The sequence below is a fragment of the Malaclemys terrapin genome, chromosome 18 (genome assembly GCF_027887155.1).
Source record: "Malaclemys terrapin pileata isolate rMalTer1 chromosome 18, rMalTer1.hap1, whole genome shotgun sequence".
Taxonomy (NCBI): domain Eukaryota; kingdom Metazoa; phylum Chordata; order Testudines; family Emydidae; genus Malaclemys; species Malaclemys terrapin.
In genome coordinates this window covers 21640568-21709430 of record NC_071522.1, presented here as the reverse complement: position 1 = coordinate 21709430, position 68863 = coordinate 21640568, and the positions used below count along the sequence as shown (strand labels likewise).

The window sequence follows — 68863 nt, the reverse complement described above, 5'->3', positions numbered from 1 at the left end:
TTAACATGGCACAAGGTTAACAGCAGGTGCCATTAGAATCCATGCTAGGACCCCTGTGGTTTGATACATTTATCAGTGATCTGGAAAAGAGAGTGAATGGTGAAGGGCAAAGATCTGCCAATGACACAAAATGATTTAGGTTAATCAAGGCTGGCGAAGACTAGGGTGACCAGATAATAAGTGTGAAAAATCAGGACAGGTGGTGGGGGGTAATAGGTGCCTATATAAGAAAAAGCCCCCAAAATCGGGACTGTCCCTATAAAATTGGGACATCTGGTCACCCTAGCGAAGACTGAAGAAGTTCAGAGAGATCTGAGCTAGGTGAACGGGCAGCACTATAGTCGATGAAATCCAGTGCTGGCAAGTACACACTGGAAGGAAATATTTGAACTACTCAGCTGTATAGTAAATGAACTATCACTGCTCAGGAAAAAAGCTGGAGTACTATTTTCAAAAGAGCATAAGGCTCAGGTCCCATGGGTGTTAGGCACCTTGGTAGAGCTGGGCCTAAGTGACTTGGGTGCCTAAGTCCCATTGACGTTCAATGACATTTAGGTTCCTATGTGTCTATGTGTCACTTTAGAGAATGGGGCATACGATGCTAAAGCACTCAGGCATTTTTGAAAAATTTCCCTGGTCACCCTAGAAAACAGATCTGTGATGGAGAGTAAAAACCCTGCACTGGAAAGGAAGGGGTTAAATAGTGACTTTGGGCTCAGGCAGCCCGACCCCGCTGCACCTGCAAAGCATGTGGGGGCTGGAGAAGGAGGTGGAAAGGGGACCAGAACTCCTCAGAAGGCAGCCAGTGCAGAGGAGTAGACCTACGCCCTTAGTTCCTTGGAGGGAGCACCACGGAAGGTCCAGCTGCCTGGGACCTGTGGCTCCGGGGACTGTACCAGACCTGCTGTGGAGAAAGGGCTCAGGACACTCAGAAGGTCTGTGATTTACCTTTGATTTATTTTAATGCCTTCCCTGGCTGTGCTGGAGAAGGGGACTGGGAGGAAGCGGTGGTAAAGCACTTTGTCTGCCACAGGGCATGGGGTTGGAACCCAGTGGAGAGGGTGGGCCCGGACTCCCCTACCAAGCCCTAAGATGAGTAGGGACCTTGAAACATGGACTCACGGGAAGCCAGGAGACCCCCTTGGCTGATCCTAGGTCTATTGACTGCTGGCTCTTTGCTTCTCCCGAGACGGGTAAGGCACTATCTGACCCTCTGGAACTAGCTTCCCTCATGCAAGGATTGAACCCACCAGCAGGCAAATGACTCGCTGCATCGCTGCACCCACACGCAAGGCGGCGCCATGGCAACGAGTGGCCTGCCCCAGGGGCTTAGCGTCCCGAGTCACTGAGGCATGTTACCCCTGAGCATCACCGTGGGCAGCTCAGCGAAAACCTTCCCTCAGTGTGCGGCAGTGGTCGGAAGAGGAAACAGATTACGAGGTGGCATAAAGAATGGGAGAGAAAATAATACTGACAATATCATAATGCCATTCCGTCAATCAGCGTGACGTTCTCTGACCATGGTGCCTAGCTCCGGTCCCCCCGTCTCAGGAAAGGCTGGCGCAGCGAGAGAGAGACGGGGTCAGGGACAGGCAGCGAAAGTGATTAGTGATTTCCATGAGAGGAAAGACTGAAAAGACAGGCGCTGCTTAGTTTACAGAGCAGACGAGTGGGGAAATGGTAGCGGTAATTCAAACAATGAAGAGCATCGTAAAGGTAAATGAGGCCCTCCATTTTTTCCTTCCATGCAATAATAGAGCAAAGGAGCAGTCAATGAAACTTAAAGCCAACACATTTAAAACAGATAGAAAGACATACGTTTTGTACATGGGGCATAAGTAACTTGCAGAACTTCTTGCCACAAGAGATCAACTGAAGGCAAGAACTTAACACATAGACATTTACATGGATAATAATACTAGCCCCACTTACATAAAGTAGGTGAATGCTTATTTTATTTTTTAAACGGGATAAACCCTCCTGCTTCCGGGCAGAAACCAGCCACTAACCCGTTTGGAACGGGTCCCATATGAGGAGAGATTAAAAAGGCTAGGACTTTTCAGCTTGGAAAAGAGGAGACTAAGGGGGGATATGATAGAGGTCTATAAAATCATGAGTGGCGTGGAGAAAGTGAATAAGGAAAAGATATTTACTTGTCCCCATAATATAAGAACTAGGGGCCACCAAATGAAATTAATGGGCAGCAGATTTAAAACAAATAAAAGGAAGTTCTTCTTCACCCAGTGCACAGTTAACCTGTGAAACTCCTTGCCCGAGGAGGTGGTGAAGGCTAGGACTATAACAGGGTTTAAAAGAGAACTAGATAAATTCATGGAGGTTAAGTCCGTTAATGGCTATTAGACAGGATGGGTAAGGAATGGTGTCCCTAGCCTCTGTTTGTCAGAGGGTGGAGATGGACGGCAGGAGAGAGATCACTTGATCATTACCTGTTAGGTTCACTCCCTCTGGGGCACCTGGCACTGGCCACTGTTGGCAGACAGGATACTGGGCTGGATAGACCTTTGGTCTGACCTGGTATGGCCGTTCTTATGTTCTTACGTTCTAACTGCCAGGGTCGGGAAAGAATTTCCCCTGGGGCAGGTTCTTACACAATTGCCAATGAGGGTGGGCTGGGCTTACATCTGTCTCTGAAGGCTCTGGTGCTGCCCCCTGTGGGAGATTGGATACCGAGCTAGTGGGACCCCGGATTGGATCCCATCTAGGGGATTGGGCCAAAAGAAATCCCCTGACCTGTTGATGAGGTTCAACAAGGACAAGTGCAGAGTCCTGCACTTAGGATGGAAGAATCCCATGCACTGCTACAGACTATGGACCGAGTGGCTAGGTAGCAGTTTTGCAGAAAAGGACCTAGGGGTTACAGTGGATGAGAAGCTGGATATGATTCGCAAGTGTGCCCTTGTTGCCAAGAAGGTGAACGGTATTTTGGGCTGTATAAGAAGGAGCATTGCTGGCAGATTGAGGGACCTGATCATTCCCCTCTATTCGACACTGGTGATGCCTCATCTGGAGTACTGTGTCCAGTTTTGGGCCCCACACTACAAGAAGGATGTGGAAAAATTGGAAAGAGTCCAGCGGAGGGCAACAAAAATGATTAGGGGGCTGGAGCACATGACTTATGAGGAGAGGCTGAGGGAACTGGGATTGTTTAGTCTCCAGAAGAGAAGAATGAGGGGGGATTTGATAGCTGCTTTCAACTACCTGAAGGGGGGTTCCAAAGAAGATGGATCTAGACTGTTCTCAGTGGTACCAGATGACAGAACAAGGAGCAATGGTCTCAAGTTGCAGTGGGGGAGGTTTAGGTTGGATATTAGGAAACACTATTTCACTAGGAGGGTGGTGAAGCACTGGAATGGGTTACCTAGGGAGGTGGTGGAATCTCCTTCTTCAGAGGTTTTTAAGGTCAGGCTTGACAAAGCCCTGGCTGGGATGATTTAGTTGGGGATTGTTCCTGCTTTGAGCAGGGGGTTGGACTAGATACCTCCTGAGGTCCCTTCCAACCCTGATAGTCTATGAGTCTATGATGATCTAGCCGTGCCTGTGTAGTTGGCATTGGCATGGTGGTTGCGGTTGCAGGGAGAAAGGCTCAGTGGGAGCTGGCAGGGATAAGAGTACAACGTGTGGGGCTTGCGTGGCAGGCGCTTGGTGGGACGTGGCAGATGGCATTGTCAGAAAGCAGCAGGGATGGGGGTGATGGGCACTGGCACAGAGTAAGTAGGAGGCACGCACAGTCAGCAGGGCAGGGCAGGCATGGCATGGACAACAGAGACACTCTTCAATTCATTCATAAATTGATGACGAGTCCAAAGCACTTTCAGTTCCCAGGGAATACTAGGCTTTTCCCTAACGAGCTTTTCTTGTTTCTCCTCACTGAAACCTGCTATTTATAATCGCAATGGCTCATATCTGCCCTGACTCAGCACAGCCCAGGGTTCCCCTTGGCTTACTTATGTGGTTAAAGAAAAGTATCTGTTCAGCATGAAAAGCAGAAGGGATGTGGGATCAGGCGGCAAAGATCACTGCACAAAATGCAACAATCCCAAAGACACATGTCTCTAGGGACTGATCCTGCTCTGACTGCATGAGGAGCTCTCTCTCCATGGTACTAACAGTACCATCGGTGGTGCACAGGGATCACTCAGTGCTTAAAGTGCGGGCAAAATCTCTCCTTTATTCTGTGTTCAACATGAGCTAACAACAGCGGCTTCACCGTGCCCTGCTCAGACTCTCCGTCTGGGACGCTCAGCCCTTAAAGGCGCAGTCCTCACTACCAGACCACTGGTGTTAGCCATAGGCAGGCACTGCCTCCCTTAGCAGTGATCGGCCCCAGCACGGGGATACAAGGTGTGGGTGAAGGAGCCTCCTCTTCTGCACCCGCATGAAACAAACGCACAAGCTTCCGTTTTATGCTGCAATTTTTACCAGCTCCGGAATATCACCTCCCCCACATAGTGATCAGTGGGGATAGAAAACTGAAATCAAGATGACTCAGGTTCCCCTTTCATCACCACAGTATTTGTCAGCTGGGCATTGTTGGGGGAATGTATGAAATCTTTGGCTATGCCACAATGTCATCAAATGACACCAACTAGCTCTGGGCTTGTGTACCCAGTAGGCCCCAAAAATAATTTCCTGCTGAAATAGTGGCAACATTCCATCCTGTGAAAGATCTTTGGATGTGATCTCTCAACATGCTGGCATAACTTCTGCCATTGATCAGACAGGCTGTGCATCTCTGCCCTGGTTTATTTTTAATTCATCTGGTCACCACATGTGCCATCAAATATTGATAGGTGTCTCGGACTAAATCTATAGCTGGCAACAGAGGAGGAAATGCTTTAGAGAGGGCTCAAGTTGAGTAAGTCTTTCACAGCGGGGTACATCTAGTTGGTAACTGCCATGACCTCGTTTTCTGTGAGCTGTACCTTTAAATTCTAAAGAGCTGCCAATTTGTGAGACAGATGAGACACACACACTGTGCTCTCTCTCCTGGAGCATTTATTTTTTGTGCTGGTTTCATTGTTTCTTTCACTCAGACTGTACAGGTACAGGGCTCTTCTTGATATAGGGTCAAGTTAATGAGCCTATCCTGAAATGTGTGTCTCTCTTGTCCAGTGGGTATCCCCTCCTGGGGCAGGGATCCCTCCTTCATTGTGCACACACATTTAGATGTCTAAATTAAAAGGCAGCAAGAGGTCTGGTGGAGGGTTCTCCTGTTCCAGACAGCCACCTTGATTGTTAATGAGAAATCACTCGGCGTTCACCAAAGCGCAAAAGTTTTAATGACATTCTGCGGGATGAGCCTGTGGTGACTTTGCTTGGCTGGTCTTTGCTCTCTGGGGAAAGGCAGTCATGAGGCCCTCGCTTCCTTTTTATGAATGATCAGTGTCAGTTACCAGCTGCTCAACTTGTGCAAGGCCCGGTGCGGTGACTAACTCAGCAGTTTCACTTCTCTGCTTTCACTCTGCGGAGAGTCTGTACTGAGCCAGATCATTGAGTGTCTTCGGGTTTCATGTCAATACATTTTAAGGCTGGCAGGGACAATTATGATCATCGAGTGTGGGGTTCTTAAACTGGGAGTCATGACTTTTCAGGGGGTCATGAGGTTATTATGTGGGGGTCTGCCCAGCTCTGAAGGAAGCACTGCTACCAGCAGCAGCAGCGCAGAAGTAAGGGTTGCAATGGAGTGCAAAGTCTGCTGGGAAAAGTGCGATTGGCAAAGTTTCTTCGCATCCCCTGTATTAAACAGTAACTATTTAAAAAAAAAAACCTTTTCTGCTTATAACAATAATTCAATTAAAATTTTAGTCTTAATTTAAAAGAGGCGAAAAAAGGGAAATTCATTTTAAACAATAGAGTTATACATTTAGCATTTAAAATAGTGTTAAATATAAAAATATGTTTTTAATTTATAAGGGGGGAGGTCGCCCTCAGAGGCTCGCTTTAGGAAAGGGGTCGCCAGTAGAAAAGTTGGAGAACTGCTGAGTCTGACCTCCTGCGTAGCCCAAGCCCAAGAATTTGAATTGTACCTAGTGATTCCCGCACTGAATCCAGTACCTGTTTGTTGCACCAGCGCACTGGTTTTAGAAAGGCATCCATTCTTGGTTTAAAGACGCCAAGTGCGGGAGAATCTACCACGTTCCCTGGGAAGCTGTTCCAGTGATTAATTCCCTTCCTTGTTAACACATTGAGTTTTATTCCCTATTTGACTTTTTCTAATTTCAGCTTCCAGACACTGGACCTTGTTCTGCCTTTGTCTGCTAGATTAAAGAGCCCTCGGCTGTCAGAAATCATCACCATGTGGAGGCACTTATAGACCATGAACAAGTCACCTCTGCAACTTCTCTTTGGAAGGCCAAATACTCTGAGCTACTTTAAACTTCCAACTCCTTTAAACCTCTTGCGTGCAAATGTGGCGTGCAGAGACCACAGCCTATCATGCTGACCGATAATGTCTCCTTGTTGGCTTGTTCTCCCCTGTCTGTCTGTATCCATCTGGTGTCTATATACTTAGATGGTGAGTTCCTCGGGGCAGGGAATGTCTTTTTGTTCTGTGTTTGTCCTGCACCTAGCACAGTGGGTTCCTGGCCCACGTGTGGGTCTCCAAGTGAATACAGCATGACAGATAATAAATAATTATCCATGGCCGCTGATTTGAAAATGTTTCACTTTCATAGAAGCTGTCCAACATCCTCCTTAGTTACCATTTGGATGGAAAATATTTCATCATCGTTATATGAGACTCATACAGTACCCAGCTTAATTCCAAATACAGAACAGAAATCTTCAGTGAAAACTTCTGCCTCGGCTCCATCACTAGAGACAATTTTACCATCTCCGTCTGGCCAGGGACCTTTACAGTTGTTAGGATTCCTTTTGTTCCTGACAGATTTTAAAAACTTCCTCCCCATTGTCCTTAGCCCGCTTGGCCACTGATATCTCATTGATACTTACAAGCCCTTACTGCCTGCCTGCTCTTCCTAACTTCTAATGTATATTCATTGCCACTAACCTCCCTGTTTTTCCATGTGTGTACTGATTTCCTATCTTTGATCACTGCCCCACACCCACCTCTGAACCAGAGTCACTCGTGACTCAAGCCCCAGATTCACTTGAAAGAGTTCGTAGCCGCCTGGCGTGAATTCTGAGTTTGTAATTAAACATCAGGTGAGACTGGGACTGTCTCTTTGTGCTGCACCTAGCACCGTGGGGTTCTGGTCCTTGACTAGCCTCTAATTAATAAATAATGAGGGTGGTTTTCCTTTCCTAGTTCTGTCTCCTGCCTCTCTCATGGCCCCTTGCACAGTTACTCGCCTGGAAAGCTGGGTCCTCTTGCAGACCTGGGGGAGACCAGCGGTCTGATTCAGACCTGGTGTTACACCCCGGATGGCCCTAGCTGCGAGGGGTGCCTGGGGAACTGCTGCTGTCAGCAAGGTGACTAATGATGACCTCTGACCCACACCCATCCTACACCCACACCCTTGGGCAGACCTGCGCTGGTTTGGGGCGCTCCCAGTGGAGGCTGGAGAGAACTTCTGCTCAGCCTGGAATAGGGGGGAGAGGGGATCACGCCTGCGGATGCAGTGGGGTCGGTGCTTGGGTCGCTCTGTCTGAGCACTAGACTCAGAGCCAGATGAGGCCAGATATCCTCCTGATAGGAAACAGTGGCAGTTTGAGGAAGTCTGAGTCACATCCGTGGGGGTTAAGGAGGGGTTCTGCAGGCTGCAGTGCACCATGGGCGGCATCAGCCATCGCCATGGCCCCCCCAACTCTAGCTCCCGAGACTCTCCTCTCCTGCAGCCATGCCAGAGGGGCAGAGGCCTTTGTGATGGATGGTGCTCGCTGAGGGTGCTGCCTAGTGGTTAGGGGGCTAGGCCCCTGGTGGCCATGTCTCTACTCTTTCCCCTGGAACACCTTCACAACCAGCTGCCTCCAGCCAGTACACAGGGCAGGGTCTCCTTCCCCCCAATGAACGCAGCTGGCCCTCCCGCAACATGAAACGGGGACTCGCCTCTCCCAAGAGATGCTCCCTGCCCTACAAGTGCGAGCGTTTGCTCCACGTGCACTTCTGTGCTCTAGGAATAACAAGAGCACAGCATGTCCCCTGTCCCCGTGGAAGCACTGGCTACCAGCCCTGAGTGGGATGATAGGACAGGGCGGTCTGGAATAGCAATGACCCAGGAGATCCCTCCCAGTCCCGCGTTCCTGTGAGATCCTTTGGGACAATGGCCCTGCACCAGCTACCTGAGATTCCCCCCACTGCTGAACGGGCCCTTGCACGAGACTGTCCTCCTCGATCCAGCCATGGAATGGATCTGGGAACCACAGGGTCATCTTTTCAGCTCCAGTGGCCTCCCTAGGCATGGATGGGTCTTGAACAGGAGAGACGCAGCACTTGGGCTGTACGTGTCGGAGAGTCACCCAACCTTTGATGATCCTGGCATGGGGCTTGGCTCTGGGGCCCTGGCTGACTCATATTAGGGTTACCATATTTTGAGCCTCCAAAAGGAGGACACTCCACGGAGCCCCGCCCCCCGCCCCAACTCCGCCCCTTCCCCAAAGTCCCCGCCCCAACTCCGCCCCCTCCCCTGCGTCCCGCAAACATTTGATTCGCGGGAAGCCTGAAGCAGGTAAGTGGGGTGTGGGGGGAGGAGGCGCGGCCTAGTCTGGCCCCCCTGGCGTCTCCAGCCTGGGTTGGCTCAGGCCCTGGGGTGCCTGCCCCGGGCCCGGCCCTTGGCCGAGCACCCCCGGGCCGCCCAGCACAGCCGGTCCCCGGCCCGGCCCCCGGGCCCCAGGCCGAGCACCCCCTTGGTGGGACTCAACCAGCTCTGCTCTTGCTGAGTGGCACTGGAGCCGGTGCTGCCGTGTCCACCCCCAAGTCCTGCTGTAATTGGCACGCTTGGGGAGAGCAGTGGAGGCCCGGACAGGCGGCGGGAGCAATGGCATGTTCTCCCGTCCAAACCTCCGCAGGTCTTGGCACCTGGCGAGCCGCCTCCTGTCCTCAGAGCTGATTCGCCATGAGCTCAGGAGAGGTTATTTGAAAAGCATGTGAGGTTTCCTCAGCCTACAGCTCATCTCCTGCCTGCGAGCCCCATGCCTGTGGAAGTTCTGAGGTCAGGAGAAATCTCTCAGTGACTCTGCGAGGGGTTTAACCTTCCAAGAATTCACAGAGAACTGCCCCAAAATAGCTCCTAGAGATGAGCTTTCAGAAAAACATCCAGTCCTGATTAACAAGTTGTCCCAGTGGTTAATTACTCTCGCTGGTAAAAATGTACAACTTATTTCCAGGCTGAAGTTGTCTGGCTTCAGCTTCCAGCCTCTAGATCAAATTTAGCCACATTTAAAGATCAGCTGAGAAACTCAGCTCCTTCCCTTCCTCTGTCCTTTATCCGGAGTAATTTTATTAGCACAGGTTTCAGGGTAGCAGCCGTGTTAGTCTGTATCCTCAAAAAGAACAGGAGTACTTGTGGCACCTTAGAGACTAACAAATTTATTAGAGCATAAGCTTTCGTGGACTACAGCCCACTTCTTCGGAAGCTTATGCTCTAATAAATTTGTTAGTCTCTAAGGTGCCACAAGTACTCCTGTTCTTTATTAGCACAGAGCATTTACTATTGATGAATTCCCCCCACCCCCAAGCTCCCCAAAACTGAACTCCGCCTCCATCAAATACAAATTGTCTCCTTAACGATACCAAGTGCATAAGAAGAGACTGGCTGAAATAGAAATGACCAACCACACACTTAAAGCAACTGTGCACGGGGCCCTTTCTTGCCTGGCAGATCTGGTGCTGTATCAGACTCAGACTGGGGATTTTTCAAAGATCAGTGACTAAAATGAGTTTTTCCTGTTTTTCACTCTTGTTAACCCTTCCTAGGCAATACAGCTGCGAGAGAGAGACCAGCATGGCAACAGAACGAGATACTCAGTTCCACAGAGTTACCCCCCTGCCCTCTGTACTGAAGGCAATCATGTGCCACAGAGGGCAGAGTTGATGACAAGACCTTTATTACCGGGGATGCTGATGGCTAACACGGAAAGAACCCATCCATATGGATTAGTATCAGTATCACTAAACAGCCTAGCAGCTCCAGTCCTGGACCAGGGCCCCAGTGTGCAAGGTGCTGTACAAACACAGAGCAAAAGACAGTCCCTGCCCTAAGTACAAGACAAGAGACAATGGCTGGATACAGGCAGATGTGGGAGAACAAGGCAACAAGGAGACAGTATTGGTCAGCATGGTAGGCAATGATCTCTGCACACTGGCAGCCCAGCACTTCTCTTGGATCGCAGGCTGAGTTTGCAGGACCTGCACTCAGAAAACTCTTTGTGCTCCAAGAGACACTAAGCTGGGAAGCCAGGAATGCGGATTTTTCCCCTTTCAGAGCCAAGTTGCACATTAAAATACAGCGGATAATTCAAAGGGGACAAATCCATCGATGTGCCCCAATACAAAAAGGCCAGGAATTGGCATGAAAGCCGGAGAGCCCTAAATGGAATCAAAGCCCAAGCTCCATGCTGTCAGCCAGAAGAGTAGACCGGGTCACCGCCACCCGAGTTCCACAGCTCCAGGGCTGAAAGGCAGGCGATGGAAGCCAGCGGGTTCACGGGCCAGTTCGAAGCCCGCCAATCGGCCTCTCGTTCCAACGTCAGCGCCACAGGGGGACAGAAAACCAGGGATGTTGCCAGTCTTCTAGCGCTTGTGCCTTTAATCAGCTGGCATCCAGCCATTATCCTGTCAGCACTGATGGCCTCAGTACAACTCATAGGCAGGTAAAGTCTATTCATGTCCCTTGTGTTTCATTCAGAGGTTTAATTAAATTAAAAATAAAGGTGCTGGACTGATAGCCCTAAATCCTTTGCTTGTGCCCAGAATAGGCACAGGATGAGTAGCTGCTGGGCAAGTCCCAGAACTGCCTCACCAATGAGCCTTTGACCCTGATCGGCAGAAAGTGCACCTCGGGCTGGGAGGAGAACCAGTATACGTGGCCAATTCAGTCCTCAGCCTCTCTGCCGAACCTGCCATCAAGAAAGTGTGAATTGTGACTGTATTTCCTGCGATGCAGGCTCTTGTCCACCAGGAATGGGGCTGGGCCCCTCCCTTAACTCATTTCACACAGGGTCACCAGGCAGCCGTCGGAATATCACTGTTCCATATTGAAGCGCGATTGGTAGAGCTGCCTGGGAAACGGCTTTTGTTCCCTCCCCCCCTTGCAAGCAAATTTAGAGTTTTGTTTTTTTGATAAAAACTTGAAATTTTTTCAGTGAAAACGAATATTTTCAGTTCTACTGATGGACTGCTGTTCAACATGGTCATCAACCACTCAGACACAGGGCCGGCTCAATGGAGGGACAATATGCTTTCTGAAATTTGCAATGACACCACGCCGGGAAGGATTGCAAGCACTTTGGAGGGTAGGATTAGAATTCAAAATGATCTTGAGAAGTTGGAAAAGTCTGATATCAATAAGATGAAATGCAGTAAAGACAAGTGCCAAGTACTACATCTAGGGAGGAAAAATCAAATGCACAACTACAAAATGGGGAATAACTCTTAGGTAGCAGTACTGCTGAAAAGGATCTGGGGGTGATAGTGGATCACAAATTGAATAAGAGTCAGCAATGTGAACCAGTTGCAAAAAAGGCTAATATCGTTCTGAGATGTATGAATAGGAATGTTGTAAGACACAAGAGGTAATTGTCCCGCTCTGCTCCGGACTCGTGAGACCTCAGCTGAAGTCCTGTGTCCAGTGTTGGGCACTATCTTTAAGAAAGATGTAGACAAATTGGAGAGTCCCCAGGAAAGCAACACAAATAATAACTGGCTTAGAAAATGTGATGTCTGAGGAAAGATTTTAAAAACGGATATGTTTAGCCTTGAGAAAAGAAGGCTGAGGGGGGATGGGATAACAGTCGTGAAATATGTTAAGGGTTGTTACAAAGAGGACAGTGATCAGTTGTTCTCCAGGTCTGCTGGAGGTAGGACAAGAAACGATGGGCATAATCTGCAGCAAGGGAGATTTAGGTTCGATATCAGGAAAATTTTTCTAGCTATAAAGGTAGTTAAGTTCTGGAACAGGTTTCCAAGGGAGGTTGTGGAATCCCCATCAGTGGAGAAGAAAAAGACACCCCCTTCCCCAACGAGCTTCACACAGACAGTAGGTTCCTGTCCACAGAAGCTTAAGGTAATGACCTTCAATCACCAATGACCTGGGCTGGATTTGAATTAGGGACTCAAGACTTCAGATTCCATTATGAGTCTTGTGTCACACCTACTCCCCCACAAAGGCAGGTGTGTTAGTTCAAAGACAAACCTGCCACCGTTACCACGATGGACTCATGTCCTCGCTTCCTTTGTCCTTTTTTTCCAGGACTTTTGATGACCTAAACACCGAAATGGAATTTGAGAGTCACTCTAGATTTCAACTTCCTCTTTGATTTCTCAACTCAGCAAAATTTGGGTCTGTGTGTCATCACTTACTTGGTCTGATGTATGTGTTTCCCTAAAATGCTGCTGTATAAAGCTGGCACAAAGGCCTGTGGTTCAGCATCAGACAAAGGAGGAGAACTTGCAAGAATTCCTGCTCTTGTTCAGCTGCTGCCGCTCCTCCTCACCCAGCAGAAGCATGAAGGTCTGTGTGGCTGCCTTCGCTGTTCTCCTCATCGCTGCCCTCTGCTCCCAGGCCCATTCTCAGCTTGGTAAGTCCTGTTTCTCTTCTGCCTTTCTGCAGCGCTCGGAGCTCTCACTCTCACAGCAGTTCAGACTATGTCAAGGTTGGTTTCAGGTGTAGGAAGGCTTGTAGTGAGGGAGCCCATGAAACAGCCATAAACTTCAGTTGGTCTAGCTGAAGTATCTCAGGGGTCTTCCTTCTCTGAGATGCCCATGAGCAGTGACAGCAAGGGGTGGAGCTGAGGGTCAGCTAACCCTATTGGGACTGCAGGAGAAGCCTTCAGATCCTCAGACACCGTCAGCGATGGGTTAGAGAATCATGCAAGTCTCTTCTTTCCTTCCAGATGGCGTCAACACCCCAACTTCCTGCTGCTTCAGCTATGTTTCCAAGCCAATCCCACGGAGCCTTGTTGTGAAGTACCAGCACACCAGCAGCAAGTGTTCCTTGCCGGCTGTAATGTGAGTATGATTTTCGGGCAGATGTTCTATGTTCATGCAGAGAAACAACCCTATAGGATGAACGGATGGGGAAGGAAATCTGCAGGGCTCTTGTAATACAAATGTCAGGCATTTAATAAAAGACAATTATTCAAAAGTTCTCCACATTCCCCTGTGGCCTCTAGAGGCCTTCAAAATACCTACAATAGGTAGCTACAGAGAACTAGCACAGATTGATGGAGAAGGTTCATGCTTGAGCCCTTGCTCTGGGTTCTTGCATCAGGGGCTGACACCGCTTTCAGTTCCACGAGTAACTCAGCAGCGGGGGGTTGGGAAAGCATTTTCATGCAGCTCTCTTTGAGCGGGCAGCAAGAAAGCCGGGGTATCTTGAGGATTCCAGTAGGGGCAGATGGGGCCAGAGCCACAGCTGGGGTAAATGGGCATAGCTACACCTGCTGCGGATCTAACCTGCAAGCACACCACTAGCGAGAGTAACAAAGGGTGGGCAGGGGACAGACTGAGGAAGAAGAAGGGTTGCAGCAGTGATCCCCCAGGGTCACTCAGATTAGGGATACGCACCATTTTAGATGATCGCTGATACTCATTGCATGGGCATGGAGGAAGAAGTGAGTCCGCAGAAGGGATATGCATGGAACCAGGGTAGTGGCTCAGTGGGACCAGAATTTAGGAGGATGTCCCTTATGTCAAGGGCTGGACATTGCACCAGGGTAAGGTCACCTGCTGGGGTGAGGCCCAGGTGGTACTGTCAAAGCTGGAGACGCTGATCCAGTGACAGTGGGATTTTATCCCCATGATATCCAAGGTCGGAGGCAGCTTAAATCCCTCTGTCTGGGGGATGGTGCTACAGCTGAGTGACAGGCACTCGCTGTAACGTTATTGACCTGCTGCATTCTGATTGGCTGAGACAATAGGCCTGACATGTGCGGCAGCCAGTCACAGATCAGCTTCTCCACAGTAGGGTTCAGCGAAGGTTTCACCTTTAAAAAAGCAGAGTCCTCATTGGTTGATTATTCTTTAAAAATGCTCAGTGTTGTTGGCCAACACAGAATCCATCTGGTGTCCACGATCTGCTCTGCCGTAGCTTGTGTCCCAGGGGATCCACTTTCCTTCTTCTCCCTGTGAAGATTCTGAACCGAGTTTTTATCTCTGCAGCTTTACCACTAAAAAAGGCCGGGAAGTCTGCTCCGATCCCAATACACGATGGGTCCAGGAGTACATCAAGCACGTGAAACAAAACTGACGAGCCCCTGATGGCAACAGCTGCTGGCGACCGTCCCGAAAGCCCCTGGCGGTCGCGGGAGGCAATTGCTCCTCCCACAAAGAATTTATTTTAATATATTATTTGTAATGTTTATTTTTGAACTAGAACAACAATTTATTATATTTAAATTATTTGTGTTTAAGTTAAATCAATGTCAATTTTTTTTTTGATTGAACAAAATAAAAAAAGGCAATTGAAATATTCGGCTGTGCCCGTTAATGAGGATTTAGGATTCAAGATCATAAAATTTGATGTGTTTACAAATATCTCTGGGCCTGCGCACCTTTGAATGCTCTGGGCTGTCTCTCTGAAGCTTTTGCAGGTGCGATCCCTGATCTGGGGGGATGAGGGTCTCAGCAGCATACCTCTGGCGATATCAATTTCCAATTAAAATAATCCAACCCCAACCTTTTACAGCTGGAAGTTAAAGGGATAAGGTTGAAAAACCAAGTTATATTTATAAAACAAGGGTGAAATTTGCCTGCAGTGGAGCAGTGTGGGGCCAGGGCTTGGAGACACGAGTGAACAGCTCTAGTCAAAGATGGGGGAGGGAGTATGGTCTAGTGGTTAGAACATTGGCTCTGAACCTTTTCAATACTAGGCCCCCTCCCTGACTTAGCAACATGGGAAGGAGAGGGTGGTTGTGACCCCGATTCCTGTTCATGACACCCCCTCCCACGACTCAGGACCCCCAGTTGAGAACCAAGAGGTGGGAGGAGCCACAGGCCTGGAACCCAGGTTGGGTAGCTCCTAGGCAGCTGCTGTGTCCATACTGCCACCTCTGGCAACTGGGAGAACTGCAAGCTATGAGTCCTACTGGCTCACGCCCCACAGGATGTCCCGCCCACCGAGGCCCTGAGTGGCAGTGCCCATGGTGTTTCCTGATTGGCCCAGGCATGCTATTTAAGGCATAGGGAAAAACTCTGTAGGCTGCTGTGCAACTAGGGGGATCTCTGGCTTGGTGCTGCAACAGACCCTTCTGTGTGCTTCTGATACCTGGCCTTGCTTCTCCTTCCTGATTCTTGGCTCCCTGCTCTGCTCCTGACACCTTGCCCTGCCTTGGCTGACCTACTTGGCTCGGACCTGGTGCGGTTCATCAACTCCGACCTGTTCCAGTGGTGTGGACTGCTGCTTCTGGCCTTAACCCTCGGGACTGAGTTTGCACCTTGCCTTCTTCTGTAACTTGTAGGCTAGAACTATGGGCTGGCCGCCCGGACTCCTGGGTTCTAGTCCTGGCTCTGAAGGCTGGCAGATGGGTGGGTTTTATTGCCAGTCTATCACTGATTACCTGGGTGACCCTGGCTAGTTTATAACGGTGCATTGCTCTCTACGGGGCTGAATCACAGCTGCCCGACTGTGTGTCCGGGACTCCTCACTGCTAACAGCTATGGAATATTTTCCTTTGGCACCGGTGGTAGGGGCTGGTGCTTTTGCAGCAGGAGGCTCTGAGTTTTCGCTCCTCTGCGGCTGTGAAGTTCTGTGTGGCTCCAGCACCAGGGCCGGCTCCAGCATTTCTGCCGCCCCAAGCAAAAAAAAAAAAAAAGCCGCGATCGGCGGCGGCAGTTCAGCGGCAGGTCCTTCGCTCCTAGAGGGAGTGAGGGACCTGCTGCCCCCGAATTGCTGCAGGTGCCGCCCCTCTCCCTTGGCCGCCCCAAGCACCTGCTTGTTAAGCTGGAGCCGGCCCTGCCCAGCACGCAGCCTCATGAAACCCACCGTGTCTTAGACACAGTGGCCGGATCAGTCACAGAGTAATTCCACGGAAGCTACTGGCATTATCCTAGGAATGACTTTACCCTGGTATAAATATAATCTCTGTCTATCTAGGAGCTACACAGCTGTCCCCATGCTGCACTGCTTGTAACTTCCTGGGGACAGGAACCAGAATGCCCTGCTCCAAAAGCATAGGCCCTCACCGCTGGAGTGAAAGGCAAATCTTCACTGCCTGCCATCAGGACAGTGCTGTGACATGCAGCTGTGTAGCTCTGGTCCCATCCAGTAGGGGGCACTTTGAACCTGGATTCCTGCCTAGGTCACTGGTGACATGTCAATGGGCTGTGTATTTACCTGGTTGCTATGGGGATTGCAGGCCACAGGAGTTGCACATGGCAACAGACTTAACCCTTGCAAGACCAGGCTCCCAGAGGGAAGCAGGTGAGTGTTCAGGGATGTGTAATTCTACACCCCTGGGCCGGGCACTGAACTTGAGACCTCTGAGTCCAAGCGCGGGACCTTCTACTGTCTGAGCTCAAAGACCCACCTCTGGGTGGTCAAGGCTGTAGTAGGCTCAGCAAGCGCTATATGGGGCCCAACCACCACGAGACCGCAGGGGTGCTGGAACTGGGGGTGCTGGCTTGAAGTGGATTCCATCGTACACAGGGTGTACAGTTTTGTTCAGTGGCTTTCAGCACCCCCCCATAAAACCTGTTCCAACGCCCCTGTGAGACGGGGACGGAGCTCCCCGCTGATTGCGTTACACATGCAAAGGGCTGGAGTCCTGCTGAGTGTCCGCCGTGGATTTGAATCCAGATCCAATGGACACGGACATAAGTATTTCCCCGGAGGACACCTAGTGTGAGACTCAGCGATAGACACTTCCCTTATAGACACCAACGTGTCTCCCTTCCCCGTAAGGATCCAGCTAGTGCCTGCCTGGCGCCAGAGAACAAAGCCTTCAGAACCCAGCCGGGGCGTGGACAGGGGAGTGCAGGGTGGAGCGCTCCATGGGGACACCACTGCTAGGACCCCGCGGTAGCTCTGTCGCTGGGGAAGGTGGATTTGCTGAGCCCCGGGACGCACACGATGGGTGTTGCATCCCCATTGTGTGGTGTGGGCCCTGGGAGCTTGTCCCAAATGAGTCTCGGCAGGTGCTTGCCCTCCAGCCCGGGATGTCATAGTCTCATGGAGTCCCCTGTAGTCATTGATGGGTCATAGTCTGTTTTCACTGATCCGAGATTCTTGGGGTCTGCAGCGTTTGACCTCCTGTCAGCTGTGTCTTAGAAGTATTATTCTGGCAGCTGCATGGTCTTTGAGCTCCTTTGCTTTGTTTCATTAGCTGTTAGAAGCCAATTGGTTTCTAGTGCATAACATTTGTTCTTTATCTGCCCAGAGACCGAAGGGTTGGCTCTTTCAGTTAATAAAGGAAAAAGGCAGATTTGTTTTGCTGGCCCTGGATTGGGGTGTGATGTTTTTTAAATGTATTTAGAGCAATCGTAACTAAATATTGCTTTTTCCCTAGGTAAGACGGGGGTCTGGACCCCTGCCTCTGCCCTTCCCCGCAGTGAATGCAAAGCCCTGGAATAATGAAATGACACGCCACAGCCGGACAGCACTTGGCAGCTACCAGGAGCGGGGGCAGAGCAGACCACAGACCGGTCTGAAGTGAGTATGTGATACCTTATACCTTAATAAGGTCACTGCCCCTGTCAGATCTACCTATCTGAGGTACTTATCTGGCCCCTCTCACCACGCTGTCTGAGCACCTCACATGCCTTCATTTAGTCTCACAACCTCGCACGGCAGGGCAGTGCTAAAATCCCTGTTATGCAGACAGGGAACCAAAGCTCAGAAAGATCAAGGGACTTGGCCAAGGTCACATAAGAAGTCTGTGTCAAAGCAGGGACTTGAACCTATTTCCTGAGACCCAAGTGAGGGGCCTACCCTTCTCCCTAAGGGGAAGGATGTGGGGAGAATGTGTAGAGAGCAGGAAAGGGGAACTGCGCCCATGAGTCTTTTCTCATTTCTCGCTACTGTAACACTAGCACAGCTGGGCGGGTTGCCAGCTACAGAGATCAAACCTGGGACCTCGGGATCAGTATTCAATGAGCCTCTACCACCTGAGCTAAAGGACATGGTGTTTTTAGCTATGGCTGTAGCAGACTCATCAATCTCCGGCTGACCTACCCACTGCTAGATGGGGACAGAGCACATGCCAGGTGGATGTGGCTTTCGCTAGTAAAAGGAAAAAGATTCGGCGCTATTGACCAACCAGAACATTACTATTATTTGTATTACCGTAGAGCCTAGGAGCTGTACACCCAGCTCGGGGCCCCCTTTTCTAAGGCGCTGCATGATTTCCCCTGCCCCGAGGAGCTCACAGTCCAAGTAAACCACCCAATAACTCCTCCTGCAGGAGGCCCTGCCAGTGACGCGTGGCTTCTTGCACACAAGGTATGGGAGGGACCAGAAATGACCATCACGAGCCCTCCAGCCCCAGAGGAGAGACCTTTCCCCAAACATCACCAAAATTACACCAGATAAGGCCTCCCCTGCCTTTGTGTGGGGTTGAGACTAATGACGTCTGGGGTAAATGCGGAGGTAGGCGGCCAATCCCAGTCAAGGGAGCCTCTTCCTCCAACAACCAGCTTGAAGGTGGTTTCCGGATGGGGCCTAGTTGGAGATGCAGGAACCTCCATGGGAGAGGTGGGAGTTTTCAATTGTCCAGACCGGGCACCTCGAGAGCTCAGAGTCCCATTGCGCCAGGTGCTGTACAAACAAACCTCAAGAGACAGGCCCTGCCCCGTAGTGTGTACAATCTAAACAAGCAAAGGGTGGAAGGAGTCTGAGCTCCCTTTTACAGGTGGGAGAAACGAAGGGATTAACAGATTTGCCCAAGGACATAGATGCCATCTGTAGCAGAGGCAGGAATTGAACCCACCTCCCAGCCTACCTCTTTAAGCTAGGACTAGCCAGCTCCTCAAAGCGACCCCATGAATCCAGCTAGAATCCAGTAGTGTAGTCACGCCACAACAGCTTCCCAGGAGCTGATTGAAAGCAGCCTTCAACTACCTGAAGGGGGTTCCAGAGAGGATGGAGCTCGGCTGTTCTCAGTGGTGGCAGATGACAGAACAAGGAGTAATGGTCTCAAGTTGCAGTGGGGGAGGTCTAGGTTGGATATTAGGAAACACTATTTCACTAGGAGGGTGGTGAAGCACTGGAATGGGTTCCCTAGGGAGGTGGTGGAATCTCCTTCCTTAGAGGTTTTTAAGGCCCGGCTTGACAAAGTCCTGGCTGGGATGATTTAGTTGATTTAGTTAGATTTAGATTTAGTTAGCTTTGAGCAGAGGGTTGGACTAGATGACCTCCGGAAGTCTCTTCCAACCCTAATCTTCTATGATTCTATGAAACCCTCCTTGTTTTTTGCAGCGCTCCTGAAATGAACCGCCAGGCCCTGAAGCTGAAGGAGGGTGAGAATAAACTCCCTTGCGGTGGGTTGTAGCAGGGGCAACTCGAGCGCATCCCTGGGCAGTGGCACTCGCTGTGAGCCATGCTGGGGAGCCAGAGGAAGGGGTCCATGCATGGGGCCGGCCTTCCCCTTTGGGAGGGAACTGCTGTTGTAACGGAGACCATGCAGGGGGAAGGGAAGGGCGCAGTCCGTGGGTGACAGTGAACAAAGGGAAGGGGCAGGGGGAGCAGAGGGTAAAGCAAGGGGAAGGCACATTACAGTGCAGAGCAGCGGCTGCAGAGGCCAGAGACAGTGATTTAGGGAGCTCCAAAATGGGCCAGATTATTCCCCCTGTGACAGGCGGGAACCTAGATCTGGTATGTGGGGGTGTTGGGGGAGCTCCAGAGCCGTTGGGGGTGGCCAGGGGGCTCTGGGATGGCTGTGAGGAGGGGTCCAGATCTGGTGTGGATGGGTACTGGAGAAGCTCTGGATCCATTGGGGAGATGTAGGGGGCTCTGGGTTGGATGTGAGTCCATGATGTACTGCACCCAGCGCCAGTATTAGCACTGATAAGTAATCCCACACGGGGACGTGTATCTCACCCTGGGTACTGGTGAGCTTACCTGGCCACATCCCTATCAACACATCCGCTGCTCTTTCCACGCTGCTGTTTGACTCCATCTGACAGCCCCACTGAGCCCCTGCGTCCCAGCCAGCCGGGGAGTGGGCAGGCCTTGGCAATCCATCAGCGTGATTCCCCCGTTGGCCGGCGGGAGTCGCTGTTCGTCCCTGGTAGCTGCTCCCCACCCCAGGATGGTTGTGCCAGGACTGCCGTGCCCAGCAGCATCTTGTCTGATTCAGCGGCGTCTCCTTTCCCTCCCCTGCAGAGTGCGGGCTCTGCCACCGGGCTGACTCCGACCCCGACACCTACGGGCAGAAATGCCAGCGGGGTAAGCTGTGTGTGCACGAGAACTGCCTGGTGAGTAGCTCTCCCTTTCCCCGGGGGCTGATGGTTCTCCCGAGGGGCCGGGCTGATCCACCTGCATCTCAATGACCCACTCAACGAGACTCCCACCACTCACCTCGCAGGGTCCCGGGGTGGAGTCCTGGCCCCACTGACATCCCTGGCAAACCTCTCCCAGAGCCAAGATTTCACCTGCTATTATTATACTGTACCTCCTTGGGCCACCGCTCAGCGCTCCTGCTTGGGTGCATTCAGCCCTTTCCTGGATCCCGCAGCACAGAGAGATGGCTGCTCCCTTGTGATCGGCGCTAGGCTGCCCTCCTGTGTGCCAGAGAACGTCCCGGAGTTAATCCCTTTTTGGACTAGAGCAGATCTCGTGGAAATGTGTCCAGTCTCGGTTTTAAAATTCCCAGGCATGGAGAGTCCATCCCAGAGCCTGGGAAGTTGCTCTGTTCATCTGACCTCACTAATTCATCCAGCCAGCCCATTGGCTGCTTTTCTCTGCCTCACCCCCAGTTTGCCTCTCTCTGCCTGATGCTGCGCTGCCCTGACCTGGCTGTTGCATTCCGGCTGTGATCTCGCTGTGGCTGTACGGAGAGGAACGGCCATCTCTTTGGGCTGTGACCCCAGACCTTTGTATAATGCTGGCTGGCTTCTGCTCTGAGCTCTTGCTCCTCACGGTCATTCCTAGACCTTCATTGCCCTCATGAGCGGCTTTGCTCAGACGTGGCTATCCCATGAGTTTCTAGGTGCAGCACATACCGTCCTTGGAAACATGCATTACAGACCCGTCAGTGACCGCCAACCCGAAGGGTAAAGGACCCTATTTAGCACCAGGCCGCCTGGCCTCCTGTTCTGTTGCCCATTATTATTATAACTCTTTGTCGCCAGCTGCCTGTTTTCACACCCAAGCCGATTCAAGTGGATTTTTGAACGGCGCGGCACCGAATCGAAGGATTTGTCGAATGCAAACTAGGACAGCAATCCCTTCTTGTCACTGCCTCGCTAATTACATTGAAAGTGAGCCCAAAGTCACTATTTAACCCCCAGGCACCAGCCGACCAAGCATGTGCTTGGGGCGGCACCTTGGAAGGGGCAGCCAATCTCGGGGTGGCGGGGTGTTGTACTTAAAGTACTGCACAGGATCTTTTCAAGGGGAATAAGGCAAAACGCCACATTTATTAGTAATACATGTATTCATTAACACTGTATTATATGCATATAATATATTACACTTACACTCACACACACACACACACACAAACCCATTCCGTCTTGTTGTTACCAATTAGTTGCTCCCCTTAACTTCACTGGCCAGGTGAGTTAGATGGGGGAGGGGGTGGAGCCGGGCTTCTGCCGATCCGGATCGATGCTCCCATGTTGACAAGACGAGACCCGGGGTCCTCTGCAAGACACCTCACTTTTATAGCAGCTTTTCTCTTATGCAAATCTAGACCAGATTCAAACTCTGTGTCTGTGTCCATTGGTCCTTTGTGCTGCTTTCTTTTGAGTGTTGTCCCAATGCTGCAAAGAGGGTGTTTCCAAAAGAAGGTGCTTGCTTCTAACCCCCGAGGCTGTCAGTATGTCTGCTTGTCTTTAATGAGCCCACTTGACACGTTTTATTGTCCTTGGGTCTGGCTCCCAGCCCCTCTCCAACAACTGAGGCTGTCTGCCTTCCATGCCTTGCTCATCCACACCTCATTCATTCAACAGGGCAATTGATTAAGAGTGGGGGGGCGGGGAAGAGCTCTTGTTCTACTGCTAGCAAAAAGAAATGTTTCTTCTATCTTATTCTATCCTTAGGGGCTATAATATTATACCAAGGGCAATGCAAAGTTTCTAAATGAGGCTTTGATACAAAGTTCCATGAAAACAGAGGTCACACGTGGGTAGACCCACCACAAGGTTATATGAAGAGGCACAATGTAAAGTCATATGAAAATTATCAGAGATTGATCTACATTGTCCCCCTTTTGACCTCTCAAGAACAATTCTTGAGTGGTCACCATATAAATCTTTTGTATTTGTTGCAAACAAACCAAACACTTATAACCAGGTGAATATAACTAAAACCATTACAATTGACTAAACACCAGATATAACATAAACACAAATGCAAACAATTATAATTATAATAATTGGAAATACAACAAAACCATTACCATTACAATAATAGGGTACACTGACAAACAAAATGAGGCCCAAGGTTGATGCTGCAATAGCCATCAAACAATAAAAGTCACTTTTTAAGCACACACAACAAATAAGATTTTGTAGGAGTACCACAGTTGTTATGCAAGCTTAAGCTGATTTGGACTTAAACTAACATTCAGTTGCCAAAATGTTGCAGAATTTTCTATTTTTAACAGTTGTTTTTAAGAGGTTTCTGGGGACCTAAAAGATGGGGCCATACAATTATGGGCCAAGGTCTTACAGGTGATGGGGGCCCAAGAACTACCCTTCAGGGCTTGGGGAAATAGAATCAGAGTGCATAGAGGAAAGTGTGGAATTAACAATACAAGTAAATGTAACTGACAATACAAATGTATTAATAACAAAAATTAACAACAAAATGGCTATTAGAGAACCTAACAAAAAATAAACCTGATGCATTGGGGACCAAAGTCTTTTGGACACAAGGGGTGATTGATAAGTTGGATGGACATGGGGGAAGAAGAGAGAGGAAAAGACATTTGCCCTGTCTAGTGTAGTATCCCCTCTTTTTCTGGACCCAATGCTAGCACAGGACACCACTAGAGACAGACACAGAACACTGAACACAGACTTTGTCATGACACTATAACCATGGTATTTTATAACTCTTCAGCTGGTACCAGCTCTCCTGATGTTCTGGTTCAGAGCCTGAAAGATAGAAGCTTGGAAACAAATTAGCACAGTGCTTTCACCCTGGCAGAACCTGCTTGGTCTCTGCCACAGTGTGTTTGGTACTTGGGGCTGCACAAATGCTAATTAAGTGGTGCATTTTTTGTGAGTGTAAATCCTCCCTTTCTCTCAGTAAAAGGGCGTTAAAACTTTATTTAGAAAAAAATTTTTGTTTTAAAATCTTCAGCCATTTTGCCATGGCCTGGAGATCTGAGGCAGAAGCAGGCACTGTTGTTAACTGTTTCAATGGCATTTTGGCCCTGGGAGGAGGAATTTACCCAAATATCCCCCTTCCCAATCTCCAGAGGGGTCCCAAAGGTCTGCCCCCTTCTGGGGTCTCAAATGTTTCTTCTCCTGATGTTACTGCTGCTGTAAGATTTGAGAGTGCTGTTTTAACTCTCTGTACCCAACCTGTTTTTTAGTTTTTTTATCTATTGCTTGCCTGGGCCCGATCCTGCTTTTTCCAATAAACAGTTCCTTTCCCTGGGCACAAGCCTTGTTTTACTACCAATTTAGCAAGGAGGGTGGGCTTTTTAACTAGCCCCCACCCTTCCTGGTTCCGTTTCTTAAACATTTTCTTTAAAATTGTAAAATTACCACAATATTACTTACAAAACAAAACAAACAAACATAAACCACACTACACTGCCCAAACTCCTATATCCTTCAGAGTTTGGCTTAACAGAATAAGATCTGTATCTTATATTTTTAACCCACTCTGGGCCAGAGGGAGAGACGCTAAGCTTCCCTCTGTATTACTCGGTCTGCTACCACCGAGGGTTCATACACCAATTATACAAATCCTTCCCCGGATTAGATCCTTCCCCGGATCAGAGTGAGAAACACTAAGTTCTCCTCTTTAGCTCAGTCTTGCTACGGCTGAGGGTGTATGTACCTCTATAACACAATTGAAACCTAAACTCCTATATCCTTCAGAGTTTGGTTAATTAACTGAAAGTTTACGCTCTTTTTCCTCTAGTGCCAGGCTTGCTAAAGCTGGCGGTGTGCACACCAGTTTGATAATAACTGTGGGTTCTATGCTTGCTCCCCCTTTCGCATTCTCCACCAAAATGTTGTACTTAAAGTACTGCACAGGATCTTTTCAAGGGGAATAAGGCAAAACGCCACATTTATTAGTAATACATGTATTCATTAACACTGTATTATATGCATATAATATATTACACTTACGCTCACACACACACACACACACAAACCCATTCCGTCTTGTTGTTACCAATTAGTTGCTCCCCTTAACTTCACTGGCCAGGTGAGTTAGATGGGGGAGGGGGTGGAGCCGGGCTTCTGCCGATCCGGATCGATGCTCCCATGTTGACAAGACGAGACCCGGGGTCCTCTGCAAGACACCTCACTTTTATAGCAGCTTTTCTCTTATGCAAATCTAGACCAGATTCAAACTCTGTGTCTGTGTCCATTGGTCCTTTGTGCTGCTTTCTTTTGAGTGTTGTCCCAATGCTGCAAAGAGGGTGTTTCCAAAAGAAGGTGCTTGCTTCTAACCCCCGAGGCTGTCAGTATGTCTGCTTGTCTTTAATGAGCCCACTTGACACGTTTTATTGTCCTTGGGTCTGGCTCCCAGCCCCTCTCCAACAATTGAGGCTGTCTGCCTTCCATGCCTTGCTCATCCACACCTCATTCATTCAACAGGGCAATTGATTAAGAGTGGGGGGGCGGGGAAGAGCTCTTGTTCTACTGCTAGCAAAAAGAAATGTTTCTTCTATCTTATTCTATCCTTAGGGGCTATAATATTATACCAAGGGCAATGCAAAGTTTCTAAATGAGGCTTTGATACAAAGTTCCATGAAAACAGAGGTCACACGTGGGTAGACCCACCACAAGGTTATATGAAGAGGCACAATGTAAAGTCATATGAAAATTATCAGAGATTGATCTACAGGGGGCGCTCGGGGTTTTTTGGTTTTTTTGGTTCGGTGGGGTGGTGCTCGAGGTTTTTTGTTTGTTTTTGTTTCAGCGGCGCAGCACGGAGGGGCAGGGGCTTCGGCGGCGTGACGCTGGCAGGGGCAGGGGTTGGCACGGCACGGCACTCGGATTTTGGGCGGCCCGGCGCGGCCTGGCGCTCGGGGTTTGGGTGGCATGGCGCTTGGGGGAGGGGGATGTTGGGCGGTGTGGCGTGGCGCTCGGGGGGGGGGTTGGGTGGCGCAGCGCTTGGGGGGGGCGGGGGTTTCGCCGGCCCGGCCTGACCCGGGGGGGCAGGGGTTTCGGCGGCGCGGCACTGGGGGCGGGGTGTTCGGCGGCCCAGTGCGGCACTGGAGGGGGGGCAGGGGTTTCGTCGGCACGGCACTGGGGGCGGGGTGTTCGGCGGCCCAGTGCGGCACTGGAGGGGGGGCAGGGGTTTTGGCGGCGCGGCGCTCGGGGGGGGGCGGGGGTTTCGGCAGCGCGGCGCACTCGGGGGAGAGTGTATTATGGGGGGATGGCGCTCTTTTTTTTTTGCCTGGGGCGGCAAAAAAGTTAGAGCCGGCCCTGGTTTTGACTCTCCATCACAGATCTGTTTTCTAGGGTGACCAGGGAACATTTTCAAAAATGCCTGAGTGCTTTAGCATCACAGACTCATAGACTTTAAGGTCAGACGGGACCATTATGATCATCTAGTCTGACCTCCTGCACAACGCAGGCCACAGAATCTCACCCACCCACTTCTGTAACAAACCCCTGACCTACATTGAAAGGCACCCAAACCTCCTGATTTGTTCCTCACAGGCACCCAAAGCCGCTTATTGCTCGTGGTTGCATCTATCCTCTTGACACTTACCAACTTCCTCACATTTGCCCCCTTGCATAACTGGGATTTAAATGAGATTTACCACACAGAAACTGTCCGGGTTGCTCCCAGTACCCTTTTTCGAAGGTCAGTGTCATGTACATGGTATTTGGCAGGGCTGCTACGAGCAGGTCAGGCGTCTGCATCAGATATAGACTGAGGCCAGAGCTTCCTTCTCAGAGAAAGCCACCAGTTGTGTTCGCCGGAGGACGCTTTAATGCTCAGGCAGGTTTGGCTGAGGCTAGCCCCAGATACGGTATGTCCCACGCAGCGCCACCTAGCTGCCGACCAGTCTCACACAGGTTAGCATTCCAGGACAACCAGCACCTTCTTTGCTCTCCTCCGAACTTCCGACTGGGCCAGCTCCAGACTTCTCAATCCCGGGACTCTGAAATGAGCCCCGAAGGGCAGAGACTCTCCGAGTGAGGGACACCCCTCGAAATGAAGGACGTCGCATTTTCAGTTGAACGCACTGTTTTATTAAAAATATAGAATGAGATCCAGAGAGCCGGGATCTTCTTATAATGAACTTAAACAGCATCAGATTGTAAAGTGTCCTGGCTCACCTGGGAGAAGTCCCCTCAGCACGGCTCCCTTTCCTCCCTGTTCTGCCATCCAGTTGAGCTGCAGTTGTGCTTTTGACGGGTGCAGAAGTTGCTGCAGTGAAGCCTTAGACCCCTTGCAAATCCCCGGCTTACTAGCCATTAAGCAGTAAACTCATTTAGAGTCGTTAATTAGAGCTGGGGGGGGGGGATTTATTCTCACCAAAAAAAAAAAATTCATTGGGAAATGCTGATATGTTGAATGGAAACTTTTTGTGGGGACTTCTTGTGGTTTGGGGTGAAAATGTGGCTACGGAGGTTTCTCAGGTCCAGGCTGGAATTTCTGGGGACGAGAGAGAGGTTACAGTGTGCCCATTCTCCTGTGTTCCAGTACCACGCCAGCGGGCTGGTCCAGAGGGGGAAGGATGAGGAGGGATTTTACGGGTTCCTGTATCCGGACATCAGGCAGGAATTGAAGCGGGCAGTTCAGAAGGTGAGGCCGAGCCCTGCTGTATTATTATTATCTAGCATGGTTATTACAGTAGTGCCTAGAGACCAGCCAAGAGCGGGGACAGTAGCTGGTCCCCAGGAGTGATATACCTATCTCATAGAATTGGAAGGGACCTTGAAAGGTCATCAAGTCCAGCCCCCTGCCTTCACTAGCAGGACCAAGTACTGATTTTTGCCCCAGATCCCTAAGTGGCTCTCTCAAGGATTGAACTCACAACACTGGGTTTGGCAGGCCAATGCTCAAACCACTAAGCTATCCCTCCCCCCTAATTAGTGTACCAACTAACTAGATAGGACAGGCCCAGGGTGGGGGGAGGGGTATCACACACAAGCAGAGAGAACAATGTGATGGTGGCAAATGTCGTGGGGGCTGGAGTTAGTTGGGAGGGGATTCGCTACACAGGGAAGGGAGAGAGGTGGGGGGTCTGAGCAGGGGAAGAGGAGGAGGCTCTGGGTAGGGTTGCCAGGTGTCCGGTTTTCAACCAGAACACCTGGTTGAAAAGGGACTCTGGCGGCGGTGCTGACTGGGCCATTTAAAGTCCGGAGACTGGGGCTGGCAGGCTCCCTACCTGGCTCCACACAGCTCCTGGAAGCAGCTGGCACGTCCCTACAGCCCCTAGGCACAGGGGTGGCCAGGGGGGCTCTGTGTGCTGCCCCCGCCCCGAGTGCTTGCTCTGCAGCTCCTATTGGCTGGGAACCACAGCCAATGGGAGCTGTTGGGGCAGCACCTACCAATGGGGACAGCGCACAGAGCTGCCTGCCCACGCCTCCACCTAGGAACCAAGGGACATGTCGCCGCTTCTGGGAGCCGCCTGAGGTGAGCGCCGCCCTGAGCCCTCACCCCCTCCCATGCCCCAAGCCCCTGCCTCAGCCCAGTGAAAATGAGCGAGTGAGGGAGGGGGGAATGGAGTGAGTGGGGCGGGGCCTTGGGGAAGGGGCGGGGCCTTGGGGAAGGGGCAAGGCAGGGGGCGGGGCAAGTGTGTTCGGTTTTGTGTGATTAGAAAGTTGGAACCCTAGTTGCAAGGGGCAGGTGTGCAGAGAGACTGAGGTAGGACGTGGGCCCCTGGCTCCCAGCCCTCCTGCCTGCACAGGAGCTAGTGTGATGCTAGCCGAGCAAACGCTGTCTGACAACACATATGTTGGCTGAAAAATGCTGAGTTGACAAAACCTCAATGTTTGGTGGGAACGTCTCCATGTCACCCACATATTGGACGGGCAATTATCAAAATGTGTCATTTAGACTCTCCTGGTTTGACTTTTGTTAATGGCTAAGCTGGGCTGGGGAGGTCCCTTCCAGTCCTATCTTTCTGTGACCCTACAATATAATCTAAGAGTGGCAAGGAAATCTTTTTGGAAGATTTTGTTTTGCGAATGATTTGAGATTTCGACTCCCCCTCCCAATCTGGGACAAAATGCCGTTTAGAAATCTCAGCATTCCCGGGGGGAGAGGTAGCCTCTTTTCCCCCCAGCTCTGTGTGACATTCCCACCCCGAGACTCTTTGTGATCTCCACGGATTCCCTAGCATGGCAGGGACAGTGATCCCCCAGGTGTGGATGTAGGACATGAAGCCGGTTGGAGGATTCCCTTAGTCTCCAAAGGGCTGTGGCGGGGACCTTGGGAGCTGCTGCCTGTTCTGCTCACCGTCCCGTTGTTTCCAGACCTGCTGTGTGTGTGGCTGCAAAGGGGCGTCCGTCGCCTGCCAGGGCAGGAAGTGCACCAAGAACTTCCATTTTCCCTGCGGCTCCGAGAGAGGCTGCATCTATCAGTTCTTCGGGGAGTTTAAGTAAGTGTGGCTGCAAAGTCTCTGACTGGAAGCCTACTTAGCACCTCTCCGAGCGAAGGGCTCTGTCAGCTTTTGCAGGGGACACAACACACCGGTCAAAAACACCCCTGGGGTAGCGGGTGTCTTGTGAAAATCCTGGAGACAGCACGACTGTGGGGCACAGGGGCCCTTCCAGGCCTTCCCTGGCACTGGGGGGGGGGGGGGGGCAGAGCCCTGTAGCTGGCATTACAGGGGCAAACCAAGGGATGGCTCCAGTACTGAGAGACTCCGATATCAGGAGCAGCCTTCAAAGGCCTGGCATGGATTCCGAGTATAGGGGTTGGAAAATCTTTGTTTTTTTTCCCCTTTTCCAAAAGAATACAATTGCAGCCAAACTCCCTGGGTGTGTGGATTCTTGGCACCAGTGCTTGCCCCGCAAGGAGATTAAGAGCTCTAAAATGCTGCAACCGCTCCCCGTTGCCAGGTGTCCAGTTTTCGAGCAGACCACCCAGTCGTAAAGGGACCCTGGCAGCTCTGGTCAGCACTACTGACTGGGCTGCTAAACGTCCGGTTGGTGGCACAGGCAGGCTCCCTAACGGTTCCACGCGACTCTCGGGAAGCTGTTGTCATCTCCCTCTGGCTCCTAGACAGAGGGATGATCACTGGGTCTCTGCACACTGCTCCCACCCCCAGCGCCAGATCAGCTGCTCCCATTGGCCAGGAACTGCGGCCAACGGGAGCTGAGGAGGCGGTGCCTGCAGGGAGCCACGTGGTTGCGCCTCTGCTTAGGAGCCGGAGGGAGATGCCAGCAGTTTCCCGGGAGCCACCTGAGATAAGCGCTGCCTGGAACCTGCACCCTGCACCCCCTCCTGCACCTCAACCCCCTTCCCCAGCCCGGAGCCCACTCCTGCACCCTGAACCCCTCATCTCCGGCCCCACCCCAGAGCCCCTACCTGTACCCGCAGCTGGAGTCCTCACCGCCACTCCCAGCCGCACCCCAACCTCCTGCCCCACCCGGTGAAAATGAGCGTGTGAGCGAGGGTGGGGGAGAGCGAGGGATGAAGGGAGGGGCAGGGGTGAAAGTAACTTGGATGACTTACCAATACGCAGAGCAGCCGGGGTCCTGGGCAAGGCAGGGGTGGCGCTTGGCCCACAGAAAGGGCAGGGCCTCGGGCGAAAGGGGCAGGGCCTCAGGTGGAAGGGTGGGGACTGGGGCCAAAATCTCCCAGCCAGCCCTTCAGTGCTGCCCGGCCCGCGCCGCCCAGAGCTTCAGTGGTGATTTAAAGGGCCCGGGGCTCCCGGACACTGCTGCCACTACCACGCCTGCGGCTGGAGCCCTGGGCCTTTTCAATCGCTGCTGGGAGCCCAGGGCCCTTTTAAATCGCCAGGCCCCAGGGCAGCTGCCGCTTTTGCTCCCCCATCAGCAGCCGTGCTGCTACAGTCAACACTTTCTTGCCAGAACACCGTACCGGACTGAACCGGCTTCCTTTAACCTCTGGGGAGGGGGATGGAGTGAGTGGGGGAGCATGACCTCATAAAAGGGGCGGGGCAGGGGGCGGGGCAAGGGTGTTCGGTTTTCTGCAAATAGAAAGTTGGCCACCCTACTCCCAGAGCAGTGGAGCTGCCACTGCAGCCCGCGGCCTCTGCAGCCCCAGGCATGATCTAGTGACTGTAGCACCTATCGGCTCTGTCCTCGTGCTGTCCCTCTCCCAGATCCTTCTGCTGGAAGCACCGGCCAGTGCAGCGAGTGAGACGGCGGCAGCAGCAGGCGGAAACCATCTGCATCATCTGCTTGGAGTCCATGCCAGGCAAACCCTCCTACAGCGCCATGGTGTGCCCGGCTTGCAAGCACGCCTGGTTCCACCGAGGCTGCATCCAGGTGCGAATCCTTTTCCCGCGCTGGTTCCTGGGGGTGGGTTGGAAACCCCACGGCCACGAAAACCTTCGAGCCAAACCATGCGCGGGCTGTAGCTGTTAGATGTTCCCTCGCTGATATTAATGTTTGGGGACAGTCCCTGGGGGCGCGGCCTGAGGTATCTGCCTGGCTGTTGCAGGAACAGACACGGGCAGCGAGTATTTATGGAGCAGTTCTAGGATCACAAGCCCTATTCAGGGTCCCTGGGCTCCCACAAAGTCCAGCAGTGGGGGAGGCTCGAACCCCTATCTGGAGAAACACTTTGGCAAAGGGCCAGAGCAAGGGTGGGGTGAAAGCCACCTAGGACCCAGAGTGAACCCTTCTTCCGGCAGCAGCCTACTATCACCCCCATATCCACCCTGAGCAGTAGCTCCTCTCCACTGCATGAACCAGGCCCCACTGCTCTGGGGGCTATGGGCTGTCGGGCTGGTACAGGAGAGGCAGAGCCAGCTCCCCTACTTGGAAGGTAACTTCCAGGATGATTTTCTACCCTTCTGGCAGCCCATTTACTACCCTAGAGCTCAACTCGTGGGGCTGGGAACCTGCACCACCACCTCCTGCTCCGGGGGATTTTCTCATTCCCGGTCTCGTTTCGTCCGCGAGCAGCACTTGCCGACACGAGCTAGTTGCGTGTTGCTTTTGCTCTTTGCTAGTCAATGGCTCATTCACAGCCCTGCCTCCCCAAGCTGGGTTTATGCCTCTTTCCCCTGCAGGAATGTGATCTCTGCTCCCCGGTTTGTGTCTATCCCGCAGGGACACGCTCTCCGCGCTGCCTTGTACCATTTCCGATGCCCCAGGTGCCGGGACATGGGGACATTCCAAAGAGAGATGTTTCGAATGGGCATCAAAATCCCTGACAGGTCGGTTCCCTTTGTACCTTCACAAAGAGCAACTCATAGAATCATAGAATCTCAGGGTTGGAAGGGACCTCAGGAGGTCATCTAGTCCAACCCCCTGCTCAAAGCAGGACCAATCCCCAACTAAATCATCCCAGCCAGGGCTTTGTCAAGCTGGGCTTAAAAACCTCTAAGGAAGGAGATTCCACCACCTCCCTAGGGAACCCATTCCAGTGCTTCACCACCCTCCTAGTGAAATAGTGTTTCCTAATATCCAACCTAAACCTCCCCCACTGCAACTTGAGACCATTGCTCCTTGTTCTGTCATCTGCCACCACTGAGAACAGTCTAGATCCATCCTCTTTGGAACCCCCCTTCAGGTAGTTGAAGGCTGCTATCAAATCCCCCCTCACTCTTCTCTTCTCCAGACTAAATAACCCCAGTTACCTCAGCCTCTCCTCATAAGTCATGTGCCCCAGCCCCCTAATCATTTTCGTTGCCCTCCGCTGGACTCTCTCCAATTTGTCCACATCCTTTCTGTAGTGGGGAGTCCAATACTCCAGGTGTGGCCTCACCAATGCTGAATAGAGGGGAACGATCACGTCCCTCGATCTGCTGGCAATGCTCCTACTAATACAGCCCAATATGCCATTGGCCTTCTTGGCAACAAGGGCACACTGCTGACTCATATCCAGCTTCTTGTCCACTGTAATCCCCAGGTCCTTTTCTGCAGAACTGCTGCTTAGCCAGTCGGTCCCCACCCTGTAGCAGTGCATGGGAGTCTTCTGTCCTAAGTGCAGGACTCTGCACTTGTCCTTGTTGAACCTCATCAGGTTTCTTTTGGCCCAATCCTCTAATTTGTCTAGGTCCCTCTGTATCCTGTCCCTACCCTCCAGCGTATCTACCTCTCCTCCCAGTTTAGTGCTCTTTGTTCGCTAGCTCAGCCACAAGATATGGGCTTGAAGCAGGACTCACCGTGTGAGCTGCTCTGCCCTGAGATGCAGGAGCTCAGGCTGGAGGATCACAGCCGTCCTCAATTGCTTAGAAAATGTGCCGTGAAATGGGAAAAAGAGCCTGGGGCTTGTGGTGAGGGCTCCAGGCCCCACTCCAGCTCCCAGCTCTGGGCTCCTCTTAGTAACACAGCACAGGCCTGTAAAAGGCTGCACCAGCCTCCGCTTTGTAAATTGCACCCCACTGGGAGAGAACCAGAGCTCCTAGACTGCAGAGACAGGGACACAACCGCCTCCTGCCTAGGCTGAAAGCAACGAGGGGGAAGAGTGCAGCTGTTCCAGGGCTTGGAAAAGGGCTAAGGCGTCCATGGGCCGGCGGGCGGGGCCCTGCCTGGCACTTCCAAAACGTGGCTTCTCCTCCTGGCTTTCCTACTAGCCGATCCCGGACAAGTCACTGTGCCATGGGGCTAACGGCACTGACCTCCGTGGTAAAGCATGCTGACGTCTGTGGCTGGGGAGCGCTCTCGAAGAGCTGCCGGGCGGCGTTATATTTCCACGTCTATTTTGGTAGCACATCTGATGACCTTGGAAACTCCTGAATGGTTCTCAGAGTCATTTTGTCTGGCTGAATCCGCAGCATGAGGCTTGCCATGGCAAGAGGGGGATTCACACTGACCAAAGGGAAGGTGCCCCAGAAGAGCCTGGATTCGCTGAGCCTTAGTATATTATTACTGTGCTGATGATTTATTAGGTGTAAATAGGGGCCCCTATGACACTCCCAATGGTGGCAACACCAGGGCAGGCTGTAACCAACCAGGGCACACTAATTAGTGTGGAGAATTGCACACTAATCTCTCTTGTCTAGCGATTCAGACACTCACAGACACCCGCTCAAATGTTACATTGCAACGTGGAACGCAGATATCACAAGTCAGATCAATGCAGGCAGCAATGCAAAAGCATCCGATAGACTCCAAACACTAACCACTTTCTTATCATTCTAACTAGATAAATTCCTGGAGGATAGGTCCATCAATGGCTATTAGCTAGGATGGGCAGAGATGGTGTCCCTAGCCTCTGTTTGCCAGAAGCAGGGAATGGGTGACAGGGGATGGATCGCTTGATGGTTACCTGTTCTGTTCATTCCCTCTGGGGCACCTGGCACTGGCCACTGTTGCAAGACAGGATACTGGGCTAGATGGACCTTTGGTCTGACCCAATATGGCCGTTCTTATATCTATTTTATCAATATTAACCCACAAGTGAGCCAGACAGATTCCAGCTCTGTAACTGTCAGTGCCCGGCTGGGACACGGGGACCTGGCATGAGCTGGCACCTGGCCATTACTCCATTACGCGAGGTGCTGTACAAACACAGATGAAAGAAACGGTCCTTGCCCCAGGGAGCTTACAGCCTGGTACCCAGCATTTGAAGTGCTAGCACCCTGTGGATGCCTGCTAGAGGAACGCTAATTCCCCCCCATTGCTCCCTCAGGGACGCCGCCTGGGAGGAAGACGGCGCGTTCAGCGACCAGTATCACAGACACAGCCGCTGTGACGCCGGCTGCTGCCTGTACGTGGGCGGCAGAGAGCAATCCGCAGAAGCCGGGTAGGCAGTTAACTTCCCAGGGCTTTGCCGCAGACGCATTGTCCCTGCTGCGCTGGGGAGGGGGTGGGGTTGGATTCAGTCTAGGTCCCGCCCCTTGCTGGCCATTGGCCGCTCAGCTGTTGTCACACAGCAACGGCTGGCGATTGGCGGATGGGGTGTGCCGGCCCGCGGGCGCGAAGGGAGGCGGGTGCCTTTGTTCTGGTCTCCGCCATCTCATTGCAGGGAGGAGCCGGGGCTGCAGCCCGCATCCTCAGATGAATTTAGGCTCCTAACGTCCACGGAAACCCAAAGGAGTTAGGAGCCTGGGGACCCTCGGCGGATCTGGGCCTCCAGCTGGGAGACGCCGACACCGACCTCTTTGCTTTCGCAGCCCGTGGGAGCTGCTGCTGTGCCACTCGTGTGGCTCCCAGGGGACCCACCGCCGCTGCTCCTCGCTGGGGGCCACCAGGGGCCCGTGGGAGTGTGAGGATTGCGCGGAGCCAGCCGGGGCGGGTAAGGAGCGGCTGGAACGAAGGGGCCCGGCACTAGGAGGAAGTGCTGGGCCCTGCGTTTGTCCGCGCCCCACCCCCATCCCCGGAGCACAGGCCAGTCCCCGTTAGCCCCCCAGCTTGGGGCCCCGGCCACGGGGGGAAGAGCCCCCAGCACCACAGCCCAGGAAGCAGGAAGGGGATTGAGTGTGGGCAGGGCCACGCAAGGCTGTTGGGGAGGTACGTCCTCCCCCTGCCTTTGATACCCCCGACCATGGCCCTGGGCCCGTTTAAATCGCGTGGGTGAGTCGCAGGGCTCCCTGGCACGCACGGGGTGGTACTGGCTGCGGCGAAGGCAGCCGGGTGGGCACGTGGACGCCGTGGCCAAGCCGGAAGCGCATACCAGCAGCGCAGCCGGCAGCACCGCCCAAAAACCTCAGCCGTCCCTTTCCAGGGGGCCCCTTGGCTGTTCTGCCGATTGCTGTCGGCCAGCCTGGAGATGGCATGTGCCCAGAGCTGGTCACACGTGTGCCCGGCTGCCCGCCTGAGGGGTCCAGTTAGAAATGCCTGCCATGGGGAGGGGGGGGCGTTGGGCCAGAGCACCCCCGTCCCCGCTGGGAGAAAGCCCAGCATCACACCCATGAGGAACAACTCCTGACCTGCTCGGTCGGGGCGGGGTTAGCGCCCTCCATGGGACAGTCCCAGCAGGTCATGGGGTCCTGTGGGACACTGGGGTCATCTGCATTGGGCTCTGCGCCCGGGCACCGGCTCGGGGGCACCAGCGCCCCCACTTCCACAGAAGCCTGTCTTCAGCACCCCTTTCAAGGGGTTTGTGGGAAGATAGCGCTGCTGGGGGAGGGGCGAACCCCATGCACAGAGGTGCCTGCCCCTGTGGAGAAGTGGGGGGCATGACTGACCCAATGTCGGCCAGGAAGTGCTAGCCAGGTCCCCAGTCCACGGCTCTGCTCCCCTGGAGAGACTGACCAGCAGAGCAGCAGACTCTGAGAGCCCCATCCCTGCCTCTCCGCAGCATTGCCGCCACCGGCCAGCTCAGCTCCTCCAGCACAGGGTCACTAGCTGCCCACTGGCCTCTCCTGCCCTAGGGCCGGGCGCTGCTGGCTTTCCTGGGACTCTGCAGGGGGCTGCCGGGCGGTGACGGTCACCCATCTGCCTCTGATTCCAGCATCCCGCCAGCTCCCCGCCCCAGGGAGATCAGCAACCAGCCAGGCCGCGCATGGAACCAGGGGCAGGAGGCCAGGACCCACCACACTCACCCCGAGAGCCAGACTCTCCCGTCCCCGCAAGTGAAGACCCTTCGCTGCCCCAGTCCCTGGCTCTGCTACCTACAGGTCTGTGAGCAAGTCATTCCCTGGTGGTTTATTGCAATGCAACCCCCCACCCCCTCCGCCAGCGCTCTCCTCTCCCACCTCTGCCGTCCGGGCTCTCCCTGGCACCCACGGGTTCACCTGCTTTGACAGAAGGTAGATCTACAGCTGCCAAGGCGTGGATGTCCCTTGAGAGACAGGGCAACTCCTGAGAGCGCGCCCTGCGTTCCCTCACTGTCTCAGGCGGGATCTCAGTTCTCTGCCCATGGCTCCAGCTCTCCTTCCGCTCTCTCTCCTCCCTGGGGCTACCCACCCCTCCCAGCTTGGCCCCCGCTGCTGCTATGGTGTCCTGCCATTTATCCCCTGCTCTATGTCACTGGGGGGGTGACAGCGATGGGCCCCAATGCTGTACAATACACATCCCTGTAGAACACTATGAACTCGTTCGGGATGGCTAATGTTGCCAGTGGTGTCTGAGAGGGAGAGCAAGTCACCATGCGGCACTTCCCCGCGGTTCAAAGGTTCCCGCAATGTCACCTCAGAGTCCCATCAGCCTGCTGTGGTACCTCTTAGCACAGGGACCAGCGCCGTTTTTAATCCCTGGGCACGATTGACTCAGACTCCCAGCCAAGACTTTCAAAAGTGCCCAGCGATTTTGGGTCCTTTGATTTTTGGGCCCCAACTGGACACAGTTTAATGAGGCCCGATTTTCAGAGGGTGAAAATAAGCACTGAAAATAAGGCCTCTTGCATGTGTCTGAAGATGGGCCCTCAAAATCACGTCACTGTATGAAATCTTCTCGCCTCCTCAGCTGTGACCACGACCTGTCTCACCTAACCCCAGCGCTGTCGTTTGCTAATGGTCCCATCATCCTTGTGGCCTCCACGCATTATTTCTGCCATTATCTTACTCAAAATCAAAGCTAGATTTTCCAGGAGGGACTTTAAGGATCTCTCATTACTGTATTTGAAGCCTGGCAGCTCATTTGGTTCTATCTTGGGCCTCGTCTACACAGGAATATTAATCTGGATCCAGTAAAGGTGTGAATTAAAACTGGATTAGTTAAACTGGATTAATCCCCTATGTTCACACTCTAATTTGGAATAAAATTGGCCTTAATTCAAGTTTAGTTCAGTTCACATCCTGATCCACTATAAGTATACTGGTATGATAATGCCAGTGAATCTCCCCCTGCAGACAAGCTCTGGGACTTTAGTTCCCCTGTGGCTTTTCAAAGCCACGTGCCATTGGGTTGGTAAAGTCAGTAGCTAATCTCTAAACATGCCGCGCTGCCCTGGCCAGACATGCTGATTCATATGCAATCCAGCTTCCACGTGGTTCCTCTCACTGGCCTTTTGCCAGCCGTTGGTTAACGCGACCCAGTCCCAGCAACGGTTTTCAAGGCTTCGGGACGTCCTTTTCAAATCTTTGAGGTTGAAGAGTGGGCCAGTGGATTGCTACCTGACTAACGGATGGGCTGTTGTGTGTTACAGAAATGTCCCCGCGAGCTCTCATAGCCTGAGCGACGCCAGCAGGAGTGAGAACGGTGTCGCCCGCGCAGGTGATCACCTCAGTGTGCCGCAGATGCCCCCGGGAGCACCGGTGGAGTTGTCTGCTAGAAAGGGGACTGATTTATGGCTGCTAATTAGGGGCTGGATTGGAGTCCGCCCCCGGGGGGTGGGAGAGGAGGAGGCTGCCAGGAACAATGGCTTAGGGCAGCAGATTGTTCCCCTAGAGGCACATGGACGTAGTAGACAGCCCCCACCTAGTGTGCGGGAGGGACAGGGTCCTGGCTGTACCCGCTGGTTTGCAGAGGGGCACTGTGGGCACTGGATGGTGCAGGGAGCGGGCTGCGTGCCAGGCTGTGTGGGAGGGGTTTGCTTCCGGCATCACAGTCATCACAGCCCCGCACGGCCCCGACGCAGCACAGGGCCCAAATGGCAGGGCCCAGCCTGTGCCAATGGTAAAAATGAATCTCAGCCTAAGCGCAAGGTGCTTTGGGCAACAGGGTCAAGGCAACAATACAATGGCGCCAGCGCCCTCTAGTGACTGCCTGTGTAAATACAGCGCGTCTGCTGGCATTGCTGCCTCCCAGAGGCAATGACCTCTGACACTGGTGGTACAAATTCTTTCCGGGCCTGCTGCCTTTGTGGTCCGTATGCACCAGCCGTTAGCTGTGAGGGCACGAGCTGTCGGGGGCTTTTCCGCTCCCCCAGTCACCAATACGTTTTTGCAAGGAGTGTGTTTAAGGGTATCTGGGCTGCTGGCTTTTTTTAGACACCGTGTTAGCTGTCCCTGCTCAGAGTAGGTATCATGGATCGGGCGCTTAAAACAGCGTCCGCAGCTGACGTCCGAGAGAGGTAGATCAGAGCAGTGCCAATGTAATGGACGGGGACCATTGGTAGGGACTTGAGACTCTGGCTCTAAAAGCAGGATCGGCCGCTGCTCACGTTAAAGGACCAGCTGTGTGAACCCAAGCGCTGGAGGGGACGCAAACCGCTGTATGTGGCCTGGCCACTAAAGGGGGACGGAGACACCATGTGACCGTGGGTTACGGTAGCAATAGTGCAGACAAGGCTGCAGCGAGACGGGCACTGGCAGGGTTTGTGGCGCACAGCCCTGCAGCCAAGCAATGAAGGGGGCGGTTCAGCTCAAAGTGGCAATGGCTTTTTTAACCCTTTAAAGAAGATCCCTGGGGCAGCCGTGCAATGACGTAGTGTAAGAACATCGCTGGGACGCGGGATCGTAACAGGGGCAAAGCTTAGGTGAGAATCCAACTGAAGACGTCACCAGAGGATCTATTCGTTTACAAAACCAGTGTCACAGCACGGGCAGCTCATGATTTTGGTGTTTTTGCTTAAAGTCCCAGGACCCAGACTCCTGTGATCCCAGGGGACTCTCGGCTTTCGTTTTTCTTTGAAACGTGACCCCTCGAGGTTCAAAAAGCAGAAGGCAAATAAAAGACAGCGGTGGTGGGCCTAGGTCAGCGCTCCAGCCTGGGACACAGGGAGACCGACTTCAGGCCCCTGCGCTGCCGCAGACTCCCTGTGGGACCTAATTTCCATTGAGTCTAAACACCTTTGAGCGTCTGGGCCTTAGTCTCTCTGAGCCTCAGCTCCCCAGCTGTCCAATGGGGATACCAGCCCTGCCGCACGAGGTGCTGTGAGGGTAAATACTGTAGAGACTGGGGGATGCTCCAATACTACGGGATGGGAGACAGGTGTAACTTTAGGAAAAAAATCTCGTGGTTTTGAAGCCAGGCTGACTAGTGGTGCTCGAATGCCTGGGCTGAGCCATGCTGCGGTCACAGCCCCATCTACTGTTAAGGTTAGAAAACCTGTCTCAGCACCTCTGTAAACTGTTACCCCTACAGCTAATCTCTGTCATGCTGCCTGCCGGGCCCCAAGAGCGTGCGTACCAACCCCAGGGCACAAACCCCAAACTGGCTGTGAGGTCTCCACTTAGATTTCACCAACCAATCATCAAGTGCAAACTCCTCAGGCGCTAAAAAACCCTAACCATGGAGTCACAGACAATCCCCGTGGGTACTCCAATCTGTCTTGCCACGCAGGTGAGCTACCCTTGTGATAGATGGTCCCTTACACCAAGAATCACAGCGACATTCCGTAAAAAGCAACAGAGAGTCCTAAGACTAACAGATGTATTGGAGCATAAGCTTTCGTGGGTGAATACCCACTTCATCAGACGCAGCAATATTCAGGCTAATCCCAGTCCCAAAGGATCAGTCACTTACCCCAGGTCAATTGTACCTTAAATCTCATACCAAAGACAATGTTTGTAGACATTTATTAATAGGAAAAGGAAACTACCTGCTTTAACCTTGTAAATAACCCTCTAACCATACACGCACAAATGAGTTACAATCTTAAGTTTCAAAAGGTAACAGAAGTCTATAATAAGCAAGCTCTATATGTCCTTTAAGACTAAGCAACTGGGGATGTCTTGCTTATGCCTAACAAATCTTGCCCCCCAGACTCCAAGCAGCACAAAGATAATCAGCGCCTCCTTGTTAGGGGTTTTATCCCCCTCCTCTCATGTGCTCTGAGCTGCAAACTCAACTGATGTGAGGAATCCAATTGCATGACTCATCTTCATTGTGGTGCGGGGGCGGGAAGAGCAGAGCAACAAAGTCTTTTGTCCTTTGTCCACAATAGTCCATCTGGTGTCAATGGGCCTTTCTTGCTAAGCAGGATGTAACACCTTCAGTTGCAGATCCGTCCATCACACGAGTTAATCTCTCTCTCCAGTCGAGTGATTTAAACAGTTACAGAGGCTTACAATATAACTGCTCAAATACTACCTTGCCATATAGGATACAGATGTTACACAATAGATTAAAGCTGCAGCAACTCACATGCATTTAATGCAGTCTAAACGCTAAACACATTCTTATAATTTGCAAAAAGAAGAACAGGAGTACTTGTGGCACCTTAGAGACTAACAAATTTATTAGAGCATAAGCTTTCGTGGACTACAGCCCACTTCTTCGGATGCATATAGAATGGAACATATAATGAGGAGATATATATACACACATACAGAGAGCATAAACAGGTGGGAGTTGTCTTACCAACTCTGAGAGGCCAATTAATTAAGAGAAAAAAAACTTTTGAAGTGATAATCAAGCTAGCCGAGTACAGACAGTGTGATAAGAAGTGTGAGAGTACTTACAAGGGGAGATAGAGTCAATGTTTGTAATGGCTCAGCCATTCCCAGTCCTTATTCAAACCGGAGTTGATTGTGTCTAGTTTGCATATCAATTCTAGCTCTGCAGTCTCTCTTTGGAGTCTGTTTTTGAAGTTTTTCTGTTGTAATATAGCCACCCGCAGGTCTGTCACTGAATGACCAGACAGGTTAAAGTGTTCTCCCACTGGTTTTTGAGTATTTTGATTCCTGATGTCAGATTTGTGTCCATTAATTCTTTTGCGTAGAAGTGGGCTGTAGTCCACAAAAGCTTATGCTCTAATAAATTTGTTAGTCTCTAAGGTGCCACAAGTACTCCTGTTCTTCTTTTTGCGGATACAGACTAACACGGCTGTTATTCAAATTATAAGATTCAGAGTATCTGTTTTAACAACACTAATACACAGGGGAGCAAGACTGTTTCCATCTCTGTATTTGGCTGTGTTCAGCGGAGACGGGGACCTTGGCATGAGCTGGCACCTGGTCTGCTAGGGTCATAATCTCACGCGGCACCTGCTGAGAGCAGCAGACTCTCAAGAGAAGCCAGAGCTCGGATGAGAAAACGTATGCAGGACCGTAGCAGAGACAGCCTGCCCCCCTCAGCCTTTTCTGGAAATGGAATGCCCCGTGAAAGCAAATAATGCTCGGTGAGAACGCTCCCTGTGGGATTCGCTGCAATCTCTCTTTTTTCTTTCACAGCAAGTGGGCACCAGTGCTGGGAAGAGCTGTGGACCCCCGGGGTTTCCCTGCCGCTGCTCATCTCCGCTGCTCATCTCCATAACATCCCAGCCCTGCCGGAGCAAGGTGCTGCCACCCAGAACACAGAGAGTGGATACAAATTGCTATTTTGCCGGAAGACCAGCTCCCCAGGGATTTCATGGCGGTGGAGCGTTGTAGATCTGTGCAGCCCGTAGCAGCAGAGAAACCCCCACGGAAAATTAGATCCGAGTATAGTTTTGCTCTGAGCCGTGTCTGTCATTGCTGCGCAGGTCGGTGGATCCACGGCACAGCTGCAGAGTGGTCTAAAACTGTGTTGTCCTGCTTGTTCCTCTGGTTAGCTCTGCAGAGCCAACGTGCCCATGGGAGGGGAGCTGGGGTCTTGTGCATCATTCACCAAATTCGCACTTGAGTGAGCCCACTGGGGACAGTGGGGTGTCCAATGGGGGTGACTAGGCCATCCCCTGATGGCAAAGGGGTACATACAGGTGATGTTAGATTGCAGACATGCAGCAATGGGTCTGTTACCTTCAGGAACGTTAAAGTTAAACAGGAAACGTCCCACTAAGAAACCCAGCACATTCAGGGCAAAGATTAATCTGCTCAGGAAATGGGAACAATGTAGACAAACTTTTGTTTTGTTTTCTTTGAAGTTTTCAGGGGCTTTTGTTGAAAAACAGGAACCCCCAAACCATTGAGTTATCAGTTGCTGAAAACCCCCAATTTTGGTTATTGGCAACCCCCCTGAAGGGCTTGAAAGCAGCCCTGGAGAGAGCTGCAGCTCTGAAACCTGGGCTGATTGGGGAAGTAGCCACAGCTGTGGTCACGCCCCAATCAGGCCGCACTTGGCCCTTATAAGAGGACAGTGGGCCAGGAGCAGATAGACTCTCTCTGCCTCCTGGGAGGCTGGGCCGGGGGGGGCTACCTAGAGGTGCCTAGAGTGAGGTGCCTAGAGTGAGGCAGGGCTGGGGAAAGGCCAGAGGGGCTGGGGAGCTCCAGGCTGACAACTCCCCAGGCTGCAGGGCCTTGTCCAAGGCTAGGGTTACCATACTTAAGGTTTTAAAAAAGAGGATACTCCACGGGGCCCTGGCCCCGCTCCTTCCCCTTCCCAACTCCACCCTCCCGCAAAGTCCCGGCCCAACTCCGCCCCTTCGCTGCCCCGTCCCTGCCCCAACTCTGCCCCTCCCCCAAAGTCCCTGCCCCAACTCGGCCCCATCCCTTGAGCACCCCGCATTCTCCCTCCTCCCTCCCAGCCACACGAAACAGCTGCCGAGCGCTACCGGCTTCATGGTTTGCCAGGCAGCCCCCAGACCTCCCGACCCACTGCACCCCCAGCCGGGCACTTCCCCAGCGCAGCCGGAGTCCGGGAGGGGAAGCGCCCGGCCGGGGACAGGGTCTGGAGGTCTGGGGGCTGCCCGGCAAATCGTGAAGCCGGTAGCACTCGGGCATCTCCGCTCTTCAGCTGCACAGAGCTGAGGAGTCAGGGAGCAGCAGCAGTCGCCGGAGCCTACTCTAAGGTAAGCCAGGGATGCCGGCAAAGCTGGGAGTATTTTTCCCGGACACGTTCGGCTTTTTGGAAATTCCCCCCAGACGAGGGTTTGATTACCAAAACGCCGGACATGTCCGGGCCAAAAGGGACGTATGGTAACATTATTCAAGGCCCCATAGAGGCACTGGGTTGCAGAGAGAGGCAGCAGGTCCAGACCTGACCTTGCCTATGATGAGTGGCTGACACTGCAGCCCGCCCCAGGGCGCGGGGGCTAGTTGGTGACTGGCAGTAGCCCAGAGTGAGGCAAGGTGGGGATTAGAGGGTTGGGGGTTCCCCAGAGAGGGGAGACCCAGAGGCAGAGTGTGGGGGCATTGCCAGGGGGCAGCACCCCAGATAAAAGGGCACCGGGGTCTGGGAGGGACACGGGGCCAGCGGTAAGGCGGATCACTGGCCTGCAGGGGGCGCTCCGGAGGCTGGCGAGGTAATTCCCTGAGATGACCAGCAGGAGGTGCCGCAGGGGTGAGTCCCACATTGCTACACCCCCCCAAACAGTGCAGGTGAAAATGGATTTTTTTGCTACAAAAAGGCCATTTTCTCTCAACAGGAAAAATCTTGCAATGGAAAATTTTGGACCAGTGTCCGTAAACTGAAAGGGTGGAAGTTGATAGTTTGTTCCTGTCCTGGTTCAGGGATGAGCTGCACCTCTCTCAGGGCTTGTCCACAGGGCGAGTTAGTGCACAGCAAGCCAGGGTGTGAATCTAGAGCACGCTAACTTCTGTGCACTAACTTACCATGTAGACAATTTCCCTCCAGAATTAGGTAGGCCCGACTTAGCCCTGGTACCCCAGCTCTTCTGGGGCCACTAACAGTCTCTTTCTCTGCAGGCCCTGCTTCTCTGTGAGCTTCAGGCAGGGCCGGCTCTAACTTTTTTGCCGCCCCAGGCAAAAAAGAAGAGTGCCGCCCTGTCGTAACACCCCCCCCCCAGCACTGCGCTGGGCCGCCCAAACCCAGCCCCCCCGAGCGCCACGCCGCCCAACGCCCCCCCGAGTGCCGCGCCAGGCCGCTTTAACCCCCACTCCCCCCCCGAGCGCGGGGCCGCCGAAACCCCCGCTCCCCCCCCCCGAGCGCCGGGCCGGGCCCCCCAAACCCCCACCCGAGCAGCTCGCCACACAAACCCCCACTCCCCCGAGCGTTGCGCCGGGCCGGCCAAACCCCCGCCTCCCCCGAGCGCCTCACTGGGTTGCCCAAACCCCCTGCCCCGCCCCCAGCCGCTGCACCGGGCCGCTCAACCCCCCGCCCCCCTCCAAGCAGTTCGCCGCACAAACCCCCGCCCCCCCGAGCGTTGCACTGGGCCGCCCAAACCCCCGTCCCCCCCAAGCACCTCGCTGGTTTGCCGAAACCCCCGCGCCCCCCCCCAGCGCCGCGCCGGGCTGCCCAAACACTTGCACCCCCCCCCAGGCGCTGCACTGGGCTGCTCAAACCCCCGCCCACCCGCCAGCGCCACGCCGCCCAAACCCCCGCCCGCCCCTGAGCACCATGCCGGGCCGCCCCAACCCCCGCCCCCTACCGTTGCGCCAGGCTGCCCAAACCCCTGGAGCGCCGGGCCGGGCCAGGCTGCCCAAACCTCCGGAGCACTGGGCCGGGCCGGGCCACCCAAAGCCCCAAACCCCCCAGTGTAGTGCCGCCAAAAACCCCCCGCGCTGCCCGGCTGAAACAACAACATAAAAACAAAAAAACCCAAACCCTCCAGCGCTGCCCAGCCGAACAAGAAAACAAAACAAAAACACCGTGAGGACCCCCCGCACAACAAAACCACCTAGGACTGAGTTAACTCCTTGCATCCATGTGGCAGATTTCATGATTGCAATCAAATAGACAATTCATGAAAAAAATCCACATATCTCCTCTGTTCTTCACTGTCCCACAGAACTAACCTCCCTTCTTCCCTTCTGTGCATGCAGTGTATCACAAATGGGTACCAGAGATCACTGGGTGTAGACAATGTCTCTACTAGTTGGAGTGATGCTTTGATACCACGCTAACGTTAGCTTTTTCCATGTGCTCTGATTTCAGCCCATGGGCATGTGTGGTTTGCATCTAGGAAGACACTAGCTCTGTCTGTTGGAGTCCCCAGCACAACTGGCCCCAGGCCTGGCTGGCCTCTAGGCACCAATGCAGTATAAATATTACACGATAATAACAGCCTGGCATATGGAATTATGGGGCCTGATCCTGAAAGGTTCCTGAGTGCTGTTAAGTGCCCTCAGCACGTCACAGGATTGGGCCCCTACTGAAGAATGGAGAATTGTTGCCTTCAGTGTGACTGCTTTGCGTCAAACCACCAGGAGGAATTCAAAGAGGGCTCAAAGTTTGCCTTCTGCCTTTCGTTGTTTTCCTGTTTGAATGAGATTCTGGTGATAGAAGATGTAAAGGTCCTTTTCGGCTGCCGACGTCTGACCTTAACAAAGGACTCGGCAGTGCTATAAGAATGGGGAGTGTGAAGCTGGGGATGTGGTCAGCTCCTGCTGTGTCTGCCCCGCAACCTGGACGCAAACCGTATCAAGGCAGACTTCCTTCCGGGCCCTTCCCCTGTGCGAGTGTCACTCTGTGAACAGAGAGAGAGCTGTGAGGCAGGTTCCCTTAAGAAATGCAGCCATGCGGCCAGGGCAGTTACTGTGAGCGTGCTGGGAACGAAGGCTCTTGTTCCGGAAATGCTCTCCTCTTTGGAGTGAAATCGGGTCTCTTGAACGCAGGAGGCTGACAGAGCTGCCTGGGCCCAGGCACGATGCTGCGGGGCTGCTGCTGTGGGCACTTGCCTCCCCCAGCGCTGACAACACATCTCAATCGGACCTGCAACATCTTGTGCTATTGCAATCTGTGGTCCCCCCACACGGACCGGTCCATACACCATGAGCATGGCCTGCCACGCTCCCAGCCACTCCAGCACAGCTCCCACCCGCTCTGCCAATGCACTGCTGTCAGAGGTTGGAGTATCCCCTGCCAGTCCAATTCTGCTCCCTCCTCCCTGCCCCAGCTCTGCCAAAGCACCTCCCTGCTGCCTGCAGGGCCAAGTCCTTGCTAGCCCAGCCCTGTGGAAGTACAGAAAGGTCTCACTGCTACAGATATCACCATTAGCCAACAGCGGCACCTAGCGCCATCTACCCCTTAGTAACTGTCTAGCCAAACCTCGTTAATTCGGGGAGTGACTATTGTTGTTTGGTTATTTGCTAATTTGCAAACAACCCCCGCTCCCTCCCCCAGTAGGGTGACCAGATGTCCCGATTTTATAGGGACAGTCCCAATTTTGGGGTCTTTTTCTTACGTAGGTTTATAGGGACAGTCCCGATGTTTCACATTTGCTGTCTGGTCACCCTATACCCCAGGAAGTTGCACACATGATAAAGATAGGCAAGGCCAACATATCCCACAATGCATTCTGTTCCTTTAGGTTGATATATGAATGTTCCACAGTGTTTTTAGCATGATCTTAGCCCTGCGAGTCCTCACTACAGCCTCTGCTACTAAAACTCTGCTACCAAGCGGGACGGTTGGTGGAGACCAAAAACTGGGTCTGAGAATCATCAGGTTTGTGGATAAAGGGCAAGCGATTGTTTTGGTCAACCCGGTAGGTCGGCCACATTCTGATATTTACCTCCTGGCCGGATGGGGGCAAGTGGCACCCTGAGTAGGTCACTCGGGAAGCATCTGGTTGACGTTCTTTCTGGAACACAGGGGTCTTCATGGCAGTAGCTGGTGCTCACAACGGGGAGGAAGAGAAAAGGAATTAATACTAATCCCTCGCTGTGATATAGCACTTTTCATCCATAGATCGCTAAGAGCTTTACAGTGCAGGTCAGTGTCCCCTTTGTACATACTCCACCCCTCCCCCAAAGTCCCTGCCCCAACTCCGCCCCTTCCCTGCCCCGGCCCTGCCCCAACTCCGCCCCCTCCCTTGAGCGCCCCGCATTCCCCCTCCTCCCTCCCAGCCACACGAAACAGCTGCCCGAGCGGTACCGGCTTCACGGTTTGCCGGGCAGCCCCCACTGCCTCCGACAGGGCTTCGTGCCCTTGATAAGAATGGATAGCTGCATGGAATGTAACATATGAACAGGGGGTTATATGGTGACTTTAGGGCTGTGCTCCTTAGTAGCCAAACTAAACGGGGGATGCTCTGATGGTCACACACGCCGCTTCCCTTCCCAGGTTAGTCGCTGTTTTGCATGGAAGGGGTTCTGCCTTTGTCTGGCACAAAGAAATGTCAGATTCCCAGAGTCACTGTGTGATCTCGGTTGAGTCATTTTGCCTCTTTGTGCCTCAGTTTCCCGGTCAGCCGCACAAGGCTCTGGATGCTCCCACTCCTGCCAAGGGGCGTGAAGCTTCATTAATGAATGTTGGTGAAAGCCTTTCGTCCCCTCAGCTGACGGGTGGGCGGGCGGCTGTGGCGTTTGGTGCACTTGGGAGCACAGAATGTTTCCCCTGCTTTTCAGCTGGGATCTGAGCGCCAGCCTGAGCTCTCAATTTATCATCTGACCGAGCTGGGCCAGGCGCTGAGGAGGACACCGGCGCTGTGCCTGGACTAAGACACGGGCTGGGGTTTAGGTCAGGTGGATCTAATGTGGGTCAGCGAAACCTGCTCCTAGTGAAGATGCAGGTAAGAGCTTTAGCTCCGTTGTGGCTGGTCGAGGTGTGGCCCCCGCCCACACCCCCTTCCTCCCATCCTTGCCCCCGCCCAAACCCCCCTTTTTCTCACCCAGCCCTTGTCCCCATCTGCCTTCCTGACCTCCAGCCCCCTGCCCAGACCCTTTAGCTACCTGCCCTAGCTCACAAGCCCCTGAGTCGCTGCGGGAGCCTAGGGCCCCCCCTCCCCGCCGACGAGAACCCTGCAGTAAGTCACTTAGCTGATGTCTGTGCCGGCGGGGCGCGCTCCCGGCTCCTTGCTCGTGGCGGCAGAGGCCACGGCTCAGCCTTCAGGCGCTGTGTGTCGTAGCCGCCCTGTGCGTCCGTCTCTGGGGATGCTGCAGAGAGACGACTTCTCATCACCTGGCTCCCGTCGATGGGCCGGAGTCCGTGTGGGTCTCTAAGGATGTGGCTCTGCTACCGACCCTCCAGCCCTCTGGGTGGTGGCCAAGGCTTTAGGCTGGGTCCCGGCAGGGAGAAGGCTGGCTGATGTCGTCAGTTCTTTCCCCATCCCTGGTGGCTGGGTCGGGTGCGGCCACGGCCCTATGGAGGGGTGGGGCTCGGCGTTGCTGTCTGGGGCTCTGCTGGCATCCGGCAGGGCCTTGCTGCGGGAGCTGCAGGTTGCTCCTCCGGCCGGGCTGGGGGAGGGGAGGGAGCCTGGCAGCTCCGGTTCGGCCTGTTGGCCCCGGGGGGGAGCCTGGTGTGGATCTGGCACGCTGGGCTGGGATGCCGTTGGCCTGGCACGGCTGGAGCTGCCATTTCTCAGCCCTGATGCTCGTAGCGCTGGCGTTTCCTGGGCGTATCACGGCGAGTCCCAGAGCTCGTTGTCCTGGCCTCATGTGGAGATGGGGTCCAGCTGGGAAGCCGGCAGTGGGCAGGGCTTCCTAGCCGGGGGCAGCGACTGGTGTGTGTGCCCGGACCCGCTGGCAGAGTCGTCTCCGGTCTCAACCAGCAGCTGGACTCCCCCGGCGTGTCCTTGCCAGGCCTATCTGGCAGCCTTGCGTGGGCGCCGTATCTCTCCCCCACACTTGCTGCACTCCCGGCCCCCACGTCGCCGTCTCTTCCGGGGCGGCTCTCCCGCCCTGAGCTGCCCCAGCACCCGGTAGTAGACGCGGCAGCTGAAGCCTTCGCGCAGCCCCTGCTTCACATGCTGGGTCAGGGCCTCCAGGCTGGGGAAGACTCGGCAGCAGGCCAGGCAGCGCAGGCCCTGCTCGGGGGTGAGGAGCCACTCAGGGGGCGCTCCCATCGGCTGCTGCGGAGCCTCCTCCGCTGGTCCCCCAGCGTCGCTCTCTGCCTCGGGGTCCACGTCCCCCAGCTCGGGGTCCACGTCCCCCAGGTCGGACCTGGTGTGGGAGCTGCTCAGGTCCGATCCGGCAAAGCTTTCTCCTCCGCTGTAATTGGCCTTAAAGATGCGGGGGCGCTTCCTAATGGCTTCAAAGCCGGCCCCCGTCTCCCAGGCCACCGAGACGCCGTTCACGACCCTGACCTGCATGTAGTAAAGGGTCTTTTCTTCTCCCTCCCCCTCGGCCTCTCTGACACGTGCCGAGCGCTTTCTCTTCATGCCTGCGCCGGGTGGATCCCCTGGGGGCTGCGCACACAGGCGGTTGGAGGCCGTAGGCTGCACACCGCGGGCGGAGGAGTGGCTGGTGACGGATGTGGCCGTGAAGGTCTGCTGGCTTGGGTCCCTGGGGCCTGCAGAGGCAGAGACCCTCTGCTCCGCCATTTCCTCAGGAACGGGGCTCCCAGCAGAGACCCCCTGACGAGGGGGCGACTCCCCTGATCTCTGCGACTCTGAAAGCAGAATGAAAGCCCAACTCCTGCGGCCATCGCCCCCAGCAGCGCATCCCCGTCCAGCTCCCAGCCCTGTGTTCCAGGCCCAAAGGTGCCCCCCATGGGCAGGGGGAAGGGAACTCCGTGAATACGAATATCAGGGGAGCGACCAGTCAGGGATCTGACACGCTGTGCCCAGGGAAGGGCCAGAGCCCCCTCGCTTGCTTGGCACATTGGCAACTAGGTTGGACAGAGCCCTAGACAACGTCCTGTCGGTGCCGATGCTGCCCTGGCCTGGGGGGGATGGACACTCTGCCCCATTGGTCTGCCCCAGCCCTGACATCTATGACCCTGGCATGGTTACCAGGAGCAGCCTGAGACCTGGCTGTGCCCATCTCCAAGGCCCCTGGCTTAGGCTCGTTACCCCAAGGGCCCAGGACTCTGCACTGGCGTCTCTACATGGAAGAGCCATTTCGTGCCCCCAGATTTCTCCTCTTCCTGGTGTCTCCTTCACCCCTGGGGGGGCGGGTGTCTGTGTCTCCCCCTTCCTCTTTTCCATTTAGCCATTTAGAGGGCTCTGTCTCTCCCCACTTGGAGTCTGTTTTCCCCACTGTGCCCTGGTGGAGTCTCTGTTTCTCTCCCCCTCCCCCTCTGAGACCTCCCTGGGCCAGGCAGAGAGAGAATTCGAGTTCATCCTTGACCTAGGACCCCTGCCAGCCTCTCCCGCGAGTGTCCTGTGGGCCCAGGGAACGTCCTGCTCACCTGACCCCTCCTGGGCAGCTCCAGGATTCGTCTCTGGGGCGTCAGCAGGAAGCCCCTGGCTGTGCGCCATGGTCCTGGCTCTGGGGACTCGGGCCAAGGCTGGTGCCTGTCACAGTCCTCGAAACCTCCTGGATTCTCTGTCCCAGCACCAGCCAGAAGGTCTGGGTCTCTGCTGGGGAAGGGATGGCGGTTCTGGTCCAATTCTCCAGCTAAATCCCCAGATCTCACAGTGCAGGCAGCAGAGACAGGATCACGATTGACCTGAGCCAAGGGTTTGATCCAAGTGGCACCAGACGGTTGTGGTTTAAATCGTCCTGGAATGTTCTGGTCCCAACGGCATCAGGCTGTTTGGATCCAAACGGCTCAGAAGTTCTGAGCTGGGTGAGGTCATTGCCAGCTGGGATGACACTGCTCAGTTCTGTGCGAGCTGCTCTCGGGTCCAGCCGACCCTCCTCGTGTCCCGTCCAGGGAGGGCCGAGTTAATGAGGTCCCAGCCAAACCACTCAGCTGGGTCTATGCTGCACAAGGCCCAGGCGGGCCCATCCGGGGTCCGATCAGGGAGGGTGGAGCCATAGCCTCTGGCTTTGTGCTGGCACAGACTGACGAGCAGGACCATTCATATTCGTGTTGATTTGGGTTACGGTAGCGCCAAGAGGCCCAGGTGGGACCAGGGCCATTGCTGGGTGCTGCCCACACCAGAAGGGCTGCCAGTCTAAACAGACAAACAGAAATAGACAGCGAGTCTGAAGCCAGCACCCCGTACACAGCCCGGCCCCAGCACAGAGCTCCTTTGAGATGCCTTCCCCAGCCCGTTTTAATCCTCCAAACCACCACTCCCTGCTGCCCACGTGCCCCAGGCAGGCCTCCTTGCTGTGCCGCCATTCACCCCACTCTGACCCCACAAATAGAGCTGCAGGCTCCATGTGGGGAGGAAGAGATGGGGGGCAAGCGTACCCTGGTCAGGAGTGTCTAATGGTGGCTCCTGGCTGCTTTTCTTCCTCCCCCCGGAGGCCTCTGAGGCCCCACCAGGATCTAGCTGTCCCCTAAAGAGACACCAAATCAATAAAAGCCTCTCAAGGCGTAACTCATGCCAACCCCAGCCAATGCCGCGTAACTGTGCCACCTGCACCCAACCCCACCTCCAATTCTGGTCCCAAGGGACCCGAACCCCTGTTCAGAAGTGTGATGTCCACCATTGGGTCCTCCCAGCCCGATACACCTGCTCCCCTGTCCCTGAGCTCCCCAGCCCTGGGAACTCTGGCCCATGGATGGCCCCATCGCCGACAGAGGCACCAAGGTCTCCCCAGTCTCTGGGACGTTAACACTGAATCTTTTCCTCTGTGGAGATTGTCTCCTTGCAGTTCCCATCCAGCCCTGTTGTAAGTCAGAGACCTGCCAAGGCCCCTGGGGCAGAGCTGTGGGAGGGATCCCAACCCAGCTTCCTCTGGTGAAGAGCAGGTCTTCTAGCTGGAGGGGCCTTGCCCCGGGCACCCACCAGGGGGTGCCTTTCCAGCTGTGCAGTGCAGTGCAGCTGTTCTCCTTCCTCCCCTCCCCCCCAGCCAGGCTGCAGGGAATGGAGGTGGTTCTGAGTGGAAAGTGCCAGAATAAATGCTCTGGGTAAGAAGTCGGTGATGCACATCCCAGCCCCTTTCTCGTAGCTAATGGCTAAGAGCTGTGGCATTGCGGTATCAGCCACATGTAGGGCGGGCCCTTGGGGGCCACCAGCTGGTGTGTAGACACTTTCTGGTGTGAAGCTGGGAGAGCGCTCCCGCCCCCCAGGCTACACTGAAAAAACCTGATTGGCTGGGGGAGTGCCACTCAAACACACAGCATTAACTCTGACCCTGGGAGGTTGAACGAATGGTGTGGGGCAGCCTGGGAAATTTGGAAAGAAAACAGAGAAGCTGCAGGACAGGAGCCCTGAGCTGGGGCAGGGTGGGAGCTGCTGGTAGGAGAGCCGGCTGCTGGCAAAAGGGGATTTGTGTAAACTCTCAGCCTTCAGCCCCATTCCACTGCCAGGCTGTCTTTCCATTCACATCCTAGTATTTCAGGGTGGGATAGTTGGTCACCTGCTACTTGATACGTTGAAGGCTACATCATGCTAAAGCGCCCATGTCCAGCCTGCAGCTTTGTCCCGTAGTCGTCTCGGGCTCACGTACATACCCGAGGCGTGGAAGAAATGTTGACAGATCCATAAAACTCCTAGTTCTCTCTGAACTGATTGCAGACCGTCAGGTGTTGGCATCTGCTGCTGAGGTACGCCAAAAACCTGTAGGAGAACACTTCAACCTCCCTGGCTACACAATAGCAGATGTAAAGGTAGCCATCTTACAGCAAAAAAACTTCAGGACCAGACTCCAAAGAGAAACTGCTGAGCTCCAGTTCATTTGCAAATTTGACACCATCAGATCAGGATTAAACAAAGACTGTGAATGGCTATCCAACTACAGAAGCAGTTTCTCCTCCCTTGGTGTTCACACCTCAACTGCTAGCAGAGCACCTCACCCTCCCTGATTGAACTAACCTCGTTATCTCCACACTGATTTATACCTGCCTCTGGAGATTTCCATTACTTGCATCTGAAGAAGTGAGGTTCTTACCCACGAAAGCTTATGCTCCCAATACTTCTGTTAGTCTCAAAGGTGCCACAGGACCCTCTGTTGCTCCTTCCTTAGAGGTTTTTAAGGTAAGGCTTGACAAAGCCCTGGCTGGGATGATTTAGCTGGGAATTGGTCCTGCTTTGAGCAGGGGGTTGGACTAGATGACCTCCTGAGGTCCCTTCCAACCCTGATATTCTATGATTCTATGATTCATACCTGATTACACTAATGAGGTAATAGATCGCACTAGTCACTTAGAACAAATCGCATATCTTCCCCATGAAGAGCCGAGTTCTTTATGGAAGTGGCTAAGTAACCTGTTCAATGTCTCTGGCATAGGAAACTGGTTGTTTCAGGGAGCCCTGACTATCCTGTTTGGAATCCTAATGATTTTTGTATGTTTTCAGTTAATCTCCTGTTTGTATCCAGAATTGTGTAAGGTATGCCACCCAGGTGATGGCCCCAAAATAGAGTGCTAATATGATGATGTTAAATATCACTGATGAACGAAGAGATAAAGAATGATTAATATGTGGAACCCAGTAATTGTTGGTCTTTGCGTAAACTTGACCAAAAGGAGGGATTGTGAAAGTGAAATGAATTCTATTAAAGAAATAGACTGAATTAAAGAATGCTGTATGTACCTTTAAGTAGAAATGAGAAATGCTGCAAGCCAGGGGGCAGGAAAGCAGACATTAACTGCTTAATGAATTGCCCCACGTAAGGGCAATTGGTGAAGCATTAGCCTTAGATCGATAAGAGTTAATAAGGAAGCAGGATATGCATATTGTGCCCCATACAAATTTTACAATTTTGCTCTCTCTGTCCCTTTGTTTAGTTCGCACCCTTTTATCTGTATAAATAAGACCGTTTGGGTCTTGCATGGGGGCTCACATTATCTGAATGTATTAGCAGAGCGCTGTGCTAATAAACAGAGTGGTCTTGACAAAATTGTGAGTCCTGATTCTAACTTTGACATGGGCAAGCAGGGTCTTTTTATGATTAACTTTCATTAAACTGTGTCTGTTTCCTCTTAACATAATTTTTTTGCGTCTCTTTTCATTCTACCAATTCTGCACCCAAGGTCTAAATTCTGGAAAATAAAAAAGGAACATATTCAAGATTCAGTCTATATGTTTGTGTATATCTGTGGTAACAAAACAGTTGTTATTTCTTGTTATGGCAAAATTAAATGATTGACCATATGCAGCTTTCACTCTTTAAATATTGCATACTGATATGTCCTGTGTTAAAATGTCCTGCGTCTTAAACATTGAATTTAAAACCACTTCACAGCAAACGGCTGTACTATGGGAAATGACTTACCGATATTTGGATATTTTAAAATTTGTTTAAACATAACTTGTTTCATTTTCAGAACAGAAAAAACAAATTCCAGTGTTGTTGATTCCAATGACAATTTCCAACAGTGAGAGAAGTAGCTGATAAATATTTCAGATAAATGATACTGGTCCCGTCAACAGCACCAGAGTTCAGCCCGTGAGCTAATGAGAATACAAGAGCAAAGAAAGAATAAAATTATGCCACAGACACAAAGGAGCAATGCAAACAGAAGCTCAAATTTGGGCTGGAGCAGTGAGACTCACGCAAGTCCCTTACCAGTAAGCAATGAACCAAGTCCCAAAGGGACTAAACTGGCCACTTTGTCCTCTGCTGGGATGACAGCCACAGCGATCAGCAGAACCAGAGCTGGGAAAGGCTGCCCCTTCCCCGACTCCTCTCCTCTCCTGCCTCATGCTTTGGGTGCGCCTGTCTCCCACTCTCAGCACACGCTGCAGCAATGAACTGCAGCCACTAGGGGTCAGGCTGTCAATGCAGGCAGCAGTACGGGATCCCCAGTGCCCACCCTGAGCTCCTGGCAGCATCTGGGCCCAGGCTACTTTCCCTCCCACATGCCACCTCCCCCATCGGGCAGCGCATCCCAAGCGTACAAGGAAAGGGGTTTTCCCAGAAAAGCCCACGTAGAGATGTGGCAATTGCCAGCCTGGCTGTGACCCAAAGTCCACCTGGGCCGGTGACCTTCTCAGACAGCAACCAGCACTGGTTGCTGCACCGGAAGGGGTGAGAACCCCACAGGAACAGATGTGGGATGATCTGCCCCATCTCAGGCCCTTTAGTTAGAGCTGGGTAATGCCCTGACCCAGGAGGAGCAGGGGAAACGCCAGACCACAGCTGAGCTGGGATCCTTCTGGTGTCTGACAACGGCCGGATGCTGCATAGGAAGGTACAGGGAGGTCCTAGCCAGAGACCAGCTAACGCCCCGGAGCTGGAGGGTCAATGTCCCTTCCAGGAGATGCAGCAGTAACGCGTCCAACCCTGGAGGTTCTGGCTGGGCACACAAATATCTGATCCCTTATTGAGCCTGGCGGTGTTCCTGGGGGTGAGGAGTTCTGCACAAATGCCACGAGAGGCTCAGATGAACGGTCCAAGGACCGGCTGCTGTGGTTATCTGGATTGCAACCGTGAGCCAGGCTAGGACGTCGATCCCAGACTCTAGGCGCTCTGGCCTTCAACTCCAACACCAAACCCAGGTAAATACGGAACTGCAGCACATCTGTCTGTCTGTCTGTCCAGGCTTTGATCAGGGTGCCCACCACCCTAGTATCTGATACTGCCTTCCCTGCTACAGTCCCCAGGCAGTGGAAGAAAGAAAGAAAACTGCAAATAAAGCACAACTCTGCCACCCCTAATCTCCCAAAATAGACTCCGCCAAGCACCCCCGCTCCTGCCTCAGCCCTCCCCGAACGCTGCGCATATAGACGGGCTTCGCAAAGGGCCGGGAAGGGTGACCCATCTCTGACCGAGAGGGGAGGGAGTTGCCAAGCAGAGGCACTTTGCACTGTGAGCTTTAATGTCACCAGGACACACAAATCTCGCACGTTTGCCTGCTCTCAGGCAGGTGATGAATCAGCCGGTGCCCCATCTCTGGGACTCATTGGAGAGAAGAAGCCTGAATGTGTCTGGGGCACTTGATGGCTTTTCCTGACCATGTGGGGGTCAGCTGCGGGCCAGGCAGAGAAACGGGGGCCCGGGGAAGCTGGCGGTGGCAGGGTGCATCTGCAGTAGGGACCTAGCCCAAAGCATGCAGGGTGCTGGGAGCCCGTGGCTCCCGCTGGGGCCTGACTGCGTGGGGCTTTTAACACAACTTCTGGGGTCTGCAGGCCATAGGGGATGGGCAGTGGCACCTCTGTGGGCTGGAATGTGCAGCTCTAGTTTTGTTTATTTAAAGCACCCAGCAAGAGAACATCCTTCAGCCCGTTAGAACCCGTCAGCTACGGCAGGGGGAGCACCAAAGCCCAGCTGTTTGCAGGCGTGTGTAACCCATTTGGCCTGTTCGTGTCACACATTGGCAGGAATAATGGTTGAGTGGTAGGGCCTTGGCCTGGCCCGGGCACTACCAGCCCCGAGTTCTGCCCTGCCCTGGCTGCCCCGGGTGTTACCTCAGAGGGAATCGTTCCAGATTCCAACGGGTGGCAGGTCCAGGGAAGAGCCTTATCTGGGGGAGGCTGTACCAGACCCGCCCGACCCAGGCAGGCTCCCAGGTACTCTCTGCTCAGGGCTGATAAGGCTCCTTAGCAGTTTCTCTCCAAACAAATTCCAGTTCAAGACACCTGAGAGCTCCACAGCAGGGCAGCATCCCCAGAGCGCAGCAGGGCGGGGTTAGGGGGAGCAGTCGGTAGCAGCACCTGCCCCTCGTACGGCCGGAGCGAGAAGTGCCAGCCTCTCTGCACAGAGCAGCAGCGTTCAGCCTGGGCCAGACGTGCTGCGGTGATGGGTAAGAGCGGGCTCGGAGAGCCAAAGGGTCTGTGGGGCAGCGCTGGGCCCTTCTGCTCCGCACTAGGGCCGGGTGGGCGTGTTCAGCTGGGATTGGAACCCACCAGCACTTGTGGGTGCGAATGTGGGGCTGGAACGCAACGTGGGGCGCTCCCACCTCGCCCGGGGGCGACTAGGGGGGAAGGGCAGAGAGACACCTGCGCTGAGACTCAGAGGAGCAGAGACCCCAGCTCCAGGGAGACAGTCACCCCTGCCTAGCCAGGTTAAATTGCCCAGCTGTGTGACAGCCCCCCCATCCCCGAGGGGGTTCCCCCCGCCCCCCCGGTATGTCACAGCAGGGTAATGTGTGTATTGAACGGCAGGGATTGCCAGAGACTGGCTGGGAGAGGCCTTTGGGGATGGAGGAAGCAGCACTAAGGTACATGCCAACCTCCCTACAGAGGAGGGGCCGTGCCCCGCAGGTGTGGGGCAGGGAGCTGGGACACTGCGCAGTGGGTCATTGTCTGGCCCAGGCCCTTCCTAGCCGGAGGCCGAGGCCGAGGCATTTCCTTCAGGTCACCTTCCGCTGCAGCTTGGCCACGGGCCCCCATAGCCACTAGCCCAGCTCTGGGATCCCAAGTGGGGATTGTCACGGCTGGCTCCTCCCTGCTGCCAGCAGCTCTTCACTGCCAGGGAATTCCTGAAATCCTGTGTGCCCCTCCCTCACCCACCTACTGGGGCTGTGAGTGCCCCCCCCGGACAGGACAGCCCCCCCTCCAGGGCTCTTAGTGCCCCTGGCCAGTCCCTCCCCTCAGCCCCCCCCACCTCCCGGGTCTCTGAGTGCCCACCTAGCCCCACCCTCACCCCATGATTCCCTTCCCTGGGACTCTCAGTGCCAACACAGGCCCCACCCCACAGGCCCCCTCCCTGCAGCTCTCTGTGCCCAGCCACACCGCACCCCTCAAGGCCCCCCCTCAACAGAGCTCTAAGTGCCTACCTAGCCCTCACCCCCCTATAGGACCCCTTCCCTCGGGGTCTCAGTGCCCACCCAAGCCCCACCCTTCAGGTCCCTTCTCCCAGGGCTCTCAGTGCCCCCCCAGCCCCAATCTCCATTTCTCTCACCCACTCTCCCACCCTCCCCTGCCCGGTTATTTCCATGGCACAGGGGTGTCTCTGTGGGGCGGGAACATTTCTCCAGGGCGAATCCCAAACTCCTCAGCACCCGCCCCCCTCCTGGGAGTCTCTGTCCCAACGGGGCTGGTTCCTAGCGTCTCCTTTCTGCCCCGTGCATGCCTGGCCAGTGGCCGGCTGCCCAGCCAGACTGACGGGCGAGGGCGGCAGTGCCAGGCTGTGCTGGGCGAGGCGGGAGAGTCCAGCAGTCCCAGCTCTCGGTTGTGCCGTTCCCGGGCACAGGGAACTGGGAGTCGCGGCTCCTGAAGGGCGGGTTTGTGTTCCCAGCTTCTCACCGGCTCTTCCCTTTTGCAGCTGCCCGGTGCCCTCGTCTCCTGCTCCTCGCCGGCCTGCTGGCCCTGTCAGCCCCAGTTCTCACCCTGGAAATACACAACCTGAACATCTTAAAGGGACCCACCCATGCAATCAGGAACTTCCACCCAAAGCACCTGAAGGCAGGTGTGTCATGTGTCTGCTTCTATAGCCCTCCCCCCTGGCCCTAGGGGTCCCTGCCAGCCCTGGGGCCCCAGGACGTCACTCACTGGCTGCCTGGGGATTATGGAGGCCTGAAGCCACTGGGAGAAATTACAATCCAACCGTAGCTCTCTATTCAAACCACGCTGAGCTCTTTGGCGGTTTGAGGGAGGGGAGGGAGGGAGGTTCGGGGGGGCACAGGGGCTGGCCCATTTGTGACGGAGCAGGGAGCGGGGCAGATTTGACCTGGGAATGTTGCAGGGGGGTTGCAGTGGGGATGTGGGACTTCCCTTGAAGGAAGCTACCTGAGCTGTAACCTGAGCCAGGAACGGGGGTGGGGAGAATTAACACCTTCTGCCCGGGAGACTGAACAAAGGAGAGGAGCAGCGGGAGGGGCTGGGAGTTAGTTTCGGTTGGGGCTGGGTGGTGCAACGCAGGGAACCCCAGGCTGGGGTCTAAGCTCCCTGAACCTCCCCGAGGGACCTAATTGAGGGGGTCTGGTCGTACCTACACGCTCTGCTTGAGACTGTGTTCCTGTCCTTAAATAAACCTTCTGCTTTACTGGCTGGCTGAGAGTCGCAGTGAATCTCGGGAAGAGGGGTGCAGGGCCCTAACTCCCCCACAATCCGCTACAACTGGTGGCAGCGGTGGGATCTACTGCACCCCGTGGACGGCGCTTCCTGCAGTAAGTGACTGGGGAGCAGTAAAACGAAGGGGGATTGACGGGGACCAGGCGCGCTGAACAGTGAGAGAGAGACGGTTATTACCCCTGGGAGTGTGTGACCAGCGAGAAGGACTTTTGCAGTAACAGGGTCCCCCGGGGGGATCGCAGCGAGTGGTCCCAGGGGCGGAGGAGTCTGCAGCTCGACCCTGGCAGAGAGGTGGTGACCTCGAGAAGGGCTGGCACACTAGGGGTCCCCCTGGGAACTGTGGGGAGCTGTGAGCACACAGGCCGGTGAGTGGCCAGCAGGAAGATGTATGCCAAGCGGCTTAAGAGCGACCTGGTGGAGCTGTGCAAGCAGAGGCGGCTGCGCATTGGGAGGCTCACCAAAGAACAGCTCATTGCCCAGCTGGAGGCGGAAGATCGCGCGAATGAACTGATCCCTCTGTCTCAGGGAAGCAGCCTGGCAAATGCAGCGCAGGCCCCAGTGTCTGTCCCAGCTGGGAGTGGTCAGCCGGCTGCTGAGGGCTTCCCGAGACCCCTCCTTCCTATGCCTAGGGGAAGGGTGGGAAGGAGCCCAGCAAATACCGAAGGCGCCGTGACCCCCCCGGCCAGCAGGGGACCCTCCCGGCGAAGCTCGCCGGCCAGCAGAGGATCCTCCCGGCGACGTTCGGCATCCGTGGAGCGGAATTGGCTGGAATGGGAGAAAGAGCTAAAACTGAGAGAGCTGGAGGATCGTGAACGACAGAGACAGCATGAACGGGAGGAGAAAGAGAGACAGCATCAACGTGAAGAGAGACAGCGTCAGCATGAACGGGAGGAGAATGAGAGACAGCGTCAGCATGACCTGGAACTGGCGAGATTGAAGGGCAGCGAACCCCCGGCTGCGGTGAGTGAGGGGGGACCCAGGACTGCACGGAGCTTTGATAAGTGCATCATGGCCCCATACAAGGAGGGGGAGGACATGGATGACTTCCTGGAGGCCTTTGAGACGGCCTGCGAGCTGCACCGGGTGGATCCCGCGGACAGACTCCGGGTCCTTACCCCCTTACTGGACCCCAAATCCGTGGCATTGTACCGCCAACTGGGAGAGGCAGAGAAAGGGGACTACGAACTATTCAAAAAGGCCCTGCTACGGGAGTTTGGGCTGACTCCTGAGATGTACCGGGAAAGGTTCCGGAGTCAAGATAAAACCCCTGAGATCTCATATCTGCAACTAGCCGTCTGCATGGAAAGATACGCCAGCAAGTGGGCTGGTGGGGCCCAGACGAAGGAGGACCTGATTAAACTGCTGGTACTGGAGCAACTGTATGAGCGGTGCCCATCCGACCTGAGGCTGTGGTTGGTGGACAGAAAGCCAGAGAACCCGCGACACGCCGGGCAGCTGGCTGATGAGTTTGTAAAGAGCCGGTCAGGGGGTGGCAGGGAGGAGCCCCAAAGGAACAGGCCCGCCGCGATGCAGAGAGAGAGTCACCCTGGGACCTCCCAAAGGGGGAATATGGGGAACCCCCTCCCACGGGGAAGGCCCAGCATCAGGGACAACCGACCGGCTCGAGGGGACCCACGGGACCTGAGCTGCTATTACTGCGGCCGAAGAGGCCACGTTCGGGCCCAGTGCCCCAAGCTCAAGGACAGACTGAGCAGACCGAACCCGCACCGGGTTAACTTGGTAGAGGCCCAGACGGACGAGGGGCAGGCTTCCCACGCAAGAGGGGCTGGCAGCTTATCAACTGCTCAAGAGAGAGAAGGGCCCCCGGCCAGCTTCTCTGGGGGGCCAGATGCTCCGGATTCAAAGTTCTCCGTTTACAGGGTTGGCGCGGGGCTGTCCCTGCGGAGCGAGTGCCTTGTTCCCCTGGAGGTGGATGGGAAGAAAGTTTATGGATACTGGGACACGGGCGCAGAGGTGACACTGGCCCGGCCCGAGGTGGTGGCCCCAGATCGGGTGGTGCCCAACACCTTCCTGACCCTGACCGGGGTGGGCGGGACCCCATTCAAGGTTCCCGTAGCGAGGGTACACCTGAAATGGGGGGCTAAGGAGGGCCCCAAGGACGTGGGAGTGCACCACCATTTGCCCACTGAGGTGTTGATGGGGGGGGACCTAGAGGACTGGCCAAGCAGTCCCCAGACCGCCTTAGTCGTGACCCGTAGCCAGAGCCGGCGAGGGGCACTACGCCCTGACCTTGGGAAGGATGCCCCACCGGAGGCACCGAACCCTTCCCGGGTGGGGAGGGAACACCCAAGGACAGGCCGCGGGGTGGCTGGGGCTTCCGACCCAGCCGACGAGAGGGAGCAGGTCCCCATCCCTTCCCCAGCCGCCGAGTTCCAGGCCGAGTTGCAGAAGGACCCCTCCCTGCGGAAGCTAAGGGGCCTGGCTGACCTCAGTGTGGTACAGACCATGAGGAGAGGATGCAAGGAAAGGTTCCTGTGGGAGAAGGGGTTCCTGTACCGAGAGTGGGCTCCCCCGGGGGAAGTGGAGTCGTGGGGGATCAGGAGGCAGCTGGTGGTTCCCCAGAAGTTTCGCCACAAGCTACTGTACCTGGCCCATGACATCCCTCTCGCAGGGCACCAGGGGATCCGGCGCACCAGGCAGAGGCTGCTACAGAACTTTTACTGGCCCGGGGTCTTCACCAACGTCCGGCAGTACTGCCGATCCTGTGACCCCTGCCAGAGGGTGGGGAAGGCCCGGGACAAGGGGAAGGCAGCATTGAGACCTTTGCCCATCATAGAGGAGCCTTTCCAGAAGGTGGCCATGGACATAGTGGGACCTCTCAGCAAGACGACCCGGTCTGGGAAGAAATACATCCTGGTGGTGGTCGATTTCGCCACCCGCTACCCCGAGGCAGTGCCCTTATCGTCCATTGAAGCAGACACTGTGGCGGATGCGCTGCTGACCATTTTCAGCCGAGTGGGATTCCCCAAGGAAGTCTTGACGGACCAAGGGTCCAACTTCATGTCGGCCCTACTCCGGTGCTTGTGGGAGAGATGTGGGGTCCGGCACAACTGGGCCTCAGCATATCACCCCCAATCCAACGGGCTGGTGGAGAGGTTCAATGGGACGCTAAAAATGATGCTGAAAACATTTATGAATCAGCACCCGCAGGACTGGGACAAGTACTTACCTCACCTGCTGTTTGCGTACAGGGAGGTACCCCAGGAGTCTACCGGGTTTTCGCCTTTCGAACTGCTATATGGAAGGCGGGTAAGGGGGCCCCTGGACCTGATGAGAGACGAATGGGAGGGGAAGGCCACTCCTGACGGAGAGTCGGTGGTGGAGTATGTCCTGACCTTCCGGGAACGACTTGCCGAGCTCATGGGCCTGGCCAGGGAGAATCTGGCCAGAGCCCAGAGGAAGCAGAAGGTCTGGTATGACCGCACAGCACGGGCCCGCGCCTTCGCCACTGGGGATCAGGTGATGGTCCTCATCCCCGTGAGGAAAAACAAACTCCAGGCCGCCTGGGAAGGGCCCTTCAAGGTTGTCAAGCAACTAAACGAGGTAAACTATGTGGTGGAGCTGTCGAACCGGGCACACCACCACCGGGTGTACCATGTGAATATGATGAAGCCATATTATGACAGGGGGAATATGGTGTTGGCCGTGTGTGGACAGTGGGAGGGGCAGGGAGATGACCCTTTAGTAGATCTATTCCCTGGGACAAGAGTTGGCTTCCCCCTGGAAGCAATTCCCCTCTCTGATCGGCTAACCCCTGCCCAGCGAGCTGAGATCGGAGGGGTGCTGCATCTGTACCAGCAGCTGTTTTCCAACCAGCCTGGACGCACTAATCTGACTGTCCACCGGGTGCAGACAGGATCGCACCCGCCTATAAAATGCTCCCCCTTCCGAGCCACAGGGAAAACTGCTCAGGACCTGGAAAGAGAGGTCAATGACATGCTGGCTTTGGGGGTGATCCAGCCGTCTTCCAGCCCTTGGGCCTCGCCGGTGGTGCTGGTCCCCAAAAAGGACGGGTCGATCCGGTTCTGTGTGGACTATCGGAAGCTCAATGCCATCACTGTAGACGATGCCTACCCCATGCCCAGGCCGGACGAGCTCCTAGACAAGCTGGGAGGTGCTCGGTACCTTACCACCATGGATCTTACAAAGGGCTATTGGCAAGTGCCGCTGGATGCAGATGCCAGGCTGAAATCGGCCTTTGTCACCCCTCTGGGGCTCTATGAGTTCCTGACCCTGCCCTTCGGCCTCAAGGGAGCGCCGGCCACCTTCCAGCGCCTGGTGGATCAGCTACTGAGGGGGATGGAGAGTTTTGCCGTGGCGTATATCGATGACATCTGTGTCTTTAGCCAGACCTGGGAGGACCACATATCCCAGGTTAGACAAGTGCTGGACCGACTCCAGAAGGCTGGGCTGACCGTAAAACCGGAGAAGTGCAAGGTGGGGATGGCTGAGGTATCCTACCTAGGCCACCGGGTGGGAAGCGGCTGCCTAAAGCCGGAACCAGCCAAAGTGGAGGTGATCAGAGACTGGCCCGCTCCTCAAACCAAAAAGCAGGTCCAAGCCTTTATTGGGATGGCAGGATACTATCGGAGGTTCGTGCCCCACTTTAGCGCCATAGCCGCCCCCATCACTGAGCTGTGCAAGAAGGGGAAGCCAGACAAAGTGGTCTGGACCGAGGAGTGCCAGGAGGCTCTCCGGGCGCTGAAGGAGGCTCTGGTCAGTGGCCCAGTTCTGGCAAACCCAGACTTTGACAAGCCCTTTATGGTGTTCACCGACGCCTCAGACACAGGACTGGGGGCGGTGTTAATGCAGGAGGATGAAAAGGGGGAGAGACACCCCATCGTGTACCTGAGCAAGAAGTTGCTACCCCGGGAGCAGAACTACGCGGCCATCGAGAAGGAATGCCTGGCCATGGTGTGGGCCCTCAAGAAACTAGAGCCATATCTCTTTGGGCGTCACTTCACCGTGCACACCGACCACTCTCCCCTGACCTGGCTGCACCAGATGAAAGGAGCCAACGCCAAGCTCCTGAGGTGGAGCCTGCTCCTGCAGGATTATGACATGGACGTGGTCCATGTGAAGGGACGTGACAACCTGATAGCGGACGCGTTGTCCCGGAGAGGGAGCCCTGAACTTCCCCAGGTCACTGGTCAGAGTGACCCCGCTCAGTCCAGTCTCGAAGGGGGGAGAGATGTGACGGAGCAGGGAGCGGGGCAGATTTGACCTGGGAATGTTGCAGGGGGGTTGCAGTGGGGATGTGGGACTTCCCTTGAAGGAAGCTACCTGAGCTGTAACCTGAGCCAGGAACGGGGGTGGGGAGAATTAACACCTTCTGCCCGGGAGACTGAACAAAGGAGAGGAGCAGCGGGAGGGGCTGGGAGTTAGTTTCGGTTGGGGCTGGGTGGTGCAACGCAGGGAACCCCAGGCTGGGGTCTAAGCTCCCTGAACCTCCCCGAGGGACCTAATTGAGGGGGTCTGGTCGTACCTACACGCTCTGCTTGAGACTGTGTTCCTGTCCTTAAATAAACCTTCTGCTTTACTGGTTGGCTGAGAGTCGCAGTGAATCTCGGGAAGAGGGGTGCAGGGCCCTAACTCCCCCACAATCCGCTACACCATTGCAGTGCAGGGAGCAGCACGGGAGAAAGCCAGGAGGTGCTGGTTGCCTTGGGCAGCAGAAGGGGCGTGGAGGAGTGAACTGGTGCAGCGTGGGCCCGAGCCAGGCAGGGGCAGACGGGATGAGATGGGGGTGCTCGGGCAGCAGGGCGACTGGTGCAGAATTAACACAGAGCTCGAGCTAGGCAGGGCAGGGCTGTGCAGAGCTCGAGGGGAGGCGCGGGGGCTGGAAGTGCTGCAGGAGGAGCTGCGGAGCCAGGGAAGGGACTGGAAGGCACAAGGTGGTGTGGGCAGAGCCACGGGAGCGGGCGGTGAGGTTGGTGGCTGCATTTGGGCCAGACTGGAGGGGAACAGACGGGAGCCAGGTAGAGCAGTGAGGGGGAACCTGGGTTAGTCTAAGGCATGACACCCGCACTGGACAGATCAGCAGCAGTGCTTTGTGGGCTGGCCCTGCCTTCAGGGATTGGCTGGGGATTGGCACACAGGAGAAGCTGGCCTCCCGCCCCGTCCCTCAGAGCCCTGGCTGGCTGGAGAGCTGGCAGGAAATCCTTCGAGAAGGGGCTGTCGGAGAGACATGTGCTGCCCCCTCAGAGACACAGCAGGGCCCAGGAGAGCCTGAGCTCAGGGCTGGGAGCTGGGCCCAGGGAGCCGCCCTGCGCATGTGTGAACGGGCCCTGACCCAGAGGGAAGGAGCCTGTTGGTGCCCGATGCAGGCAGAGCCTATCAGGCCTCTGGGATTGGTGCCTGGCCCCCTCCTGCTGATGGTTCTTCGCAGCGACGCGGGGCTGTGGCCAGGCTGAGGGGGGTACCAGGGTGGGTCTCTGCTCTGGAGGGATTCTGGGTGAATTCCTGCCTCCCTGCGGGTGTCAGAGTTTGGAGCAATCCAGCAGAGAGAGGCGCCCCAGTGCCCAGCGGATAACTGAGGCCTACAGCTGGGCCAGCCGAGGGACAGGGAGGCGAATGTGCTGAGAATACGCCCAGCTGTGGAGCTGGGAATATCCTCTGTAAAGCCCTCACGTCACTCGGCTCTCTCCTCCCCACACAGATCAGGGGAAAGGGAGCTTCCGGCGCAGCAGAGCCAGTGACATGCGGGTAGCCCAGGGTAAGTGGTAAGTGTGTCCCGCTTGCATTGTCACCCCTCACAGGGGTGACACACACACACACACACACACACACAACTGCAGAGATCTGGGAGCAGAGTGCCAGCGGTGAGAATTCCCTCAGACACAGCTATGGGGACATCAGTCTGGCGCGAGGCTAGAGACCAGAGCTCACCTCCAGGACTCCTCAGCGCAGCCTGATCTGGCCAAAATGCAGCTGCTATTCCTCGGCGGAGGAGTTGGGAAGGAGGCCAAGGAAAGATTTTATGGAAACTCCACTGTGATCGTAACTCTGGGCGGGGTTTTGTTCCATGAGGTTTTGTTCTTGACAACTTGTCTCATTTTGCCCACAGCCTGGCCCAAGGACTGCAGCGAGATAACCTGGAACAGGGTCAGTGGCGTCTTCGTCATCCAACCCACAGGACTCCACCAATTCGAGGTCTACTGTGAGCTGAACAGCACCAGCGAGGGCTGGACGGTCCTCCAGCGGAACCGGCACGACACACAGATCACCTGGGCTGAGTCCTGGAGCACCTACAAGTATGGCTTTGGCAATGTGCACGATGACTACTGGCTGGGGACGGAGTACATCTATCGGATCGCCAAGCAGAAGGTCTACCAGGTCAGGTTTGTCATCCACGATTCATCCGGCACCATGAAATACGCAGACTACAACCTCTTCGGTCTGGAAGACGAGTCCAAAGGCTACAGGCTGAGGCTGGGCTCTTACACTGGGACTGCAGGGGACGCCATGACTTCAAACAATCCTACCACCGTGCATGACAACATGAAGTTCTCCACTAAAGACCTGGATCAGGACACTTCCAGTGGGAACTGTGCGTCTAGCTCTGGTGGGGGCTGGTGGTACTCGGCTTGTTATTCTGTTCGACTGAACGTCAAAGGGAGCATCACTTGGGGTAGTTTCTGTAGTGGGAACTGCCAAGCCTCCGCCATCCTCATCAAACCAGCGTCCTACTGTTAGTCACCCCTTCCCCACCCTCCTGTCTGCAGTGAGGCCAACCCCTGCTCCACGAAGGGAGGGAAAATGGTCAGAGTATGGGGGGAGGGATAGCTCAGTGGTTTGAGCAGTGGCCTGCTAAACCCAGGTTTGTGAGTTCAATCCTTGAGGGGGCTACTTAGGGATCTGGGGCAAAATCAGTACTTGGTCCTGCTAGTGAAGGCAGGGGGCTGGACTCGATGACCTTTCAAGGTCCCTTCCAGTTCTAGGAGATGGGATATCTCCATTAATTTAATTTAATTTAATTTAATATGTCATGGCCAAACCTCCCACCCGCTCTCACAGGCCTTGCTGGGGGAAGTATCAGGGTTACCCAGGAAACGGAGCCACTTTCCTTCTCCTCTCCCTCCCTGCAGACTTTCCAAGCTTTTCTCCACTGGGCCTTTCTGCTCTGGGCTGACTCCCGTGCACCAGCGTTCGGCTGGAGTGACTCTTCCGCGTCATTTTAGCTCGGCGATGTGATGAGCAGGCCTAGAGGTCACTGGAAAGGTGAAATCCCAAGCATGGCGGGAGCTTCTCAAACACCCTCTGCACGGCCCTGCCTGGGGATCCAGGCTTTGGAATAAACACACACTTCTAAGCAGTGAGGTCTGCAGCTGGTAACTCTGTGCCCTGCTGTCACTGTCTCTCCGGGTGCTCCCATGGGCACCACGCTGCTGGAGAACATGCCTGGCATTACCAGGTTCACAGGCAGGGCATCAGGGGGTAGCCGTGTTAGTCTGTATCTACAAAAACAACAAAGAATCTGGTGGCACCTTAAAGACTAACAGATTTATTTGGGCATAAGCTTTCGTGAGTAAAAACCTCACTTCTTCGGATGCATAGAGTGCATCCGAAGAAGTGAGGTTTTTACTCACGAAAGCTTATGCCCAAATAAATCTGTTAGTCTTTAAGGTGCCACCAGATTCTTTGTTGTTTTTGTAGATACAGACTAACACGGCTACCCCCTGATACTTGACAACATGCAAGGCACTAAATTTAGCCGTATGGAGTGGAAATCCATCAACCTCAACAAAAAACTTGCACAGGCAGGGCATGCGGGGCTGCTGGGATGGGCCCTTTGCTCCCTGCCAGAGTAAATCTCCAGGCCACCAGCCCTTCCGTTTGGGGTCGGGGGGGGGGGGGGGATTGGGGCCAGAGGGTTTTTCTGGGGAAGGAGGAAGAGGAGATGTGAGCGAGAGGAGAGACTTCGGCCCTTAGTGCTGGGAGAGAGGAGTCCTTGGGCCCCCTGCCCTCCGGACCACATCCAGAGAGCCTGTAGGGCAGAGGCAGCGTCCATCCCACTCCCACTGCAGGCGGAGCAGCTCCTCGCCTGAGACTGAAGGCTCTGCCCGCAGCTCTGCCTGGCCACGTGCAGACCCCTGGAGCAGGAGCGCGGTGCCTCATACCAGGGCGTCCCGTGGCAGCCCCCATCTACGGGGTATCACGCTGGGCCTAAATGCTGCGGCCAGGTCCCTGCATTCTGCAGCACTTCGTTTCAATTAAAGAATGGTGCCCAGGGGCTGGGGCCGAGGGCATCTTCGTGGGGTAGGACCCTGCTGGCTGGAGCCATGTGCCAGCAAGGATCAGGTGGGGAGGCCCCAGACCACTGGGCTGAATGCATCCCACTGCTTGTGTGGTAAGATGCAGCCTGTTTCCCCAGCTAGCACATGGTCCCATGGCAGCTTGCACACTAGTTAGCTAGGAGTCTGGCTGCACCCCTTGGCGGAGGACAATGCCCCTATGGTGGCCCGCAGGCCTGGTGCAAGGCCTGGTCCCTTTCCCTAGGGCTGTCTGGGCCCAAGGTAGGAACCCTGCCCCACTCCTGCACAGCCAGGGGGAGGGGAGGAAAGAGGCCCCTGGTGCTCCCATGCCACCTGGCACAGGGCCTGGCTCTTCATTTCTACATCCGTCCTGCCCCTGCAGTCAGCAGGGCCCAGTTCTCTGAGGGGATCAGTGCCCCCTCCCTTGGCATCACCGTGGAGCTGCTCCTTGTGACACCATCATTCAGCTTGTGCCGATCAATCCTTTCACAGGAAACATTTGAAAATGCTTTGAAATCTCCCGGCTCCCTCCCAATCCGGGGCTCCTGGCCGGCCCCTGCCTGTCGCCACGGGCAGGTTCTCACACTCCCCTCAGAGCACACGCGGGGATGGGAACTTGGGACGTTAGACAGTGGTCTGGCCAGCGAAATCCCTGTTCTTTGTTCCTGGCACTGATGCCAGTCCCATTCCCAGGCCGTGAGGTTACACGCAAGCTGCCAACAGAAAAGGGGC

General features: G+C 54.6%; 4 protein-coding genes across 5 annotated transcripts; 3 read left to right on the top strand and 1 right to left on the bottom strand.

The window, feature by feature from the left end:
• The first annotated feature begins 12586 nt into the window (after positions 1 to 12586).
• LOC128825898 (C-C motif chemokine 3-like) lies at positions 12587 to 14601 on the top strand. The gene is made up of 3 exons (XM_054008785.1): positions 12587 to 12717; positions 13033 to 13147; positions 14300 to 14601. Exons 1-3 carry the CDS (start codon positions 12645 to 12647, stop codon positions 14385 to 14387), a joined length of 276 nt encoding a protein of 91 aa, XP_053864760.1. The 5' UTR covers positions 12587 to 12644; the 3' UTR covers positions 14388 to 14601.
• A 4959-nt stretch (positions 14602 to 19560) lies between these two features.
• LOC128825861 (PHD finger protein 7-like) lies at positions 19561 to 41747 on the top strand. The gene is made up of 9 exons (XM_054008698.1): positions 19561 to 19591; positions 20457 to 20548; positions 27147 to 27248; positions 28925 to 29049; positions 30742 to 30940; positions 31697 to 31803; positions 34224 to 34337; positions 34708 to 34829; positions 41533 to 41747. The coding sequence occupies exons 1-9, from the start codon at positions 19561 to 19563 to the stop codon at positions 41745 to 41747; spliced, it is 1107 nt and encodes a 368-aa protein (XP_053864673.1).
• Positions 41748 to 48701: 6954 nt separating this feature from the next.
• On the bottom strand, positions 48702 to 50318 carry LOC128825860 (protein FAM170B-like). Its single transcript, XM_054008697.1, has 2 exons — positions 50249 to 50318; positions 48702 to 49507 (listed from the first exon to the last, which is right to left on the bottom strand). Exons 1-2 carry the CDS (start codon positions 50316 to 50318, stop codon positions 48702 to 48704), a joined length of 876 nt encoding a protein of 291 aa, XP_053864672.1.
• Positions 50319 to 56507: 6189 nt separating this feature from the next.
• Positions 56508 to 67191, top strand: LOC128825481 (fibrinogen-like protein 1-like protein). 2 transcript variants are annotated; one of them, XM_054007991.1, is made up of 4 exons: positions 56508 to 56644; positions 58108 to 58251; positions 65536 to 65592; positions 65944 to 67191. In XM_054007991.1, the coding sequence occupies exons 1-4, from the start codon at positions 56641 to 56643 to the stop codon at positions 66570 to 66572; spliced, it is 834 nt and encodes a 277-aa protein (XP_053863966.1). In that variant the 5' UTR covers positions 56508 to 56640; the 3' UTR covers positions 66573 to 67191. The 2 variants fall into 2 exon arrangements, with proteins under 2 accessions (XP_053863966.1, XP_053863967.1); XM_054007992.1 differs by lacking the exon at positions 65536 to 65592.
• The last annotated feature ends 1672 nt before the right edge of the window (positions 67192 to 68863 follow it).

Excerpts from the sequence above, each read along its gene's own strand:
- LOC128825898 (XM_054008785.1), top strand. The coding sequence starts at position 12,645 with ATGAAGGTCTGTGTGGCTGCCTTCGCTGTTCTCCTCATCGCTGCCCTC. Across the intron at positions 12,718-13,032 it reads CCAGGCCCATTCTCAGCTTG|ATGGCGTCAACACCCCAACT; the intron begins GTAAGTCCTGTT and ends CTTTCCTTCCAG. Across the intron at positions 13,148-14,299 it reads TGTTCCTTGCCGGCTGTAAT|CTTTACCACTAAAAAAGGCC; the intron begins GTGAGTATGATT and ends TTATCTCTGCAG.
- LOC128825861 (XM_054008698.1), top strand. The coding sequence starts at position 19,561 with ATGAACCGCCAGGCCCTGAAGCTGAAGGAGG. Across the intron at positions 29,050-30,741 it reads CAGTTCTTCGGGGAGTTTAA|ATCCTTCTGCTGGAAGCACC; the intron begins GTAAGTGTGGCT and ends TCCCTCTCCCAG. Across the intron at positions 34,830-41,532 it reads CGCGGAGCCAGCCGGGGCGG|CAAGTGGGCACCAGTGCTGG; the intron begins GTAAGGAGCGGC and ends TTTCTTTCACAG.
- LOC128825860 (XM_054008697.1), bottom strand. The coding sequence starts at position 50,318 with ATGGCGCACAGCCAGGGGCTTCCTGCTGACGCCCCAGAGACGAATCCT. Across the intron at positions 49,508-50,248 it reads AGCTGCCCAGGAGGGGTCAG|AGTCGCAGAGATCAGGGGAG; the intron begins GTGAGCAGGACG and ends TTCTGCTTTCAG.
- LOC128825481 (XM_054007991.1), top strand. Across the intron at positions 58,252-65,535 it reads CCCAAAGCACCTGAAGGCAG|ATCAGGGGAAAGGGAGCTTC; the intron begins GTGTGTCATGTG and ends CTCCCCACACAG. Across the intron at positions 65,593-65,943 it reads TGACATGCGGGTAGCCCAGG|CCTGGCCCAAGGACTGCAGC; the intron begins GTAAGTGGTAAG and ends TTTTGCCCACAG.